The sequence below is a fragment of the Amblyomma maculatum genome, chromosome 3, assembly GCF_055883805.1.
Source record: "Amblyomma maculatum isolate TAMU_Amacu chromosome 3, ASM5588380v1, whole genome shotgun sequence".
NCBI classification, from domain to species: Eukaryota; Metazoa; Arthropoda; class Arachnida; order Ixodida; family Ixodidae; genus Amblyomma; species Amblyomma maculatum.
In genome coordinates, this window is record NC_139346.1 from 174,784,071 (window position 1) to 174,856,159 (window position 72,089).

At 45.0% G+C, this 72,089-nt stretch overlaps 1 protein-coding gene and 4 long non-coding RNA genes across 5 annotated transcripts; 4 read left to right on the forward strand and 1 right to left on the reverse strand.

The window, feature by feature from the left end:
- Positions 1 to 8,655: 8,655 nt before the first annotated feature.
- On the reverse strand, positions 8,656 to 35,812 carry Fbxo42 (F-box protein 42). Its single transcript, XM_084598724.1, has 12 exons — positions 35,356 to 35,812; positions 33,737 to 33,973; positions 26,085 to 26,188; positions 24,142 to 24,317; positions 22,624 to 22,720; positions 22,004 to 22,060; positions 20,525 to 20,650; positions 19,876 to 20,012; positions 19,169 to 19,341; positions 17,005 to 17,215; positions 16,072 to 16,288; positions 8,656 to 15,201 (listed from the first exon to the last, which is right to left on the reverse strand). The coding sequence occupies exons 1-12, from the start codon at positions 35,480 to 35,482 to the stop codon at positions 15,106 to 15,108; spliced, it is 1,758 nt and encodes a 585-aa protein (XP_084454850.1). The 5' UTR covers positions 35,483 to 35,812; the 3' UTR covers positions 8,656 to 15,105.
- Positions 35,813 to 39,695: 3,883 nt separating this feature from the next.
- On the forward strand, positions 39,696 to 47,388 carry LOC146197011 (uncharacterized). Its single transcript, XR_014706155.1, has 3 exons — positions 39,696 to 40,228; positions 41,606 to 41,731; positions 46,322 to 47,388. It is a non-coding gene; the product is annotated as an uncharacterized LOC146197011 (long non-coding RNA).
- Positions 47,389 to 50,291: 2,903 nt separating this feature from the next.
- On the forward strand, positions 50,292 to 51,894 carry LOC146197012 (uncharacterized). The gene is made up of 2 exons (XR_014706156.1): positions 50,292 to 50,510; positions 51,754 to 51,894. It is a non-coding gene; the product is annotated as an uncharacterized LOC146197012 (long non-coding RNA).
- A 5,077-nt stretch (positions 51,895 to 56,971) lies between these two features.
- LOC146197013 (uncharacterized) lies at positions 56,972 to 60,847 on the forward strand. Its single transcript, XR_014706157.1, has 3 exons — positions 56,972 to 57,244; positions 57,327 to 57,484; positions 59,022 to 60,847. It is a non-coding gene; the product is annotated as an uncharacterized LOC146197013 (long non-coding RNA).
- A 4,725-nt stretch (positions 60,848 to 65,572) lies between these two features.
- LOC146197014 (uncharacterized) lies at positions 65,573 to 67,378 on the forward strand. The gene is made up of 3 exons (XR_014706158.1): positions 65,573 to 66,122; positions 66,206 to 66,345; positions 67,172 to 67,378. It is a non-coding gene; the product is annotated as an uncharacterized LOC146197014 (long non-coding RNA).
- Positions 67,379 to 72,089: the final 4,711 nt, after the last annotated feature.

Sequence of the window (72,089 nt, forward strand, 5' to 3'; positions counted from 1 at the left end):
CATGTGAAACGTGAGACCCAAGTTGGCAGCTCATGCCAGGGGACCACGGTCATGGACACGGACACGATGATGATGTGTAATCGGAATAAAGTTTAATCTTATGTGATATACGGCTGTAATCAATGTTTCACCGTGATGATAAGCCATGGAATATCTATAAGGTGCAACTGTGAACGACAAGGTAAGCCACAACTACGCCAAGGAACCACAAGCTAAGCCATGGCATCGCCGAAGCTTTTCGCTTCGGATATTCAGGCTTAACCAAGCTAAGCCACCACCAATTTTTTTTTATATTGCGAAAGCAATACTACTTTAGGTTTCGAGTCTTGAGCGTAGCGTGGTGGGAGCCACGTCTTACCCATTTGACACTGTGACGTCACACCCCACGTGACACTGGGTGGGAGCTGGGCTACCAACTCAAGCGGTTGGCATAGCGCAGCGGCAGCCACGTCTTACCCACGTGACACTGTGACGTTGCACTCCACGTGACACAAAAGCGAGAGATGAGCTCCCAACTCAAGCGGTCGGCGTGGCGCGGTCGGAGCCGCGGATCAGTTGGCAGGAGCTGCCAACTTGGGTCTCTCGTTTCACATGGGACGGTTATGTCAGAATCAACCTGCTATGACCATGGCCACTAAGGCACGTTCATGCGGCTTGGTTGAAGCGGGGCTTTATATGTAGGCTGAGGAAGAAGAACGCTCGACCACCCGCAGCATATGGTTTCGCTCAATATTTGGCTCAGCAGTGTTGAACTCTTGCGCTTGATGATCAAACAATATGTTGCGAGTTGCGAGCAATGTCTACGCCACAAACGTCCCACCACAGCTCCATCTGGCTTGCTCCACCCTGTGAAGACCCCACAACTCCGTTCGATCAAGAAGGCATTGACCTCATAGGTCCCTTTCCGAAGTCATTGAATGGAAATCGCTGGATTGTAGTCTGCGCAGACTACCTCACATGTTATTGTGAAACCGCCGCTACTCCATCGGCTACGGCGCATCAAGTGTCGCTTTTCCTGCTGAAATCAGTAATCTTACGGTACGGGCTGCCACGAGTTGTCATCACAGATCGAAGCCGTCAATTCACCGCTGATGTCATTGAAGAGCTCATGCGTTTGTGCGACTCAACGCCATATAGACCTCCTTCACTCCGGCTACGTCACGAAAATGCGGTGGCGCTGTCGTCGTTAGTGACTTTCGCCTGGTAGGCAAAACAACACTTCTGTCGCTTTGCCTACCGTGATTACGCGATGGCTTGCTGCTGCCGGGAAATGCAGAGCACCATGCCGACTTATCGCGTCGCTATGACATGTGCTGAAAGGCACATAGAGGAAGTTTAGTAAGCTTGCACAGGTTTCTTGCCCTACAATGGTAGCCGTAAACAGTGGTGGGCCGCCGCGGTGAAGCGCCAAGGCTGGCTACCGATGCCTGCTCATCGAATATGCGGCAAACACTTCGTCACGGCTAAGTTGGAGCTTTTTCACCTTTACGCCAGAGCGGTCTATCGGATTAAAGGTCGCGAATAACTCGGGTTTGGCCTTCTTACGACGCGTGATGGGATCTTGGTACTGTTTTAGTGCCGGTGCGGGCGCGGGTGCGGGTAACATATGTAGACGAGGCCGTCATATATATGTTATAATGCGTAGGCCTGTTTCTTTGTTGGAGCATGCATAGATGTTTTACCTATGTAAACTGTTCCTCAAGCTCGTTTTTTTTTTTTTTTTTTACTTTGGTAATTGTATGTATAGTGAGCTGCTACGCGAGAGATCAGTGTCGCACTCCTCGATCCGTGGTATATATATGTTGCATAACCTTGGCCGCGTTCACGTCAAATTATTTTAATATCTACTTCCTGATGAACATTCCCACTTCACGTTGGCAGCTACTAATCAATTGGGTTGGAGCTGCATTTTTTATTTATGCTGAGTGCTTTTATTTGTATTCACAGCGGTTGATTGTGAATGCGAGTTGGGAGGGCTTATCCTACAGTAACGACCCCGCCGGGGTGGCGCAGTGGTTACGGCGCTCGACTACTGCTCCCAAGGACGCGGGATGGAATCCCGGCCTCGGCGGCAGCTTTTCGTTGGAGGCGAAAAGCAAGGCGCCCGTGTGCTGTGCGTTGTCAGTGCACGTTAAAGAACCCCAGGTGGTCGAAATTTCCGGAGTCCTCCACTACGGCGTCTCTCATAGCCTGAGTTGCTTTGGGACGTTAAACCCCACAAACCAACGAACCAACCTACATTGACGCGGCCACAGTGGCCGAGACCGAACTGGGCCGCCTTAACTACGGAACCACGGGTGAACGTAAAAACGACCCCAGAAAAGAGGTCCCCAGAAGATACAGCCCCGAAAAAGAAGGTCCGTGGAATATACGGCCCCGGAAAAAACGTGCAGAAAGGTCCCCTCAGGAAGCGGCCCCTAGGAAAAAATGTCACCGAAGAAATTGAATGAGAATCTGCCCGGAACTCACTTTGCAAAAAACTGAACATCTTATTGGATGCCTTTTTTTTTTTTTTTTTAGAATAGATATAACCATTGTCGGGGCACTGGGTCATCTGGGTGCTTTACACATTTACAGGAACTGGAGAAGGCTTGGCGAGAAAGCATTGCGAAAAAAAAAAAAAGAACCCCACCACTATATAACATCCAGCGAGTATTATGCAGTGCATAAGTTGTCAGTTTCCAAGCTGGGAAATATCTCTCTTTATTATAGGTCTAATGACCCGGGTAATATTACACATTCGAGAGACGTGCTTGTCCTCGACCGCACAAATTTTGGCGCCATAATGATTTTTTTTTTTTTTTTGTAAACGCATGGCATCAGTACCATGTTTTGCAAATTTCAAGCGGACGGGTAGAAAGAATCACTGTAGCATACATTACTGCGGCTATAGACACGAGGAAACTCAGTCTACGCCTTTAGTAAACAGAACTACAAAACGTGAAAAAAAAAAAATAAAACGGCGGGGTTCAAGATATAAATAATGTTCAAGCTAAAATCACAAACGCAGATGTAAGATAAGAACAGTAAAAGTTGATTAGAATGAGCGCTATTCATCGCTGATAAGCCAAGCACCAGGCAAGGCGAAAGCTCGACTTTGCAGTACGTTTGATTCCATCTGTTTGGGGACGTTTTATCTGGGGCCATTTTTTCCGGGACCATTTTTTCCTGGGACGATTTTGCCGGAACCCACGGAACCACAGCGGCCGCTGCAGCTCGTAATGGTAATGGAAGTTTTAAGCGTGACTACCCGGGATAAAATTGCTAGCATTAACGACGGCAGCCGCCCACGAACAGAGCAGATATAAAAGAAGCGCCGCTTTGTGATTTCAACGAATTGGTACGCAAATCCGTGCGGTGTCAAGACTGCTGTTGCCGTGCTGACCTAAATCATCCTAACCATACAGCCACTCGACGCTAGCGAGGTGCTTCGTGCTTATCAAGAACGCTCATTTGCCGCTCGGTGTGAAGAATCATCCGATAACGCAATGATGCTTCGAGCGGACTATTTCGTACGCGGTTTGCGCGCGCTATTTATGGCGAGAAAAATCACCGTCAGCTTACTCGACTCAAAGTAGTTGTAAGCATCTGAAGCTTCGTAATTCTCTATACGTTCCGCGCCTAATTTTCTGGGAGAAAACAGCAAATAGATGTCAACGTCGGTCATTTTCTCTGGCTGGCAGCAACGCTTCTCTTGGGCGCCTTGAACCCAATCTCCATCGGTACGGCGTGCGGGTGCGTACGCTGCACGCCGTGTACGTTTCAATGTATCGTATTCAAGAAGGACTTTTTGTTGGGCTAGTTGGTGCAGCATTTTTTTTTAACAAAGGACAAAGCGCTAACGACACATTCACAAGAAAGAAGACACGAACAAGCGCTTGCCCGTGTCTTCTTTCTTGTGAATGTGTCGTTAGCGCTTTGTCCTTTGTTAAACAATGTATCGTATTTGTCCTCACCGCTGAGGCTCACGAAATACTAGCACATGGTCATTTCGTCTGCCAAGAAAACGCCTACAGATCACAATAACACGGCCTTGGCAAGCTTAACCACAGTGCCGCGGCCGCGGTCGTGCTTTTTGCCTACCGTGGGATCGCTGACGAGAGCAGCGCCACCTCGATCGTCTTGTTTGTTTGCAAACATGAAGGAGGTCTATACAATCCCCAGACAAATGGCTTGACTGAGCGTGTTAACAGAACACTTACCAACATGCTAGCCATGTACGTGTATGCGGGGCACAAGAATTGGGACACCATGCATACTACCCTTCTTTACATAAGCTACTGACGAAGACGAGGTATTGTGTGACAAAAGGAAAGAGAGAAGAGAAGGAAGAAGCAGTGGTGTTTTGGAGTCATCTGCATTGTAAATAAACACGTACCCCTTTACTATTTCAATATATATGGATCCTACGTCCTCATGGGCTCGAACTCGGGCACGAGATAACTTCGATCGTGATCTGCTCCTTTGCGAGACCCTAAATAAGTGCGTCCACCCCCGTCGCTTCTGCTTCCGTCGAACTAAAGCGTTTTTGACTGCTAAAAGCTAACTAAAGCATGAGGTGCTCATGAGCATAAGCTAAAGCTTATATATGCCATATATCAGCCATGGTCAACCTGGCAGGTCGTTTGAACGGCTTGACATTCAACGAGCCAGAGGTCGCAGTGTATGCTACACAGCGTAGAGAGCCTATGATGCCCGCGCGCGGCGCAACATCTAGGCTTCTAATATAGCGTAACTAGTTCACTGTAGCGTAACCATGGTATCTATTAGACCTTTGACGGCAGATACAGCGTCACGTATTTCCTGTTGTAGTTGACAACGTCATCGTCACTCTCGGCAAATTGATCGCTGCAAACCCATATGTCTGCCCATGTCTAAACCTAAACCTAACCAAAGCAAAACCAAGCAAAACGATGTTTTCGCTACGCCTAACTAGGTCTAGCAGGACTGAACCCATTTTTCTACTGCATTGCATTACGTGCGACGCAACGGCCGTGGCAATTACTCTTGTCTTTCGCACTTAAGCAACTTTCTAGTCTGCTCTGCCTTTATTAAAGATATATATAGCTCGTTATGTCTAAAAGCCATTGGCGGAGCCAGAACCGCGTGTCGGAAAGAATCGGGGGCTGCGTGAAAATAAAAAAATCTTATAATGGTAATTTGTAGTTCGTGATTCATGATCGATTGGTGTGTGATCAGCAATGACGACTTAATGAAATCGGTGTAATTGATTAATTAAAGAAATTAGAACAGTGAAAAAAAATTGAATGTGTAGAGATTTAGCAAAAGCGAACGCGATGGTTGGATGGCATCCTCGAGGCATTGCAGATAACTGTGATATTTGAAATATAGCGGCCAGACCAGAAAGCTAGGCATGGTGTTGTTTATAGGGCCACGAAAAGTCGGACACGACTGAATTCAACTGAGAGGTGATGCTCAGAATGAAAAGCCAATGCATGAGGATGCTAAGTGAGAAAATTTAGAGTAATTGCATTATTAATGGAATAATTGGGATAACTGAAAAAATGAAATGCGTTCAAAGGTGTCAAACTGCTTAGAATGGAAAGTCAATGACTGATGATTCTGATTAAGAAAACTTAGAATGGTAATTGATCAAATGAAATAATTGAAAAATAAAAATGCCTTGAAATGTGTCAAACTGCTCACAATGGAAAGGCAATTTTGCTGATGCTAAGTATATATAGGTGCATAAAAATTTAAATTAAAAGATAAAAAATGAAAAAATAATGTCGTCCGTAGCTTGTGTGCCCCCCTATAGATTTGTTTTTGTTTTTTCAGTGCAATACAGTTCTGTGTCCTCTTCTTTCTTTCGCATATTAGGCCAGAACAAGTAGCACCAGAACTGTCCACGAGCAGCACAATGCTACGCCTCCGTAATGCGGGAAGACAGCGATCTGATAGCTGTACATTTATGACAAGGCGATCGCTTCTCCGGATCGCCGTTTAGGTGAGAGGACCTTCAGAACGAGTTTCTCCGCCCGAATGACGTAAAACTGTCTGTGCGGCCAGCCTCTAACGGACGGAGTGCTTGTCTTGTAATTGTGGATGTTGTCTCCGGCGTGGTCTCGGAAGAGTGCGGTCTTATGCTGTAAAGTTCAGCACGGTCAGCACTAGGGACTTTGAATCTAGCGATCCGAGTTAGAGTCTCGGTGAGACCTTTTTTTCTTTTTCACGTGTAAGCAAGCCTCGGCTTCATTTCGAATGCGGCTAAACGCACAGCGCCCGCGCACTGTGTGGTATCCATGCGGTCGAAATTATCCGTAAGCGATGCATGCTGGGTAATCCGCCATGATGTCGTTGACAGCAGACGACGCAGCACGGCACTGCCACACTAGCTTCGTCTACGTGGTTGCGTAGTGCGCGCAGACGATGCTGGCGCGACCGAACAGGTCGACTGCGGGTTCTTCACGATTCCAAAAATACGTCTGCACGAATGCGAGAACGCAAAAGGATCCCTCTAGCGACGCCGACGCGAATGGCTCGCACGGGCCAACACACGCGAGATAGACGCCAATACGGGCAGATGTCGAACTACTTGCTAGAAGTAGAACAAATATCGAACTACTTGCTAGAAGTAGAAATTATTAATTTCGACGATGCCGACGGGCGGCCAGGTCCAGACGCATAGTGCAGTCAGTCGTCGTCGCGTAGCTTGAACAGGTCCGCGTCGTACTGCTTTGCATTTCTTTATAGCGCGCCCGATTTTTCGGGCACAGCGTCGATGCGTACGTTCCAAGGGAATCTGTCGAAAAAATTCCACGCACGTAAGGGCAGCGCACGAAAAGCCGCATATTTGCTCGGTGGACAATCGAAAATGACAAGGCACTTGCGCTGCCCGCCGTCTGCTGCCAGAGACTTCATGATGGCGGATTAACCGGCATGCATCGCTTCATGCAAACTCCCTATACCTAAACACTCTGGAATGAATTAACCTCACTATTATTCCAAATATATTATCTGGTTTCCAGATTAAAATGAGCATCTAGGCTCATCAATTGTAACATTTTTTTTTTTAATAAAGCTGTCATGCTCGCGCAATTTTAACTGCAATTTTAACGCGTTAAAGGCAGAAAATCCGGAGTTATTAGCGAAATATCGCGGTCGTAGCTCTGGTGGCTAGCGGTAGCCGACTGGCGCGGCACCGATTCGACAGGCGACTACATCGCGGTAGCTGCCTACCAGTGCTTTTCCTTTGAGATCGAAATTGAACACTTCGGATCCCAACTAAGGTATGCTACTCCTAGGCCATTGAGGCATATTTTAAAACAAAAGAATTACGAGGGACTTTAGCGAATAAAGCAGTGAAAAGCGAAGGCCCGAGCGCCGCATTCTGCTACGCAACTGGCACTGATGAGTAAGTAATGCATGAATTAGGCATTAAGAAGGCAAATATAAAATAATGAATTACTTAGTCTTTAATTTGTAATTGATCATTGATTTGCATATGGCCATATAAGGCTCGCATTCGCGCATACAGTGGTGGTGCTCTGCGATTGGTCGAGACCTCATGACGTCATCCCGCCTCGGCCAATCAGAGTCGCCGCAGAAGCGGGACACATTTTGTCCAGGACAGCATTAGCCATTAAAGGCTTTTGCCTTAAAAGTTTGCGGCCCTAGCTTCGCGAATTTCGTCACGGTCAGCCGAGGCCTGAACTGCGTATGCGCCGTCCCTTGGCAACCAGCTGCGCCGGCTGCCACCTGGTCTCGGCCGCCGCGCTGGATCTCCGCAGCTGCACCGGGCTCCCGCATGGTCACGTACTAGCCTAGGCAGACGCGCCATAGAGGAGAATGGGGAGCGCACGTATAGTGCACGGCACCTTATTCGGAGATTGCTAGAAGTCTCTTCAGACGACCCGGAAGTTATTGCTTGGCGCGAAGAAATGACACTCGCAAAGCTCGATGTGCATAGGAAATGTCGTAGACCCGACCGTTCAAACGACCCAAAGAGGGACTGCAACAGATTTCGTCTTCCAACGAAAGTCTCTGGTGTATCGCTACTGTGCAGTCAATGTCGAGACTGTAGCCAGCTACTTTACTGGACAATGCTCAATCTTCATAGCAATAAAGGTGCAAAATAATGTTCGACACAGCTTAATGTCTATGTCTAGCACTGCTCTTGCTTGCATAACGTGGCGCAACCATGTTAAGCCACTGCCAATTTTTTTAGGGATTCTACTCTGGGCAACCTCCCCATAACGTGATAACTTCCAAATGTATGATAACGAGTATATGTGAAATAAGAAGAGCAGACAGAGAGATCAGTGATTAAGTGAGCAGCAAACATGTATGTGAACGAGGAACCACACGGGGAGCTGCAGAAAGAAGTCATTATTATGATTACATCATATTCATAAAGGTGGAGCTCATGTGTTCTTCTATATTTCAGTATGTCTCACATGACTCCAACGTGAAATCATACCCATCTTTTCTCTACTCAACTGCGAAACTAACACGACATTAGAGAATAAATTTTCCGTGGTGCAGGCAAATTCCACGAAGTTGATCAATATTAAGTGAAGTCCTGCGACCTTTCCAAAGAAAAGAACGAAGCAAAAACAACGCTTCTCTGTATTCCAAGTCAAACATGTGCTACCATTTCTGATAACCAGTCAAAATAAGAACATGTGACAAGTGTACATTTAACCTTTTATTCAGATTTGTTAGTCAACACTCCTTACGCACTTCAATGCCCGACATTTTATACAGCTTGTGCGTATTACAAGTGAATGGTAGCTTACAATGACAAAAAATGCTACACGATTTGACCACCATGGCAGGGACAAAAATGCTCGTGTAACACTCAACACTGGCAAAAAAAACTGCCGAGCCTGGACGTCTCAAATAACTGTATGCCAAAACCATTGCAAACAGTGCTTGGTTAATCCAATAAACACAATAACAATAAGTGAATATGCGATAGCAGTTTTTGTGTTAAACATTGAAGCAAATCGCAACAGCTTGAAAATTTCTCACGATTTCTCACGTGCTTCAGAGGAGCCCGTTCAAAGCATGGACCTATCGCAAAACATAAACCTTCATAGGTTTCAATGTAGAGACCCTCAAACAGAACAAAAGTTTCGGAAGAAATATGTAAGTCAACCAATGTTCACAATCTGGACAATTTTACATAAGCAATACCTTTGAAACAAGAGGGCATTATGCGTGCGTGTAATGTTTTGTTCACTGGCTGACTGTGCCAGCAAACACTATACATGCCATGAAGTACAAAGGTTTAACAAAGCATTATGAAATGAATGACAAAATAGTATACAGCAAAAAGCAAAAACCATTAGCTGCCTTGCAAGAGAAAAAAAAAGGAAAGGTTTCCTACCTGTAAATTACAAGCAAGTTACTGTGAAACTTGTGTTTGCTCGTGTTTCTTTTTCCCAGATCCCGACTGACCAAACTACCCTGATGGCATTGTCACCTCTGCATTCCACACTATTAAAAAAAAGATATCACTATTTTACAAACATGAGCTTGGTATGCTCTCTTTAGCACATAACACATCTGTTGGCAAAGTTCACCATTTCATTACGATACTCATTACCCAAAGAAAGCTGGCAGTGAAGTTCAGCCAGGAGAAAGTGCAAGGATAGCGACTGGCGTACATTTATTGATGAGAAACAAGCCAAGAATGCTCATCGAACACTGCAGTACATATACTTCCTGCAGAAATTAAGCTAGAATAAAACTTTCAAACATGGCTGCGGCAAAGCTGTTCTGATACCTCCTTTGAAGACTGAACAGTAGAGGTAGTGCTAAGCCTTGTTTTTGTCTTTATGACATGCCGCTTTTTACTAGGTCTTGTAGTTCATGTTTTTAGCAACATACACTAGGTGCTGTTAAGAGGGGTTCGATATTTATAACCCTGAGACCATCTCAATATATATCAATATTTCAACACGAAGTCTCCCTGAGTGTAACTGCGATGCCACAGCTTTGGTATGGCTGCCCATATTCATTGAGCACCTTGCAATGCTACTTTTTAAAGAATATTCTAAAGATTTAAATCTGTTTAAGGGACCAAACGCTCTCTTTAACTGAAATCCAGCCAAGTGACTGCAGCACGGTATTTGTGTGGCATGTGTGAGGCAAGCATGCATTGCATGCGATGGGACCTTAGCAATACTGGTAACATGTTTTTCTGATGTCTGTAGGTTTCAGTCCACTTGGTAATTGCCCTTTCGTGGAAATAAACACCTAATAATGGTGCTAACCACTCCTTGAGATGTTGCACGTCAGCGATTGCTGCTCTCTTATAGCTGATTTAGCCAAGTTGGTCAAGTGTGAAGTATATGCACAAGTGCGTGTGTTTTTCGCTTTCGGTTTCACGCTAAGCATTCGAGATCATCAGGCTTCAGGCAAAAATCAGTGAAATCGGCGAATGGGGACATTAGAGGTAGCGCGCTATTAAATTTCGGGACCACTTAATGCACATTAAAAAGGCAATGAGTTAGCACCGCTGCGTTTGGATTCATTGCACAGAGATGGAAGTTCAAGAAGGTGATGAAATACAATGCGAAATGCGAGAGATGGCAGTTAAGCATGCGGGGTGATCAGCTGTGGCAATAGCTATGAGGCTCTGTACTCACTTCCAACGTGAAATCCTTGAATTCAGCAAATCTACTCCGATGAACTTTTTTTTTTTCTGAGAAGGTCGACGGTCAACAGGCATACCTCATCACCCAGTTTTCTACTTTACCCCATAAAGTAGTGATTTCGTACCAAAAACTGGAAAGTGAACAGCAGCACCGGGATTTAAACCGAATATTGATGTACATTATGTATATTAATGAATGCCCTACCACTGGAACTCCTTCCTCCGCAGGAACAATACTATCAACCTTTCTAACTTGAGGACAGAATTACAATGAAGCTGACATATGACAAAATGACTCGCTCAGTTCAAGTTTACAGACACGAGCGGCAAAATGTACACTGCGTCTATGGCACTGAGTCTTCAAAGCAACACATACAGACATGGGACCCTTTCACAGCGAAAGCAAGAATGCCCCAAAACTCTAGTGCAAAATACCACCGCATAGGTGCAGAAATGCGAGACTAAAAAGAAAACTAGCAATGAATGAATGATATCTATCTGCACAATATTGCGTTCACTTCTACAACAGGCTGCAAGGAAAGAAATATCTCTGGTCAACATGTTCCATATCGAGTCAAAATAAATGTTCCAGCCATTGCTCAGTCATTCAGGGAAGCCTAAAGCAAGACACGCTTTACTGATGATGAAGCTGTCAAACCATGCACGCTATCTCTGCTCTCTCTATCCCTCTATCCCGCTATATTTCTGCGATTCTACTTGCAGCATCCTGCCCATTTCATGGTTCGCGTCTCTGTTTCGACACTGCAGTCAGGACTCTGCACAATGAAAAGTCCAATGGCTATAGAATGCTATGGGCATACAGATAACTCATTAATAGAGCAAAAACAATGCAGCAGGCATACCAAAAAAGAGAAAAATAGACATGTCAATTCCGTAAAGCCTATCACCGTTCCACTTAATGGAGCACTGCAAATGAATGCTGAGCAGGAGTCAAGCCCTGCAGAAATGGACTCAACTTCCATGACAATGGAGAGTTTCATTATATTTACAACAGCAGCTTCACTCGGAAGCAGCACTTCCGTGCCATGTCCTTGCAACTCACGTAGTGATCAGGACTTGTATCTCACAGTCAGGCACGAGAATTTTAACTTCAATATTTACACACACCCAGCATCAATTATCCGTAACATTTCCTGCAGTTCATTCTATTAGTCATACATGTGCTGATCACTTATTGTTCGCAGACATACGTTTTTCTTTCTAGGAGCTTCTATTTCAACAGAGCAATTTTCAATTTCAATATTCTATTTCAATAAAGCAGAAAACCTAGCCAGGAAATGTCGTACAGCCAGCTCCTAATAGCTAGGCCTTGAAAGGGATGAAAAATTTGCCCAAATTAAGCAAACTTTGAAATGTGGATGACACTAAAACTTCATTACGAACAAACTGAAAGCTCGAATTCAGCTCAACTAAACAAGATACCACAGCAGTGGGGAAAGAGGTCCCTGTAATCACAAAATGCAGACCTGCCATGCCATGACTGTACGACAAAAGTGGATTCAAATGCAAGCGCAGAGAGAAAATAGATTGATAGATACCCTGGAGGAATTATATGGAGGCACACTACACAAGAAGGTGGGATGGTGAAAGTCCGCATAAGCTAGAGGTGAACAAAGTATGGTCGCACCCCGACCCAGAGCAAAAAATTATGGGGGACACAAACTCTGCCTTTGACGGTATGATGCAACAGCGTAGGCTACCAGCCCACATATAAAGCCCCGCTCTAACCAAGCCGTATGAACGTGCTTGCATGGTCTAGGGGTAATGTGAATGCAAGGGTCCTGGGAGGCTGATTCTGATGTCACCCTCCTACATGAAAGGAGAAACCCGTGTTGGCAGCACCTACCAGAAATGGCCACACAAGCCATCTCCAAGTTGACGTTAGGCGTATCATAATCACAGGCCTTTTTACATTGTCTGCGTTGAAGATGCAAACATTTCAGCGCAAGGGAGCCCATGTAAATATTAGAAAACAAGTCTTCACACAAAATCTATTTCTTAGATGGCATATTGCTCACCTAGTATATGTAAAATTTCAATCAAAGGAACAGCTAATGGATACTTCAGGCAACCCTACGTCCAGCTAGGGCTCGGTCATGTCAGGTGCCAGCTACCATCTTCCAGTGCTATGCTCATGATTTTTCGCTCACAACGCCAATGCCGGCAGACGGCCACCTACGTCTGCCGCCAGATTTTCGGCTAACAGGGCCTTTAACGATATCACTTTAAAATTTCAGCAAGAAGAACTGTCTTCCAACATTGAGTGCAGCCACCTAGACTAGCATAGCACTGATAACGTTGTTCCTTAAATATCTCTGCTTAGTCTAAAATTTGCCACATTTGCTGAAAGGTTGTCAAAAGTTTGTGGCTCCCAAGTTCTATGTCAAATTCAGTGATTCGGGTGATTAAGTTATGTAATATAACACTTTAGCAAGTGCCTGCTCGGCAGAAAGGCCAACTTGCCCCTTCTGTCCTCGCATGTTTCTCAGAGATAAAACTTAATCCAATATGATCTGCTGAGCGCTGCTGTTCACAAAACTAGCAAAGTTTAGTTTTGCTCCCAGTTCTCACAGAGACAAAGGCATTTCTATCTCTGTGAAATCTCTGCGAAGCAGCACAGCATCACATGCCTCCTGACAGTGAGACTTCTCTAGGCAAGCTGCAAGAAATTGCGAAACCTGAGAAATGTCAAATTACATACTTTTTTTTTCTTTTCAGCACAAGTAAGCAGGTTTCAGTGTTTCTTTTTCCTTTGCGACTCTCATCTTCAACAACACTTCCCGTAACCTTCTGCTGTCAACTGCACCCAATGTTTGCACACACAAAAAGTGCGACCATGATATACCACCACAGTAGTTATACAGTGTGCACAACTTGAAGGCCACAAAATGGAGTGACAGATGTTATTCAAACTCAACCACAAAAGCATGTATAATAGCAGGTTGACTGTTTTCTGCTGGTGCTTTAGCAGTACCAAGAGGTGGTGATTTTTCATGCTGGCAATTACTGCCCTGTTACACAGCAAGTCATACTCTTCGAAGCATGCAGGCCAGCATATTATCTTGCGCCAAGGTTAAACATGTGCGTACATAGACCAGAACAGAGAACTGAAAAAGAAAAAAAGCCCAAACAAAGCAAACACAGCAAAAAAATTGTGCTTTCAATTTTCAGCTTGTCCCAATGAATGAGAGAGGTAGCGTTCTGACTATACGCTAAGCTTGCAATTAAAAAATCGCAGCCTGGACAGACGCTGCCTTCAAGTGCTAGACATACACATGAGCAAGCCTTCTTATAGCGTAATAAACTAAAGATATTGTTGTGCGTTCAAGCATGTCTGCTAGCTATAATGTCTCCTTCAAAAAGGAAGTTTTCATGAACATATTTCATCACAATTTCGTCACACGACCAGAAACGCAAAGGAATACACCTCCATGTTACGTTATCTACACTTTTTCAGCCAAGTCACTCAAAAAAGGCTGTTAAGAACCATTGCGACAGTTTTGTTCACAATGAGATAAAAATTTATCTTCCGAAGACCATGAGCAAAAGATGCCAAGTTCCATCGAACTGATTGCTCAGCCAGATGATGAATTAAATTTTGTATAAATAATGGAGAAATTTCATAAACTTGATTATACACTTGAAGAAAGACTCAAGAAAAGGAATTTAGCAACTCGAATTCGAAATACACAAGCCATTTCCAAGTAGAGTTAAGCGCAACGCAATCACGGGCCTTTTTACAATGCCTGCCTTAAGATGCATATCTTTCAGCGCAATTGAGTCCACGCAATTATTAGAAAACAAGTCATCACATAAAATCTATTTCCTAGCTGGCATACCGCTCGCCTTGTGTACATAAGATTTCAATCAAAGGAACAGCTAATGAACACTTTAGTCCACAACGGTCCATACATTTACTAAGTATTATAAAACAATTTACCATGCATAATCTATTTATTTCCCTGATGGCAAACAGCTCAGCTAATGTAAAGCAGACTTCTTACGAAACACTTCTTACGGTCACTTTGGTCCAGGATCAATGCCAAAAACAATGCGTGACACATGCATTGGGCTGTGACGGCAACGTGCAACACACAGCTGAAATAGTTACCCTAAAACGCACTTAACCGCAGCAAGCAAGGTCTCGCAATATGACTAATATATAAACATGCACAGTTTTTCACCAACACACTTCACACAGAGCAGTAAAAACTCTGCAATAAAATTTTTCCTTCACTCCCCAAAACGCAATTCCCGCATGGCAGGTCTTCAATGCAAAGAAAAAAAAACATGCAAACAAACAGTATGGTGCATGGCTTGGCGACCAGAACAACAAGAGGCACCAGAAGATCCAACCTCTAGAAAGTGCACGCAAAGTACTATACAAAAAGAGAGAGAGAGAGAGAAAAGAGGGATGCTCGAGTAGCCCTGGCAGATAACACAGAGGAGGCAAAGCGCCTTCAGATGACATCCCTCTTGGATGTGATGAAGTGCAGAGAACTCGAGACAACTTCAGACGTGGCATCTGTGTCCTCCTGCCTGTTCACAAGGTCCTTCTGCATACATACGCGAGGGCAGATAAGTGAAATAGTACCGCGGCAGGAAAACGTTTGCAATAGATTTGTTGGTTGTTCCCAGTAACATCACATGGCTTGGAAAGAATTACTTAGATCGTGGAGTTCAGTACCGCAGTTCCCAAAAATAGCTAATTCAGTTTTTCGGCAAGTTCTTTAACAACTCAGCAGGCCTAACTTCTCGTTTATTTTCTAATTCTCTAAGGACTACCTTGGAAACGGGTTCGTAGTCAGAAAAGACTTTATGTTCCCTCTTGTTTCTGGCAACACTTATAGTGCTACAAGTGGCTGATACACAAGTCACTTAGGCATGCAAAGCAACTATATATTGTCACGAAGACGGGGATTTACGTGAAAGGTAAGAGGGCAGAGACACAGAGTCAAGGGCTGTTCTACTGCAAGTCCCAGCTAGAAGAAAAAGTGCACAGGAGTGTATGACCTCTTTGTCTATCAGGCGCCACCTGAAACCACCAGGTGGCAATATAATTTAATCAACTATATATCATTTATTACATCCATCTTTTCCTTCTTTGCTATCATCCCAGCACAATGCAACTTTGCTGCTTGGAGCAACAACTGCCCACCATGGTGGTGCAGTAGTTACTGCGCTTGACTACTGTGCCCAAGGATGCGGGACCAAATCCCAACCGTGATGGCCGTGTTTTGATAGAAGCAAAAAGCAATGTGGCCATATGCTGTATATTGTCAGTGAGCGTTAAAGAACGCCAGGCAGTCGAAATTTCTGGAGCCCTCCACTACGACATCTCTCATAGCCTGAATAGTTTTAGGACGTTAAACCCCATAGGCCAACCCAAACCATCAAGAAACAACTGCCAGAAAAGCAAAGCTCACCTGAATGCCACCGAACAGAATGAGCTCACCACGACCCAGCACCAGGGAGTACAGGATCACTTCCTCCACCACAGAGGCTGCACTGGCCGCGGTGGCCAGTGGCTGCTGTGGCAACCATGCGGCTTTCGCCTCCTGAGACACCTGGCTGATATCCAGCACATAGAGCCGCATGGGGCATATCGCCACAGTCGGCCGCTTCCGTGCCGGCACAGACGTCCTGGATGATGGGAGCAGAAAATGCTGAGAGTCAACATTTTAAGCCTTACGAGAGGCGAGAATAAAGAAAATAAAACTTGCAGCACTCTCTCTCTGACACACACACAACACGCGTGCAGAGTATATGGCCGCATTATACAAGATTGTAGTATACAAGACCCTGAATCTAGTAGTTCAAGACCTCACATGCTTGGTATTCCTTTTGCCTTTCCTTTTTCTTCTTCACGCAACTGCGCATGTGAGTTTTACTAAGGTGTAGCAGCGACACCACATGCGACAAAGAGAAGAATGTCCACTACGGGTATGTGAAAAGACATTTTAAGACACGAATAGGAGAAAGAAATGCCTTTAAATATCGAATATCTGATAAATGAAAAAAAAAAAACGAAAATGAAAATATAGATAACACTGTTCGCTTTGTTTATTTCAAAATCCACACAATATTTACAAATCAAATTAAACCAGAACTGTGCAGAGGTTTATGCCCTACTGAAAAATCCAGCATAAATTTTATGCAGGATTCTGCATACCATATAAATATAATAAATATCAAGACACACTAGAAGCCACTAAGGTAGCCATGCAACCTTTCAGGTTTACAACCACTTAGTATTGGCAACAACACCACGCTGCTAGAACTTTTCGTTCATTCACACGAAGCAAACGATTTTCTCTCAAGTCAACGAAAGCAGTTCTGGACAAAAAATATGCACTTGCCCTCCTGCCCTGAGCGCCTTTAGCCTCTGTTCCATCCGGTCCAGCAGCTCCAGCTGTCTCTGCCGGTTATGCCGGGCATTGGGGCGCACCGAGGGGCGACTGCCGCCAACCGTCGACAGTGCCGTCTTCTTGGAGGACAGCCTCCGCGAAACCTCGTCGCCAGTTTCGTCCTCCTCATCGCAGCTTGAACTGCTTGTTGTTGCAGAGGAGCCTGCAAGTAAAAAGAGCGGGCACACCATTGCAGAGCTGCAAAGCTCTCTATTTAGCATTACCATTTTAACTCTAACATTGTTGAAACTTTCGAGCCCGCTGGAAGTTACACTGCACAGATAAAAATACCGTTGAGCACGGATGCATCAAACCTGGATACATCGATTTACTGCTCACCTCGAACAGTCACATCTTCTTGAACAACCCAGGCAAAAGTATAGCCCTACTGTTTGTGTATCCTGAATTTGCATTCAGCGTAATATCTGATTTATTGAACTGTCTTCTGGTTGAAAGGATGCCGAGGCTTTGAAATTCCACACAACGGAGTGACGCTACTGTACTAACACTAAAAGCAGGCCCACACAGATGTGCACAGTATTTCCCTGAATGATGGTGCTTTTCCGATTATTATAGCCTGGTGCTGTATGGGAACGACAAGACAAGGCGCATGCATACAGTGTTTCAGTGTTACTAGCTACTTCCGTCAAGACAGGCAAAAGTATACTGCGGCAATTTATTTTTCACTCTTTCACACATTTTGTAAGGAGGTAAAGGCCACAACAAGCTCCCACTGGAAGCCACCACCTTTCTAAGAAATAAACCCACTGTTTTTAACATTAGAGAAAAAAAAGTAAAGACAGTAAACTTAGCACCTCACTCTGCTTCAAGCAACTTTACCTGTGACCATATAATCTGAGCACCCACTCCCTTCTGCTCTCACTGAGGATTCTGGATTGCATGCTCACTGTTTTGTTGATGCTTATTAAAGGGGTGATGACAGGTTCGTTTGATGTATTGCAGTTTTATACTTCTGTGAATAATATACAAGTCTGCCGCAAAGTTTCAATGCCTAGTGCGCTGTGCATATACAAAAAGCGAGATAGAAATCGGAATCTGGAAACTCCTCCTACTGAGAGCAACCGCCATTTTGAAATGCTCGTGTGACGTCACAAGAGAAGAGACGGCAAGGCGTCGTCTGCAATATCAAAGGACACATCTTTTTCTTTCGTGGACAACTGACACAAAGGACGGAAGCTCAAAGCAAATCCATTTCTCCGAGGATCACTAAGATCGCATATTATAGTGAAGGCTTCTCAATGAAATAAGAGAATATGCAAATAAGATCATTTGCCAAAGAAAAAAAAATTCAGCAACCACCGTCCACTGCATGCAAACAGGAGTGCAGCCAGTGTCGCGAATAGCGGACGACATGGAGATAATATACTGTTGTGACGCCAGCGGCCAATGGTTGCCACACTGGCAAGCTGTTTTGGGAATAATAAAATAAATTCATTTTAAAAATATCTGCTGCACCGAATGAGCTCAAACTTCGAGGATTTTTAGTTTAACGTGTGTGGAGTGAAATGCAATAATCAGTTTATGCTCAAATGTTAGCTGTCATGACCCCTTTAATCAACAAGTGGATGGATGGTTGCAGTTACTGCATACTGCACCAGTCGTACCTTGTCTACCCGACTAACAGTCAAATTTCAAAGTGTGGAGTTTAATGTTCCATCACAACACATGTGCTGTAAGAGATGGCGTAGAAGAAGCCTCAAATATTTATTTAGACCATTTGGCATTTTTTTAATAGAGACCTTTAGTTTAGCATTGCAGCTTACCGCAGCCGTCAGCCACTACCGTGCACCGTCAGCACAGCACGCGCTGATTGGTCCCCATGTGCGACATCCGCCAAAATATGACAGGAATGTGGCGCCATCTGTCGCCATCGGGGTGATCTGCACATGCGTACTGACGCTCGCACGGTAGCGCTATATTAAAATTCTCTAATGTGTGTTATTGTGTATGCTGCTAAATGGAATAGTTACCATCAGCAAACCTAAGCAAAGCAGTGTGGTTTTCAGAACTGCGTACATGAACAGCACATGGGGAGGAGCCAATCTAACAGTGGAGCCTCCTAAGAGCAGATTGATACTTTCACAAAGGTTCTCACCAGGGAGGGCAAAATCTGCCTGGCCCTGATGCAGAGCAATGGGCTGGCTTGACAACGGCGATGAGGTAGGTGTGGAAGAGGACGAGGACGAAGGAGGAGACTCAAGAGGCCTCTTGAGAACACCCCGCGTCCCATTCACGCACGTGTCTCGCTGACCATCACTTGGCTGAGGCCTGGAAGCACGGAGAAAAATAAAGTAAGAAAAATGCAAAATGCGCACGTGGGCCAAGAACTGCATTTCCTGACAAGAACTGCCAACAAAAATAGAGAAAGAAATGGACAAAAAAAAATAAAAAAGACCAAAGAAAAATGAAGAAAGGTTGCCATGCAAACAACAAAATAAATGCTCTTTAAGCTCACAAGGGATGCAGTAGAGAAGAAACATGCTAGAAACAGATTCAAAATGTACAGGTTCATTTTTCTTAATTTGCCCTGCTCCCTCAACAACTGGGCTTGCTCTTATACATCTTTTAATTACACAGAACTGAACTTTGCAGATAAATCAACAATGATGCCACCTGCCTCTCAGCTAAAACAACGTTTGTCTACAAGTGACAGCTTGTTTTACTGCAAGTACTGCTTGTGGCCTATAATGGCTCATGGATGCGTATGACTAAAGTCTTTTCCTGCAGCATGATGTTCAGTCAACAAGTAGTAGTGCCAAGAACAAAGGGCAAATCAAAGTGAGAGTGGCTGAACTTCCAAACCTGGCTGGCTGTTCGGGGCTTGGAGGAACCCACACCCGATGCGTCGGTCGCACTCTCAGCATGCCACCCGGGTGCAGACCGGCTGGTGTTGCATACGCTCTCTGAGACTTGCTCAGGACTACCACCCGATCCCCAACCTACAACGCAAACAGTCAGAATGCAGCTTTTACATGTATGTACTGTTTGATTTCTGCATATACAGCGGATATCTTTTACAAAAAATTCTTGTCAAGCACAGCCAAGAACTTATCTCCAATTAAAACTTGTGAACACAGAAAACTTGCGTGCTTTCTCTTATGCAATTTACGCCCTGGGGATGACTTAAAGAGAATTTTAATTGCTCAGAACCCCAACTGTTACCTTAAGTTTTGCTTGGAGAAACTAATATCCGTGGCAAATTTAGTCCCATATCATACACGAACAATGAAAGCCGTTTGAGTTCCTGCATATACCCCTGCATACACCCCTTAAACTTTCCTATTATTTTCCTTGTTCTCATGACGTGTCTCTTCTATTCCTAACCAACCACTTCCTATTCTATTTTCATTAAGCTAGCAAGCCTGGCACAATAAAATGACCATGCAATCATTCACGAAAAACACCGATGAATGAAGCCACAATGCTCCTAGAATACACAGGTGTTTCTAACCTTGCAAGCAGGATGGAATGAGAGCTGGGGCGCTGCATGCTCTCGGTTTGTCACCATGACCTCCTTCCAGATCCAAGGCTTTTCAGAGTCACCAGAAATTTCTAAAAGCCAGACATCGTTCAAAAGCTGCAGGCGGAGACAAGACAGGAGAAAAAGAAAAAAAAATGTTAGCAAGGCACTGAGGAAAACCAGAACTACCGCAAGGTACAAGTGACAAGTTTTTCTCAGCTACAGCTGATTCAAAGTACAAGCAAATTACGGTATGTTCGCGATTTTAAGCCCCCTTCCATTCTAAGCACACCTCCTATATTTGCAAAAAAGAAATTTAGGACAAAATGTTTCCATGCAAATCTAAGCATCTCCAATTTTCGCGAGGAAGAGCGCGTAGACAAGGCTGCCAGCGTGCTTGCTCACTAAGTCAAGCCGCAGCCGTTTGAGACCTGAGGGGTGGCGAGGTCCCCAACTTCTTGTGTTGCTGCGTTCCGACACTACACGATATCTGGCAGCACAGGACAGCAAAAGCCAACCAAAAGCGACCCCAATTACTTTATCAGTGTATTGTGACGTCGACCTGGATCTCGAGGCATTCGATAATTTGGTAGATCATGGCAGGTTTTGCAGGCATCGCGGACCCGCTTTGCTTTGTTTGGTGTCAGTCGTTTGGCAAACCCGTAAGCAGAGTCGGAGTGAGTTTGAAGAGAGCTGTCACAGCTTGAACTTCAAGCCCACTGCAATCACGGTTGCGTAAGAATTTCGTGAAATAAACTTGTTATTTATCGCACCCTTCTCATTAAGCTATCAACACAAAAACAAGGGGGGGGTTAGTTTAGATTCGATTTTTTTTTAGAATAAACAAAAATCCCTCACTTTGGACATCGCAATCGTGGAAAAAAAGGGTGTGCTTAGAATCAAGTGAATATGGTATAAACGACTAAAGTGGCCCTACAAATACCAAAGAAAAAAAAAAGGTTTGTGAAAAAAAAAAAGCCCTAAAGGAATTAAAACTGCAGTATTATGGGGGAACTCGTCTGTATAGACGAGTTCCCCCATAATACTGCATAATACTGCATATTCACATAGACCGCTGTATAGCGGTCTATGTGAACATGCTACCGTGCAAGTTATCTTTCACAACAGTATAGGGTAGTCTGGCATCACAATGCTGTCTTAAGATTAAGCAAGCCCCATGTGTCCCGGAACTACACAACCCAGTGCACACAGGGCTGTTTCTTGGTGAGCTGGATGCATTGATATGTTCATGTCAGCTCAAGACTAGCAGTAGCTGAAATGGTTGTAGCCACCCCTACGTTGCCATAAGGTATTGCACACCGATACGCCGATCGCAGGCGCCTTGGCTTGGAAGCTTCTGTGACAGATCATACATTGCAATTTTAATTCACATACATAATAGTATTACCCCCGGACTTCATTTTCCATCATGCCACACAGAGCGTAATCAGAGCCTTGCATAATACATACCATGTTGGGACCACCACAGCCCCCAACAATCAGAATATGCTTGTCATCCAAGGAAATCTGAAATAACAACACATTGTGGTTGAAAATTCCAGACACCGACGCTTTGTGCAGGCGCTACAGCATTTACAACAACTAAGGCTGCATGCAACAATTGGATGTCTAGTTAATAGTTGGAGCACGAACAATAAGTGCCATTTCATAAAACTGTGCACTGACAATACTGCACTGCTGGACTATGCTGGTAAGAAATAAAGCATTTGGCTTTTAAAAGATTCCACAGCAAATTTTTATGACGTTCATAATAATAACCAGTTGTTTTCCTTCTTATCACCTGACGTCGAGAAACTCGATAAATTTCACAGCAGCAAAAGTAAATCTCCAATGTCATGAGAGAATCTTAAATGCAATATGGGAAACGTCAAAGGTTCAATCAGAGTTCACTTTAATATTGCAATTAAAAGTGGCCATACAACCATTAACAATAAGGTCAGTGCTCGGCGATTTGATAACCGCTAAAAGTCGTTGCACAATAAGTGAACAAGAAGCACATTAGGAAGTAGCCCAGAAAAAAATTTGTCACATGCAGACAGAAAAAAAAAAGTATTTATATTACTACTCACTTGAGAATGGCCATAACGTGGCCAGGGCTTTGGTGATGTGGTGCTCTGTATGGACCACATGTAACTTCGAAGGTCCAACACCCAGACATCATTGGAACTGCAAGCGCAGTGACTCTCTCAAAAGGGCACAACACTATTGCTCTGTCATAAAACAAGAGACATGTAAGATACCACAAACAAGAATAAGAAAATATAGCACGTGCAAGTAATCAACAGTGAAAAACACAGTTTGTACAATACTACAAGCAGCTGTTATCGCTACGAAGCCTATGCAGCCCTGGATATCCCCCGTGCAAAAAGTGCTCACTACAGTCACTGCTTCATGGTCACTGTGGTCGCCACCACCTTTGAAACATTTTTACTGTCTGTTGGGCCAGCGCTGGCAAACAAATTTTCTTAGCACCAGCTGATATAGGTGCTAATTTCCTGTTCTACAACGACATCCTTTTCTTCTCAGCCACTAGGGACAGCAATGACATCTGCAACCTTGCTTGTAACCCTGTAAACTTTGTAAACCTTAACAATTGTAACCTTAGGTGAACTCTGAAGTTTCCATGTTTGTCCGTACTAACTGCAACAGGCCAAACATGCAGAGAACACAGGCAGGAAGCAGCATCAAAGAACCAAGAAGCTGACAAGCTGAAATCAATAAATTTATGCACATGTGTGCATTACGAGAGAGGAAATGATGATGTGGCGGAGACAGAGTGCCGGCTGACCGAGTTAGCATATGAAAAGTGTGCGGGGCTGTTTTCCTGCGCAGTCATGAAAATAGAAAAAGAAAAGAAAAAAAGACTTTCTGGATTATGAGTTTGCAAATAAGGGAAAGTTGCGCTCCCAGGCAAAGTATGTCAACAACATTCATAAAAGTGTGAGGGGGAAATGCACGATTCATCCACTGGAATGAATATAAGCTTGAATAGGTAGTGAGTGAGGAAATGCCAAGAGAACTTTTTTCTTTCACAAGTCGGCAGCCTTTAAAACTTTTGTCCATGACTGTGCGCACATACTGTAAAGAACTTGGTCATGCATATGTTACATTATTACGCAGGCTTAATTCACACCAAAATCTATTCCTGCACTAGAATCATGTAACTCCCGATAATTATGACCTTGCTGTCAAAATTGAACTGAAAAGAAAATAAGTTCGTCCTGCTGCACCGTCTCCTTTCCCATACATACCATAGGTTCAGTAATGTGTCATTTACTGCAAAGACTGTCGACTGCCGAAAAACCAGGACACAGAATGGCTACATCTAACGCTTGCGCTAAAGTGGCAAGCACTTCCTGCCATAAGCTCTGGGATAGGGAGGCAACTCAACCAACCGCAAGCAATTTATTAAATTTATTACTACATATGCAGTGAAAATCAGTTCAACAATGAGCAATTAATTAGCACTCAGCCAATAATCACAAAGTCAAATACAGCTATCCCTAGACTGACATGTCATCACTATGATGTCGTTTGCATGCATGCACCTGGAAAGTCCCATGGGCTGCTTAGGAGGAGGCACGCACCTGGAAAATGGCCCCACAGGGTTGGCGCAATGCAGTCCACCAAAGACCACCATGAGGTGGTCCTGCATGGTGGCCGAGTGACCTGCCATGGAGGGGCAACCCCCAACCGTGCTGACCTGGGTCCACCGATTGGCATGGCAGTTGTAGACGTGCAAGTGGCGGAAGATACGCCATGCCTGCAGGCCAGACCAAATATTGGAGGTATGCGAGAACATATCATGCAAAAAAGATTGTTAGAAGAGCTACCAGCAATATTTCCAATTGAAGCCTGCCAGCTTTAGCACCATCTAACAGAGAACCGAGTACGATGAAAACAAAATAGCACTGCTCACCAGGCCTATAGACACCAGGAAACCACCACCATGTTGTGGCTGCATGCACACAAAGCACATTGTGACTAGAACCAGCATGGAAAATGCCAATCTGTTCATTTGTTACAGGCCAAGCTTCAGCCAAAACATAGAAGTTTTGTAAACTGCGAAGTCGGGATGCAACATGGTTGTGGCAAAAACTATTTTGCATGCAGCAGATAGTTAGGCACCAGGCTTTCAATTTCCACATACTGAATTGCAGCTACCATTTCCAAGCTGAAAATGGGAAAAAAAATGGCAGAAAAATGATTCAAATGCACTGCAGTATTACGTTAAGTGCGGTCAGAAAGTATGCAGCTAATGAAGGAAAATGTACTAAGCTTCTAGTGCCCATATCAAAAGTGCCACACTGACACAAAAAGCTGTTATTCTGGGCAAAAGAGAAACGCTATTGCTATTTCATTGCATTAATAATCAATATACAATCAACAGCCAGAGATGCAATCTCAATAACGATAATACACAATGCACAATTATAAATGCAAACGGAAAGAAAGCGCAAAAAGGTGAGCAGTGCTGCAGACACCACGAAAGGACATGAAACTGTGCTATCTGACAGGTACTACGGGCGATTAATTCAATGTTGATCACAACATGTGAGTGGGTAGCTTCGTAAAGCTAAACAACAACTGTTATTATAAAAATATGGTATTGGCTGGCCCAACTCCACAATATAATTCTAACCAGAGACTACAAAACACATCTAGCATCACGTCGACCAAGGCCAAAGATTTGGCTATAGCAATTCAACCCGTGCTCACGTGTCCACGGAAATGCAAATCTCTGATCCCGACCGCCGGCGGCTGTGTTTCGATGGAGGCGAAACAGAGAGGCGTCCGTGTGGTGTACGACGTCAAAGCAGGTTAAGGATCTCCAGGTGGTCGAAATTACTCCCTAGCCCTCTACTACGACTCCTCTTTCTCTCTTTCCACTTTCACTCCCACCTTCCTTTACAGTGCGGTTCAGGTGTCCACAAAACAAGTGTGACAGATACTGTGCCGTTTGGTTCCTGTGAACCAATTATTATTATTATTGTTATTATTACTATGCTAGAAATTTTCTGTATTGTCGCTGTGCAGACTATCAGCACACAACCAGTTGCTATTACCATGATAGGCCCTGTTGTGCAGAAATTCCAACGTTGTTGGCACTGGCACTGTTAGGTGTTGGGAGCGCAAAATTATGGGCAATGGTGGTCTTTCACATAACTGAGCTGCTTATAACCGTACACTAACGAATATGAGCTACTATATTTACAAAGGCACACATTAAGGAATTAGGGATTGAGTAGCAAAGTATGCAAATGAGGATCACCGAAAGGAGCCGCAAATGGGAGCTATTAACAAGTTTTACGCGCCCCCCCAATTTCTTCAAATCGCAACTGGTCAAACTGGTTTAAGGAACAAGCTCACAAGTTGATTCAAACAGGAGCCAATTATAATATTTTGACAGGGCGCTTGCTTCTTAAACCAGTTTGACTAGTTTGAGTTACGATTTTCACTCATTCGAAATTAGATGTGCTAGCTGAACAACACTACACGAGATCACCAAAGGCAAAAGAAGACAACGTGCCTGATGCAATGGATACGGAGACGTATGTGTCCAGCCACCAAAAAGCAGCAGATTTTCCTTGTATGACACGAGAGATGCACACGCTTTTGGTGGTGGGTAGGTACCTGGAAATACGCAAATTACAAGAATTGTGATAGGTTAGAGCCAGGCTTTCCAGAAAACTTCGCTTCGAATTTCATCCACAATCAAATAGATGAAATCACTTCTAACCCCCCGCTTCTGACCAACGTTTTAAAGCAAAGGAGGAAGTACTCACAGCAGCTCTCTTCTTAATGACCGAGAGTATTAAGCGGGCTGGCAAGCTCACCAAAATATTTAAGTAAAGGTAATTCAGGGATGCTAATTAGACCTTGTCCAACTGCTACCCTGACATATTACATGGGAAAAAGAAAGGAGGACAAAATGAACAGTGAAAAAGGCGCAAAAATAATGTACCCGAAAGCATTCATACACACAAACAAGGAGACTCTTTTACCAATACATATCGAGTAGTGCAGCACAAGTAATGTAGTTTTTGCTGCCACCAGTCAATATTTACTGACCTAACAAGCTAGCAACCACAATAAATGTGCTGGATTTCAATTTTTCTTGATGTTCAGCGCTCATTCTGAGTAGTATTCTTTGTTCTTTTCAATGTTCCTCATTTTCTAATGTACTACGAGAGTATTCCTAAGCCACTGCAACCAACTAAGTTGCTTTTCTGACATAAAACACAGAAAAAGTAGTCGGTGAAAGCAGACACATGTACCCCCACTCGCTGCTTATACAGTGTTGGTTATACAGCCTTCGTGTTTTCTAAATATTGCTACATTAGGCGGTGCATGCACTGGTATCTGCATAAGGACGAAAGAAGAAGAAGCTCGTAAGTTTTGGTGAAGACGAAGTGCGAGCAGTGTCGGTTGGTGCCCAGTTAACGCTGCTGTGTTTCTGTGTGCTGTGCCCGGAGTCATCTTGGACTAATCTCTTGGTCTTACCTTGCCACGTATCATCCTGGTGGAGGTGACTCAAGGTCCCCGTGCGCTCAGAACAGAATATAAGAGCAAAATAGCACAGAAAAGCTGGATTTTCGCAGTGACCGCCACCTATCTGGGCTCACAACGACGTCAGCAACGACCACTATGACCTCCGAGGCAGCCCCTACCATCGCAGCAACATCGGCTCAGCCAGTGGTGCTCACGAAGATCCGCCACCCTCCCATCTTTAATGGCGAAGACAAGCCGGACGTCGACGACTGGCTAGATGAGTACGAGCGCTGCAGCAGAAACAACCACTGGGACGCGACCATTATGCTGGCGAACGTAATCTTCTAATTGGCGGGAACAGCTCAGACGTGGTTTCAAAATCACGAGCAAGAGCTAGTGACCTGGGAAATCTGTAAACAAAAGCTACAGGACTTGTTCGGAAAACCGATTGGGCGGGCTCGCGCAGCAAAAACAGAACTTTCCACTCACACCCAATCCCCCACGGAGTCCTACCTTTCCTATATTCAAGACGTCCTTTCGTTGTGCCGCAAGGTGAACAGCTCCATGCCAGAAAGTGACAAGATAGGGCATATCCTCAAGGGTATAGCGGATGATGCGTTCAACATCCTCTTCTGTACGGATCGCGCTACCGTCGACTCGGTACTTCAAGTCTGTCGAAAATTCGAGCAGGCTAAACAACTCCGTATCGTACATCGCTTTGACCGCCTTCCAAACACGGCAGCTACATCGTCCTGCACTGACCTGCCGCCTTTGGAACAGCCTTCTCATCCAGCGAACATCACTCGGATCATCCGGAGAGAACTCGAGGCCTTGGCTCCTGCACCACTCACGTCTCCGCCGCCCGACACTATGGCCATGATACAGGCCGTTGTTCATCAAGAACTCGCCAACGTCGACATCTCCTCCAGCCCCGTGCTGCCACCGTCACCAACGCACCCTGTTCCTGTAGTGGCTGCTGCTACCGCGAGCCAGGCTTCCCCACATCGCTACCTTAGCCTCAATCCTGCAGAGTGGCGCACCTCAGACGACAGGCCAATCTGCTTCATTCGCTGTCGCGCCGGCCATACATCTCGTTATTGCCGTAGCCGTACCTTTTTCGCCCCTCGCTCTTATTACAACGCCGACCGTTGATACTACAATGGACCTCGACGCTTCCATGCCCAACCAGAGGAGCCCCGCCCCGCCTATGATGGACCTGGACATTATCTTCCTCAAACACATCAGCCTTGCAACGAAACCATCCCCACTGCCCGTCGCACCAGCCGATCTCCATCCCCACTGGCTCGTCGATTCCGCTCACCGGTCCCTCCTCGCAGCTCCTCCCCATCATACTCCGGCACCTACTCGGGAAACTAGCGAGTGCAGCGCCCGGGAGTGACGCTGCATTACCGACCCGGACTGTCAACTCGGAACCGACCCCCACACCCAGACGTAACCTGATTGACATTCTTGTGGATGGAGTCTCCACTTCTGCCCTTATTGATACTGGAGCCCACATTTCAGTCCTTAGTTCATCGTTCCGCCAGCGCCTCAAAAAAGTTATTACGCCCGCTAACACCTCTACAGTTCGTGTTGCCGATGGAAACACTGCTACCATCATCGGAATGTGCACTGCGCGCGTCAGCATCGCCGGCCATCACCTCCCTGTGCTCTTCGCCGTCCTTACTACTTGTCCTCAAGACATGATTTTAGGCCTAGACGTTTTAAAAGCCCATTCCGCTCTCATTGACTGTGCCTCCGGACTTCTGTGCCTAGCCCTGCCCCATTGTGTTCACGACCCTAGTGCTGACCAATCCCAGCCTCGCCTCCGCTCCAGTACATTTACTCGCATACCTCCCGAGGCGGCAGTATACGTGCTGATGTCACCTTTTCCCTCCCTTCCTGACGGCGACTACATTGTCAACCCCATCACCGACGTCACTCTACAGCGCAACACCGTCCTACCTCATAACATTGTACATGTCGAGAATAACCTCACCTACATTCCTGTACTCAACTTCAGCACGTCTTCGCAAGTTCTCCCGGAGGGCATTTTCCTTGCAGAGCTGTCACCTTTGTCCAGCTTTACTATTTCTGCAGTCCTCTCCGACCATTATGCCAAGGTACCTGCACAACCTGTCCCGTCACATAGTCTGGAGGACCGCATCTCAGCCATGGTTGCCTCTGACCTGCGTCCCGAATATGCAAGCGCACTTGCCGGCCTTTTGCGGTCATACAGCGACATTTTTTATTTCGGTCGCGGATCCCTGGGCCAAACGTCCGTCGTCACACATCGCATCGATACTATGCCCACCCTATTCACAGACGGCCTTACAGAGTTGCTCTTTCCGAACGCCGAGTCATTCAGGAAGAAATGGAGAAAATGTTGGCCAGTAACATTATTGAGCCGTCAAGCAGCCCCTGGGCGTCTCCGGTAGTACTCGTTAAAAAGAAAGACAACAGCTGGAGGTTTTTGTAGATTATCGACACCTAAATAAGATAACCAAGAAAAACGTGTACCCTCTTCCAAGGATCGATGACGCCCTCGACTGCCTGCATGGTGCCAACTACTTCTCCTCCATCGATCTCCGTTCTGGATATTGGCAGATCTCTGTTGACGAAAGAGATCGTGAAAAGACGGCTTTTGTCACCCCAGATGGCCTCTACCAATTCAAGGTGATGCCTTTCGGCTTATGTAATGCACCTGCGACCTTCAAGCGCATGATAGACTCTTTACTACGCGGGTTCAAATGGACCACATGTCTGTGCTACCTCGATGACGTCATCGTATTTTCATCAACCTTTGAGGGCCACCTTCATCATGTTTCAGCTATTCTTGGTGTCTTCCGACGAGCTGGCCTTCAGTTGAACTCCAAAAGGTGTAGCTTTGGTCGCCAGGTCCTAGGACACTTGGTCAACACCCATGGCATCCAGCCGGACCCCGACAAAATTCGCGCTGTAAGTGATTTTCCTTTACCGAAATCAAGCAGCGACGTGCGTAGCTTCCTCGGACTTTGCTCATATTTCCGGCGATTTGTACCAAACTTCGCGGAAATCGCCCGTCCACTCATGCAGCTTCTGAAAAAAGGGGTCTCCTTTTCCTGGGGCCACGAACAATCGGCCGCCTTCGTCGCTCTTATTGCCCATCTCACCGGTCCGCCAGTGTTGGCTCACTCCAATCCGTCAGCGCCCACAGAAGTACTACGCAAGTGGTCATGGAATTGGTGCCGTTCTCGCACAACGTCAGCTCGGTTCCCCTCGCGTCATCGCCTATGCCAGCCGACTCCTCTCTGCTGCCGAACAGAATTATTCCATCACTGAACGCGAGTGCTTAGCTCTAGTTTAGGCCATTACGAAGTTCCGCCCTTACTTGTATGGGCAGCCATTCACAGTAGTCACTGACCACCACGCATTGTGTTGGCTTTCCACACTCAAAGACCCTACTGGCCGCCTTGTACGTTGGGCCTTGCGACTTCACGAGTACAATTTTTCAGTAGTTTATGTCTGGCCAGTTGCATCTAGACGCCGATTGCCTGTCCCGTCATCCAGTCGACCCGCCAAGCCAACTTGAATGTGACAATGACGCTTGCGTGCTCTCTATTTCCGACTTTTCCAACATTCACCGGGAGCAACGCCAGGACCCTCAGCTTCGCGAAATTATAAATCGCCTCAGCGTCGATTGCCATGACCCTTCCCTTCATTTGTTTGTGCTCCACGTTGGCACCTTATACCGGCACAATATGCGACCTGATGGCCCCGACCTTCTACTAGTAGTCCCTCAGCACCTACGCACAGCCGTCCTTGAACAGCTTCACGACGTTCCCACAGCAGGTCATCTAGGCGTCTCTCGCACATACGACAGTGTGCGCCGTCGGTTCTTTTGGCCAGGCCTATACCGTGCAGTCCACCGCTACGTGGCTGCTTGTGACCGCTGTCAACGCCGGAAAAAGCCACCAGTTTTACCAGCTGGACTACTGCAGCCTATCGACATCCCCATAGACCCATTTTCTCGAGTGGGTCTGGATCTTCTAGGGCCTTTTCCACTCCGCATCGGGGAACAAATGGATTGCGGTGGCCACTGATTACACCACACGCTACGCGGTCACACGAGCAATACCAACCAGTTGTGCAACTGATGTCGCTACTTTCCTCCTCAACGACGTTATACTCGTCCATAGAGCTCCCCGCCAACTGCTCACCGACCGTGGCCGTTGCTTTCTTGCGCGTATAGTCGACGAGATCCTACGATTGTGCAACGTTTGTCATTCTTTCACGACTGCCTACCATCTACAGACAAACGGGCTTACTGAACGCCTTAACCGGACATTAACTGACATGCTGTCTATGTACGTTTCTGATGACCATCGCAACTGGGACATAACGCTGCCATTTGTGACATTCGCATACAATTTGTCGCGTCACGACACTACCGGCTACTCCCCTTTCTATCTTCTATACGGCCGTGAACCTCTGCTTCCTTTTGACAGCCTGCTCCCTCCAGCCGCCACTGCCAGCTCCTATGCTCGTGACGCCATAGCCCGAGCTGATGCTGCCCGCGTTGTGGCTTGCAACCGACTCGCAGTCTCCCAGCACTCCCAGGAACGTCGCTATGATTCCTGTCACCGCAACACACAGTATTCTTGCGGCTCTCTCGTGCTGCTTTGGACCCCAGTTCGCCACATTGGCCTCTCGCAAAAACTTTTGCCCTGTTATACAGGACCCTACCACATTCTACGACAAGTGACTCCAGTGACATATGAAATTGAGCCCTTGCACCCCGCAACGCATACCTCTACACCACGCACCGAGACGGTCCATGTTGCATGCCTCAAGCCCTACTACACGGACCCTGGTTTGGACGCTAGTACGCACCGGGACGGTGCTTTTCAGCCGGCGGGGTAGTGCTACATTAGGCGGTGCATGCACTGGTATCTGCATAAGGACGAAAGAAGAAGAAGCTCGTGAGTTTTGGTGACGACGACGTGCGAGCAGCGTCGGTTAGTGCCCGGTTAACGCTGCTGTGTTTCTGTGTGCTGTGCCCGGAGTCATCTTGGACTAATCTCTTGGCCATACCTTGCTACGTATCAATATGAATATAAATTCTACATGATGCTACACAACTAGCCTGAATAAGTTCTACACAATGCAAAAGTTCACCACTAATAAATATTAAGAAACAAAATAATAGTAATTATTATTATTATTATTATTATTATTATTATTGGGTACCTTATGAGGCAGACATCGATTACATCAGAAACTATTCCTATGAAAAAAAAGAAAGCTTAAAGGGACTGAACACCGCACTTAAAGTGTCCCTTTGTTTTTTCATCACAACAAAAAGCTTTCTGTCTAAAATGGATTATTCAACAACAGTTTTCTCTGTGAAATGCCGTGAAAAATTTTTACCGAGAATTGTTCAATCAGTGCACGTGCCAATTTTTATGTAGTCATGTTGGAAACATGAGCAGCGAGCACTTCGGCAAATGTGTTTACCGAAAACTAATGTATATCTCACCAGGCAAACGGCAATCAAACATTTTTAGTATAGAGCAGTATCCATTTTAGCTTGCTTATTTAAGGCACAGGGATGTATATGTGAACGACAAAAGCTTTAGTTCATCATGGTTACCACTTCATCCAAGAAATTCAAAACAGCGTGGCAACATCCAGTGACAAACGCTAAAAGCACATAACCAGAAATGCAAAGGAAATGTTGCTTTTTATTGGAGGGCACGCTAAAAAGAGCACAAAATATGATAAAACATGGCTAGCACACATGAAAGAAAAGAGAACACTGTGCACATAATGAAATCAATTATATTTTCACGAGCTACAGTCATGGGTGTTAGGGCTGCATTTCTCTGCGAGACAGCAGTGCAGTTTGATATGTGCAATTTTCACTGCCAAGTTAAAATGATGAATCCTTGTTTCTTGGATACTGTAGTGCCCGATCTGTACTATACCAATGATCTGCCCCTTCAACTCAAAGCCCTATAAGCTGCTAAGATATTTGCTGCCAAACAGTGGTGTCAGGAACTGGCCTGCTACTTGTGGCTAGACCTGGGACCAAATTATGCAACAATCACATCGTAAACCCAGAAACAGATCAATTAGCACTACTTCTATTAGTCAAACCTGATCAGTGAACATACAAACAGCAGCAGGCCTAACAAATCACCTTGTGACAGATTTTTGTGATGCAATCGTTGCATAATTTAGCCCCAGGACTGCGGCACATTTCACAGTCCCAAGAATCTTGCACCGACACATCTTAACACACACATTAAGGCTTCCACTCCACCTCCTTCAGTGACTGGCTACCTAATCCAGCCCAACATCTGACCGCTTCGGACTCCTATGCAGTGTACTGGTATAAGACCTGGTAGGCAGTCACAGTAGGTAGGCCTAGGAGGGTGGACTGTGTTCTGGAAGTGAAACAAAAAGTATGCCTTCTATGGTGGTGCACAAGCCTGAGAGCACGCAAAGTTATCAGGTTTGCTAGCATTGGATCTGTGAAATGTTATAGCGAGGTCACAGCATTCTTCACAAGTGAAGCCTGAATAAGTCATGATTTAACTATTGATAGCAGGATTAGGAGCTCGAGGGTTTTTACGACCGCTTAGTTACTAATGAAAGAAAAGCAAACATTAATTTTGCAGCAGGAATTTAATACTGGGGGCAGCTCACCCATTGTCAACGGCCGAATCCATCTTCTGGTTGCCAGGTCAAGACGCCACAGGTCATTGAAAGTCGTGTTGGCTGTGGTGCAACCGCCGAAAACATACATCGAATCCCCAAGCATACAGGCACTGTGTGAGTACCGCTTAGAAATCGTCGGCCCCGACTCGGTCGGTTTCTGGCACCAGACAACATTTTGCAGTGATATGGAACTGAGGAAGTCCCTGCGAATCTTTCGTTCTGCCGCTGAAAAGAAAATCAAACAAAAACTTCAGACAAGCTGTAGCCCAGACATTATGCAAAAAACTATGCGGGTACCTTGAAAAATTAAAGGGTCTCTTAGATGTGTCTCAAGAGGAGAATGGTGAAAGCCTACCCTTCCTCTCCTATAATTTGCCTCCCATGATTAGTCTCTTGTCTGCATTCGTTGCAGTACTATAATTATAATTGGTTTATAGGAAAGGTAAAGCGCAGTATTTATCTCATTTTCTCCAGCAAGTGTGAGTTTGGACAGAATACCATCACTGCATTGTTGTGGCTGTAGGAAGAAGGAAAAGAAAATGCACAGGCCTGCTACTGGCTCTGTAGCTGAGCCACCTCCGTTGCCTCGTGCAGACAGAAGAGAAAATAGACAAGAAAGAAAAAAGAAGAGGGAGAGAAAGACGCGCGCCGCAACAACAGCCATCGTCCACCACCACCGAAGCGGTGGCGGGTGTAATGACGGCCTAAAATAGATAAAAATTCAGTGGCAGGCCAGCCCCCGCTGCAAGTGGCGGTGATCTACCTGCCCCAGCCCCATCAGAGGAAGCCTTTTACACTGCTTGGCGTTCCTTGTTGCGCGTTCAAGGGGCATTGCAGATGGCAGGGACGCGTCCCGCATCGGCTAATCAGAACGCCGCAAAAGCGGGACACACACTGTCCACAGCATGTGCCATTAAAGGCTTCCGCCTTAAAAAATGAAATGTAACAGCTGCGTGCCGATGCTTGCTTCCCCGGAATAGAAATTACATCAAGCGCAACGTTTTAGCTATGAACGCTAATAGGGAACAGAGTTCTCCAGGTATGTATGCAAACGTTGAACCTGCGGCTGTGAATGCTAAACAAAGTTCTTCAGGTATTTGTGCAACGTTGCGTCGTTGATTTTGCGCCACAGATACAGAGTCTCGAAAGGCCAGCGAATAACACAGCGTTCCCTTGACGAATAAGAGCGTAGAAAAAAACGAGCATGTAAGTACACTGCTTTTATCATATGATGAAGCTAGATGCCAGTTAATAAGAGCGAGCGTTAGTATCAAACAAAAACGTCAAGCATAAACACGTTCACCACAGCGAGAACTATTCCTCAATCTGTTCGCTCCACTGCCATCAAAACGCTCAGAGAGTAAAACAATACAGATAACGGCGTTTTTACATTTGAGGAAAAATTGCTATCTACCGTGTTTACGGAAGAGGCTCAAGACAAACGCAGTGCTCCTATAGTTTTGCGTCCAAACAGTGAATGAACGTAACTTAAAGTTGGGCTGAGACGCAGAATGTATCTCAGCGGAGAAAATATGATCACGTATGTAAACACGGGATAATCCCTCGCTAAACCGAAAAGATGGAAACCAAAAATATTGCAGACTTACCTTTAGCGTGCGCGTACCAAGCTTTGCTGACTAGTCTGCAGGATTTAAAGTCTCTGTACGGCGAGAGGTAGCAGAATATATACTCTAGCACAACATCTGGCAGGTCACCGATGCATGCTGAGCTCATTTTGCAGGTTAAAAGCCGCAAATTTTGATAACCCGATCGTGTACCATCACGAACGACACAGAAAGCTCACCAACGAGAGGAAAGAGAAAGGGAAGGAAATAAAGCAGGAAGTAGAAACCTGCGTAGAGATAAAAATTTTCAATACAGGTTGAGTTGGAAATGGGTGCAGCCATTTTAAAATTCTAATGCCTGCTTTATTATTGTTCTGCTTGGTTAAAAATAAAAAGAAAAAAAAAAGAAAAGGCTAATTTTGGTATAGTTATGGTCCGTGGTGCGTACGTGCATAGTCACATAAACGCCTAGAAAACATATGCAGTGTTATGCTACTTGCTAGTGTGCCGTGCGGAGTCGTCTCTCAATGGGAGGAGGTGGCCGCGCCGGCGATGCCTTCCAACTTTGGCCGCCAGGGGCGCTGCTCATCGTAAAGGATGTCTTAAAGGGGACGAGCCGGAATCTCGGGAGGCAGTTAGAAGTAGGTATAAATAACATAAAGGAGGCCTCTGAGAAAGTACACGTGACTGTATGCACAATCCCGGAAGTAGAAGGGCAGTCCAGCAGAACAGAGGGGAGAGTAGTCGAAGCCAACCGGGTCATTAGGAGCCTAAGCCGACGACTTGGGTACACCACAATGGAGGTTAACAGGGATGTGTACGAGGCCGGCCTCCACCCGTTTGCACGAGAAGGCATCCACTACAGCCGGGCCACCGGTAGGAGGGTAGGAGGCAGGATAGGCCGCCAGGCAACAGCTTTTTTAGGAGGGCCCAGGGCCCTGAAGCCACCAGTTTAAACAAAGGCGACCAAGAGGACGAACATAGACTAGGGAAACATAGAAGCCATAGGAGAAGCAACAGGCATAAGCGCAAGAGCCAAATTAATTCAGACATAGGGTATATTAACATGCAAGGAGGCAGGAATAGGCTAAAATGGGAGGAAATAGAAGAGCAGCTTAGGCAGGAGAAGTTAATGGTTTATGGATTTGTGGAGACGCATCTTCGGGACATGGAGCAACCACCCTGTAACCCTGATTATGCATGGGAATACTGCAACAGAACAGAGGGCAGCAGAAAGGGAGGGGGAATTGGGGCATTCATCCATAAAAGTACAAATTGGCAAAGAGTCAAACAGGAATGTAAGGAACATTTATGGCTAAAAGGAAAAGTGGCAGGGGAGCAAACACTCCTTGGCTTTGTATACCTGTGGACAGGAGCAACTGCCAAAGAGGAAAACAAAAAAATGGTAGAATGTAGAGCAGGTGACATTAATGAGCTAGGAAAAGGATGCGAAATAATTATAGTAGGGGACATGAATGCTCATATAGAAGATATAGATGGATACACAGACTCGACAGGTACCATGCTGCTGGATATGTGTGAAAGACACGACTTAGTTGTCTGTAACAGTACTGAGAAGTGTGACGGGGTCATAACGTGGGAGGTAGGGAGTCTGCATTCGACAATAGATTATGCGATAATGTCACACAGGATGTACGATAGGCTAAGGGTCATGAACATAGATGAACATGGTGCCAGGAGTCTAGGCAGTGATCATAAACGTATCAAGATGAGTTTTGGAATAAAAACTAATTCAGGAATGAAACATGATGACCAGCCAGATGGGATCTTTTACTCGGAGCAGCAAATAGAAACAGCAAGCACCCAAATTGAAGCAGTAATCTCTAAGGATAAGAAAGCAGAGTGGACATACACAAAGTTAATGGGACTGTTTGGGCTAGAGTTGGCTAAGGTGCGAGTCAGGAAAAAAAGGACAAGACGAAAACCCAAGAGCTGGTGGGATGGGGAGGTGAAGAAGGCCATAGAGAAACGCCAGGAAGCCTCCAGGGAACACAGATATTCTAAGCATAGGGGAGACCCAGAAGCAGACGTTGAGAGAAAATGGGATAAATACATAAAATGTAGAAGGGAGGCATCCTACTTAATCAATGAGAAAATTAGAAGACAAGGTTCCCAGTGGCTGTCAGAAGTAAACAAAAGGGATAAAAATGCAGCTAAGAAATTCTGGCAACACTTGAATTCCCTGAGTAATAAGACTAGCCTAGAGCAGAGGTCTATTGTTACAGATCAAGGTATTCGGCTAGAAGGGAAAAAGGCAATAGAGCATATACGACTAACGATGTCAGAAAAGTTTAAAGAACAAAGAAATGTAGTAGGTGCCTTAGTAGAGGACGATAGACCGGTTAGTGCAATTGTTCCAATTGGACAAAGAGAGTGGGAAAGGGCTGAGAAGAGAGTACCAAGTAGCACATCAGCAGGCCCAGATGGTATTCCTGTTAGGTTATTAAAGATGTTGGGCCCAAAGTCTAAGGAAACGTTAAGAGAGGTGGTGAGCAAAATGTTAATGGATGGCAAAGTTCCTGATGAATGGAGACTAAGTAGAATGAGCATGATATATAAGGGAAAGGGGGACAAAGCTGACATAGGCAACTACCGTCCCATAACAGTAACATCAGTGGTCTACAGGGTGGTGATGCAGATTATAAAGGACAGACTGCAGGCATGGGTAGAGAGCAAGGGGGTGCTGGGAGAGCTGCAGAATGGCTTCCGGAAACAAAGGAGGTTAGAGGACAATCTGTTCTCATTGACACAGTGTATCGAGGTAGCAGAAAAGGAACACAGACCCCTATGGCTAGCTTCTCTAGATATCAAAGGAGCCTATGACAGTGTACTTCAAGAAGCCTTATGGAGTATTCTGGATGTGTTAGGTGTGGAAAGCGGAGTAACTAATCTTTTAAAAGATATTTATAAGGATAACCAAGTGCTATTAAAATGGCAAAAAAAGGTGTCGAAGCCTGTAGAGGTAAAGAAGGGGCTTAGACAAGGATGTCCACTGTCACCTTTGTTGTTCATGCTGTACCTGCAAGGATTAGAGGCTAAACTAGAGGGGAGTGGACTCGGCTTCAACCTTTCTTTATTCAAGCAAGGAGAATTTATCCCACAGTCATTACCAGGACTAATGTATGCAGATGATATAGTACTGATGGCTGACAACAGGGTAGATTTGCAGGAGTTGATGGATATCTGCGGTACAGAGGGAGATAAGTTAGGTCTGCAGTTTAGCAAGGAAAAATCGGCAGTCATGATTTTTAATGATAATGAAGCCGGCGAACATAGGATACAGGAGGACATGCTGGAAGTAGTGGATAAGTACAAGTATCTTGGGGTGTGGATAAATACTGGAGCTGAATACCTAACGGAGCATGAAAAATATGTGGCAGCTAAGGGAAGTAGAAACGCAGCCATCATGAAAAACAGGGCGCTTTGGAATTACAATAGGTATGAAGTGGTGCAAGGGATTTGGAAAGGGGTGATGGTTCCTAGTCTGACTTTTGCCAACGCAGTCCTGTGTATGAGATCAGAGGTCCGAGCACGGTTGGAAATTAAACAGCGCGGGGTGGGTAGGCTTGCTTTGGGAGCTCATGGGAATACGCCAAACCAAGGTGTGCAGGGTGACCTGGGATGGTCTTCTTTTGAGAGCAGGGAAGCTGGCAGCAAGATAGCGTTTGAGCAACGATTGAGAAAAATGGGAGAAAAGCGGTGGGCTAGGAAATTTGTCTTCAGCTACCTCTACATGAGGAATGTTGACACAAGATGGAGAAGGCGGACAAGAAAATTGGCAAGCAAATATTTGGACAGCAGTAGGGGGACCAGCCAGGAATTATCAATTAAGAAAAAGGTTAAGGAAACAGAGAGGGGTCTGTGAAAAACAGGGATGGAGACTAAATCAGCATTAGAAATGTACCGAACGTTCAAGCAGGAAATAGCCAAATAAAACATTTACGATAATTCTAGGGGCAGCCCATTGTTGTTCGAGGCTAGGACAGGAGTATTGCGGACTAAGACGTACCGAGTCAAGTACCAAGAGATAGACACGCTGTGCAGGGTGTGTGGGGAGGATGAGAAAACGCCTGAACACTTAATAATTTCCTGTAAAGGGCTCCGCCCTATAGTTCAAGGCAATGGGCCAGATTTAGTCAAAGCATTGGGGTTTAAGGATAATGAAGGGAAAATAGACTTTAAAAGGGTAGAAATAACCAAACGAAGGTTAGCTGATTGGTGGCTGAAAGGAAGGCAAGAATCCCAGACGGCCACTGACGTCCGACGGACAACCGAACTCGGCCGCAACTCGGCGGCCGATTTCGGACGTCCGCCGGAATTCCGGCGTACGTACGAAAGCGGATGGTCGAATCCGCTCGCCCAGCGGACAGCCGCCGTACGTCCGCCACTGGATTTGGTTTTACACAGCTATGATATAGTTTGTAGTCGTCGTGCTCGTCTGAATTGCGTATAAATCAGTAATGCCGTCAAGTCTGCATTATATGATGTCAGGGCGAATCGATGCGATAGAAAGCGTTTCCATTAAACAGTTTTTTTTTATTTTCCGCATGTTTCATCGTTGAATTCTGCCATCAAAATTTTTGATTAAAAGTTAAATGACCATTAAACATTTTTCTATCATGATGCTTCGGTGAAATTTTAATCAGTGGCTGAATAGACGCAGCAAGCAGCAAGCTCAAAAAGAACGAAACCGAACCTATCCTCAAAAAAATCTGATATGAGCCAATCCAATCCATCTGATAAGTTGAAGTTTAGTCATGGATGATGGCTTCGCGTTTCCGTGTTCTGCATTTACTGCGCAGTTACAAATACCTACGGCTGTAATGCACTGCTAGCATTGTTTTTGCTGTGGCTTGGTGCGGCTGGCACACTTTGTTCACCCGCCGATTCCAAAGTAAGTATTTCACCGAACTTTTGTTTCTTTAGTGGAACTTTTCGATGCACCGATGGTGCTGAGCTTTTGGGTAAGGAAACAGCTCTGTACAGCAGCCGAACGGTCGAGTGTTTTAAGCGCGACTGACTCCGCATAGAGAAACATATACTCTCTATGGACTCCGCGCCCACTAACTAAAGTGCAGCCTCAAGTCTGAGCGCCATCTTTCTCGGCATTACTGGACGCTGCGCCAGTAAGCCGCGCAACTTCTCTGTCTCTGATAAAGGAGTGCCTGCCCGAGCTTAAAGGAGTTAATTTGTTAACCATGCGCAACGTGCTGCGTTGTAAAAACTATACGAGAAATCTTTTGCACTCGAGCCTATCGTGCGACATGCTTACACTTGTGAAAACGTCGCGAGCTTTTTTTTTTTTTTTAAATAGACAGCCGCTGATCTTTCTCGAGATTTACGGCAACTACAGTTTCTAGAAGGAACGGCTGTAGCTACTAAATAACTAAAGGTTTAGTACTCTCCTTAAGCTTTGACAAACCAGGACAGCCCCTTGCGCATGTTGGTTATGCATGTGGGACCGAACCGCGCAGAACAAGCGGACAAGGAGATGAGAGAAAAAAAAAAAGTCAGCACTTGTCTTTTTCTTGACCCGCTGTTCTGCGCTGTTCTGGCACGAATTTGACATACCGCCGCCGCGATACAGTTGGGCTGTGAGCTCTGGTGCCTGCAACGCCTTCTTTTATGCAAAACAGGCATACTGGGAGGCCATGCAAGCCGCAGGCTCAAAAAAAAAAAACACGAGTTGAGCAAAAGTGAGATGAAAACAAAATTGTTGTTGCTTTATCCTTACAGATATTCAAAGGCTCCTCAGAACTTAATTGCATTATTGACAGCGAGATAATGCCAAAGCTACACTAGAGCCATGCAGCACCTTATAGTGCATGATACTGAGCTTATGTCTCGCACTGAAAGCTCTTACCATGTTCTTAGATTATCATATTAAAGTAGCTTTAAACCCATGCTTGTTAATACAGTGATAGCCATAAATTGAATCTAGGGCATCATGCTCACATACAAGGCTTCTGATAACTGCTGGTCACATGATGTGGGCTATAGCAGAAACCTGTACCTGGTCATCTTACAAGCATTTGTGCAATTGATGCTTTTAATGTGTTGTAAAAGTTTTTGTGTTCTGTTTCTGTATGGGAATGCTTTCCTTATTGAAGGCTAACATTTGGCTTGCTACAGCAAAACCTCTACCTAGTCATCCTAAAAACAGTACCGCAGTTGGTGCTTTTAGTGTGTTGTAAAAGTATTTGTGTTCTGCTTCTGTATGGCAATCCTTTTCTCGTTAAAGACTAGCATGAGGCTTCCAAAAATTTTTCAGATGCCATTTGCTGTAGCCGATTTCGTAGGCCAACAGGAAGCAGCACTTTGAACATGGAAAACTGTCATCCACGGGGGAAAAACAGCAACATCCCTTTGCATTCTCATTTCTTTGGTATGGCTAAAAGTGAGTATTGTATCATTATCTATATTATTAATATTGAATCATGATTGTCAGTGTTGAAGTTGTTTGAGCGTGATTTTAAACACACAGGACATCCCTTCGACATTAAGGTTTTAGCTTGTTTACATGTAGGATGTAGAACTGGTTTCAACAAACTTTATGCAGCAAATTCTTTTTACATTGTCCACCATGTTACTTTTTGTCATTGTCCATTGAAGTAAATAACCAGTATTTTACGTTTACACAGTCGTCCACTCTTAGCTTGAATGAGAATGTGTGGCATGCAGTTTGCAAAATAGCAATGCATCCGTCACAGCCATGCATCAAGGCTAAGTGGCTTGTGCGTAGAGGGACCAGCCGCTCCAGCTTCACGTCATCTGCATCTTTGTTTCGGTGTGCAGACGTGCATTGAGGCAAAGTGGTTTATGTGTAGAGAAACCACGAGCTTCTTTGTCACATCTGGCTGTTTGTTACGGTGTGCAGATGCGCATCGAGGCAAAATGGCTGATGTGTAGAGGGACCAGGAGCTTCTGCTTAACGTCCTTCGCCTCTTTACTACAGTGCACAGCCGTGCATTGATGCTAAGTGGCTTGTGCATGGAGGGCCCAGGAGCTGCAGCTTCACGTCTGCCTCTTCGCTCAGGTACGCAGGTGCGTATTGAGGCAAAATGGCTTATGCATAGAGGGACCAGGAGCTGCTGTGTGGCGTAGTCTGTATATTTGCTATGGTGCATATCGAAGTACAATGGGGGGGCTCATGTGTAAAGGTACCATGAGCTGCTGCGTCATGTCGTCTGCCTCTTTACTATGGTGCGCAGGCATGCATCAAGGCAAAGTGGCTTATGCGTAGAAGGACCAGGAGCTGTTGCTTCACATCTGCTATGATGCGCAGCTGCATATTGTGGGTGGTGGTGGAAAACATTTCCATCAGATACAAATACATGAGGTTACTCACTAGCTGACCCTGAGGGGGCCTGTCCTGACAAAAACAAGGGGTCCCTAGTTTGGGACCCCAGTGGTGGTAGAGGGACTAGAGGCTGGTACTTCACAATGTCTGCCTCTTCGCTACGGTGTGCAGCTGCGATGGATGCAGTGGCATTTCAAAAAGTGCATGCCACGCACTCGCATGTTCAGCCTGAGTGGACGACTGTGTACCTGCTTTAGCTTTGTTATTCATAGAATAAACCTAGGCCAAGTTGGATAAATTATAGCTCACCTCATATGTGGTCAGCAAAGAAAAGCCACTCCAGAAAATCTGATGCATTTACTGTCATAGGATTCTTATTCATATACATGCTACTGACAAGTCAGATTCTTCACCCTCAGAAATTCCAGAAAAATAACCAAGGGTGCGTCTGTAATAGTCTAGCTTCCTCTTTCTCTGCAGACGAGTCAGATGTGTGTTCCATTGCTGTGGGTGGGACAGGTGTGAATCTTTGATTTTAAGCTTGCAACAAGTATGTTATTGTAGTTTAAAGGCAAAACGGTACTAATAATCGCAGCCCCCCGTGGCCTTTATCCCCTTTTAATAGTGTTGCTAGACACTGAATTATTAGTTTACTCTGCACTGTTTCTGTCTAGTTAATGTGCGGAGATGTACATATATTTATATGACTTGGAGTTGTCGACTTTGCACTTAGAAACATTGTAGCGTTATCTGATGTGTTGCTTTCATTTCTTTAATGATTTCTGTAAGGGATCGGTGGGTATGCTAGGCACCATTATTAGTCTGCTCTTTTTGGGTCACCTGTTCAATGCCCAGCTGCGGCCGTCTCCCACTTGCCCTCGGACAGGAGGCGGAGAGACGTGCACAGAGAGGCAGCTACAGCAGCTACAGTGCTTAACGGAAACGTAGGCAGAGAGGGAAAGAAGTCCCCTCTTCCGAGGACTTTGCTGTCGCACTCGAAGACGCGGGGACAGGCAGTTTGTTCTCGTTGCTGTGTCATGTAGGGGGCTCATTTTTATTTAAGGAGCTTTACGAACAGTATACAACTAAGGGGTCCTTAGTACTAAGCGTACTAAGGGGTCCTTAGTGCGCTGACTGGACTCATCACCCGGAGGCAGCACAGCTTTGAAACGAGCACCTCTTTTGGAAGAACTGCTTATCGTTCAAAGAAAAAATACTGTCAGGTTGAAGGGTGTAAGGCCCTCTTCCTTGTTGGGGAGCCCATAAAAGTGACAATTATTCAGTGCAGGCGCGCTGAGTGGGGTCTCGTTGAGGATTCCAACCCTGGATGTCAACAATGGTGGGAGATGGCGGCGTTGAAAAAGGGGCAGTGTGTAACAGTGACGGTATGATGCGGAGCGGGAGGATGTGGGTTGGCTCTTCTGATGTGGTCCGCAATGGTGCTGACTCGGACGCCAATAATTGCTATAATTGCCCTGTAAAAGGAGCCGCCAAGGATGCAAGCTTTGGGCAATGGTTGCGCACGTGGGACACCGTTTTGATGGGTTCTAATTTTTTTTTTCTTTTTTTTTTCCTAGGGGACAGATTTTGGCATGTGACCTAGTGAGCCAATCATTTCGAGGTCCATTCTCTAAATTCTGTTTGTTGTGAAACGAATTTGTTGTCCCTTTTGCATTGCTTGTATTAGGGAGAGGGTGAAGAATTTATGAAAGTGGAAAGACATGCCAAAATGTTTGTTAGCCAGTCATGTGTGAGTTCGTTGTCATTGGGGATGAGAAATGTGGGCGGAGTCCCGAAGTTAATGAAACGGCCCCGCGGCCAGGAGAACTCGTTCTGAGCTAGATTTTGATCTCTTTCCTCTTCGGCATAGATCATGGTCATTGTTTCACCTGTTGTAAATACGTACATTCATGTATAAAATTTTCAGTTCATCTTCCTCTCCGTGTGCAAGTTGTTGTGGCCAGATGCAGTAAATTCACTATTTTCATTTCTATATAACGTGCCTTTCTGAAGATGGTGAGCTCTTTTGTCCAATCCTGTAAGAAAGCAGCAAAGCTCTCCCAAATCTTCCACAAAACTGTGTGATATCTTTAATCCTAACTGCGGCTTGGTGTCACTCAAAACATGTACTTGAGGTAGATTTCTCCCCCCCCCCTCTTTTTGTTCGTTCAAATGAGGACCAGCGGACACTAACTCTTGCTTTTGTAATGCCCTAGGCCCCACCTTAAGGCAGTACTTCAATGTCAATACCATTTTTATAGCTATGGCTGTCCAACAGCACTAATGTCTTTTATACACTTCTTTTACTAATCTCTTACCCAAGTGGTGGCTTATACTGCGGGGGCGAAAGTCTCTGGACAGTATGTCTAGATTTTGGACTAGAATCGCAGATGTAAACGAATTGTGACCTTATTTCTCTTGCACACATGAAAGAACTAACGTTCAACTTTCACATCGACAAGTATGGTCCGAGTTTCCTGGTCGATGTGAAAGTTATGTGCTTTGATTGCAGTTTGTGTAGTCCACACACTTGTCCCAGATATTACATAGGGGCAAATTAGGCGCCTTTACAGGGGCAGTTTCTTTGGCGCCCTCTACCTTCCCCATAAAAAAGCTACAATGTTTCTTGCGAACAGCTGGCTGCATTTATAAATACCATTATTTTTTTTTTTGTAATTTGTTGTGCGTAGTTGAGAAATCTATGACATACATGCACAGCTGGTTGCCAGAATTATGCAACCATATTTCAGTAACTAACATCCATGCTGCATGCTGCCGGTAATACATCAGGAGCTTGTGGTTGTCAGCTTTTTGTGTTTTGTGTGACTATAAGCCTTGCTATTGTAATGTCACATATAGCGCTGTGGGTAAACAAATAACTTTACTTTTAACTCTTGTAGAAGCATGAACACTGCGCAATCACAGCGGCGGGCTATGCTTCCACATTGGGCTTTAGCCACATGTCAAATGTCCATCTTTATTCTGCTGCAGCAGCTTGCATGTGATCAGATAAGTTACTTCGTCGCAGCTGCTCTAAGGAGACGCTTTCTAGACGCTTGTAGCCTAGATGTTGATGTCGATATACCCCCGACACGCCCAGGCAATGTCTTCGGTAGAGGGTACATGGAAACCAGCGAAATGTGTAGTTTACAGAACAAAAAGGTAACAATTTTAAATGATGTTATTATTGATCACTTCTTTTCAGAGCAGGAACAATTACTTTAGAAATCTGCCTGTTAAACCGCTCAAAGTGCAGGTTTCTGCCGCCAATGCGTACCTGTGTAATACTGCAATGCTCTGGCTGTGCTTTATGTTCATATACAGCATCCTTTATGCTTAGTTTCTCTGCATGTGCACTCCATGTCTTGGGCATTGCTGAGGGTGCATAGCAGCAAGCATAACATGCCGTGTTTGGTCAGAGTGGCATGTTCAAAGAGACGACATAAAAACATTAAAATACTGAATGCCAGGTTCTGGTCAAACTACGTTTGTATATTTTGTTATTCTGCATGGGTTTTGCTGCAGTTATATGACCTTTCTATATAGTATGTGACAGTTCTGAATGGAGATGCATGCGTACAGTGCCATCTAGAAAAAGCAATTGAGAGAAACTGGCAGTTGCCCTTGGAGATGTGTAATCAAAGTTCAGCACAGATAACTTGAATTTAATTTTCCCTTCTATTGCAGGAGGAGCCCAGCCTGCTCTTTCCATCTTAGGCCTGAAAGACCAGCAACAGCTGATCGAGAAAATGCACAGGATAGTAACTGCTCCTGGAATCCCGGCCTGCGGAGGCCGCCCACAGAGAACTCGATCATCTCCTCGCTAATTCCGAAATATTAGGTTTCAATAAATACCTTTTCCTCCACCACCTCCCCAAGGGAAGAGCTGTCACGGCCAAGGATAATTAAAAAAAATTATTCAAGTAGATTCTTAATACTCCCGTTGGCCTGCATTTTACCATGCCATTCCTTAACATCGATATTTTTTTAGTGTAGACTATTTATGCATGCAGTTTTTGCAATAAAGCCAAAAAAATGCTTTTTTTACAACCTCGCATGCTGGTATGCCTATGCACTTAGCATGTTTTCAGGAATGGTGCATTTGTGTAAAGCTCAGCTAGCATATGTGCCTCTTTGATGGAAGTTTTAATTGCACACTACTGTTCAGTGCTTTGTGTGTGAAAGTAAAGCAGACAACAGGAAACTTGAACCTGTTGCATATTCTGTTGTCTGCTTTACTCTCACGACAAAGGCATTGAGCACTAGTATGTGACTGAAATTTCCATGGCACATGCTTGCTGAGCTTTACACGAATGTTATTGGCAAGTTTTTGCACCAATAGCGGGCCCTGCAAGCATGTTCCGGGAAACGTCCGAATGTCCGCCTCCGGCTGCCCGTCGGACGTCCGTGGGACGCGATCCGGATCCACGAACGATAGTCCGACGGACGTCCGCTGTACGTATATCGAACATAACCGGACTTCCGTCGGATGTCCGAAGGTCCGAAAACTGACGTCCGTCGGTCGACCGTCGGACGTCTATGGCCGTCTGGGTTCCTTCTGAGTGAGAGCTCAGTCAGCTCATATCCCAGGTGGTTGTCCCGAATTATGGCAACTATATATATATATCCTCAATCGCGATCTAACCCCGGATCGACGACGATTGTTATTGTCCGTGTGACACAGGTATCACAAAATACCCTTATATTTTACACTGTTCATTAAGCCAACTTTGAATTTTATTTACTCTTCGGTCTTTTCTTATGGTCCATATGGTATATCGCGATGCCGCCTCATGCTTTCGGATAGGTTACGTCGACGTTTCTGCAATTCAGTCATGCTTATTGCTAGGGTGATATATATCAGGTTAGTGACATTTCATAGCGTCACATATATATGCTACAGAAAAGAAGGGCGATCTTGCTTTTTCGTACCATATGGCACGCGCGCATGTTTTCTGAGATCACATATGCGACAATAAACACAAGCAGTCTGAATCTGACTTCAGTTTTTGTTCTTACTCTTTATTCATTTGTTTTATTAGGAAGTCACTTAATTGTTGCTTCCTACATAAATGATTATTATGCGGTGTGCTTCCTCTTGTAAGAGAAGGAAAGGCAAGAAACAAAAGTGGTGATTGTACCATTGATTCTTTTTTTTTTTTTTTTTACAGTCTACAATACAGTAAAATTTGAGCAAAAAGGCGTAGCAATAATAAACAAGTAAAACTATAGAAATGCACAGCTTAAGTTTTGGAGAAAGGCCGCACATATAACACCGCAATAATTTTAAAGTAGTATATGATACCAATTTTTGGTGGTATTTTTTTTTTTTTTCACTTAATGATGCGCTAGAAATTCCTGTATAATTCTTCACGTGGTTTTTCGCTTACCACCGCTAAGTAATTTATAATTATTTTACTTCACCAGTTTCGGCTTCGCGGTTTCAGCAGCCGAGCTTTTGTTGTACGGTCACAATTGTCTAGGCCACGCGCGGGATTAAAAAAAAAAAAAAAAAAAAAAAGCTTCAACCGCAGGCTCACTTATTAGCGCCTCATTTTGCGCTTTCAATTAGAGCCACTTGCTTCTGCGCTCCATGCTAGTTTTCTCTTAGCTCTTCTCAGAACGCGAGAAATGTTGTAGCATTCCTTCTTTCTGCGCATCTTGTGTAAGCCTCCGCTGGTATTTGCATTAAGTGCAGCTAACCCCTTCAGAGTTGACGGTCAAGCGACACTTTTTCTGCAAAATACATTCCCATGAATGATATGTGCTTCCTGAATCAGCTGGTTGCAGGCCACATCCGGAACAAAGACGTACCCTCCAGTGCACTCTGCAGCCTATATAGCTCTTCAGCTTTAGATATATTGTACGTGTGCTTGCTTTGTTTTTTTCTTTTCCGAGAATATACACTGTAGCGTCCACAGAACTGCGTTCAGGCTTCAAGCTTCCAAAAGTTATTTTTTCTATGTACAAAGTGGCAAAGTTCTTTTTCGTTTTTTTTTTTTTTTTTTTTTTTTTTTTTTTTTTTTTTTTTTGCTCGATAACGCGCGTAGGCTACAGAGCCAGCAGGTACTTGTTAATTTGGTCCAAGTTGCAGGGATGTAAATTGAGTCAAACGGATCCCGAGGTTCAAAGCTGCACATCTGCTGCTGCGGGCATGAGTTCTCGCTCGGCTCTTCTGCTGCCGGCTCCTTGGAAGCATTGTCAAACATCCTTGACGGTCCGTGGCTGTCGTCTGCACCACTGGCATTACTGGCACTGCGCTTTTGTCGCTTAGCGGCCGGTTGGTCACAGAGGTCCCTCAACTTCCTTTTCGATGTCATCTTAGGCAGAAGATGGTTCGGATAATGGTCGAATAGCGTTGGCACGGTTTCGGGCTTAGGCGTGGTCTATCCGAGCTCGTTGACGATGCCGTTCACCATCACATTGAACGTTCTCTCGATGTAGCTCTCCTCAAAATATTTTTCGCAGACAACACACGTTGAAGTCAACTTGCGGTCCTGTCTTTTAATCAGCCGCTTCCACTACGCAAGCTGCGCAGGGTCCGATGGCACACCAAACATAGAAACTATAGTCCTGATTCGACTCTCGAGCGGTAGCCACTCCGACAGAGCGACACGAAACATATGTCTTTTCCCTGCCCTGATGCTTTATTTTAAACATTATTAGTAGTTGAAAATTTAATTCTCTCACATGAATGCAAGGAACAGAACGACTAAAACAAAAGAACAGCGTAGACATGTCCAAAGCGCTCGAACCACTCGGCCAGCGCAACTGCCCCAGGTGGAAATTTTCTGCTGGTTTCTTGCTGGAAGCTGCTGGTTTGTGCTGGAACCAGCAGGTAGCCTGCTGGATTTTTGCTGGTTGTACTGGTTCCAGCAGGGTGCTTGCTGGTTTTCCACTGGTCCCAGCAGGCGACCTGCTGGCTGTGCTGGTTCCAGCAGTGAGCGTCTGCTGGTCTCAGCAGGCAACCTGCTGGCTTTGCTGGTTCCAGCAGGGTGCTTGCTGGTTTTCTTTGCTGGTTTTAGAATTTTGCTGGTTCCCTCCTGGAATGCTACTGGAACCAGCAAGTAACCCACCCAAGTTTACAAACGCATGTAATGGAGTTCATTTACGCACGTGAGAACTTGTTGCATTGCCCTATCGCGAGCTCATTCATTCTACAAAAACGTAGCACGGAAAGTATATACCCGTTTTTACACCATGTTTCTGCTCCGTGATCAAAATATCACCGTAGCTGCGAAAGACACCTTTTTAAAGAAGCTATGCTTCTTTTTTTTCGGACGGTAGCCGCAGTGTTATACCGCTATGAGCTATTGCAAACATCAAAGATGCAAAAAATGTTATCTGATCTTTACGAATTTGTTTATCACGGCGTAATGCACGAGGCTGTTACTGCTGTCACCATCATCTGCTAGTGTAGCAGACGACGCGCCTTCGAACGATCTGGTGCAACGATCAGAGCAGAGCGAATACAATTACATGTAAGATGGTATACAAATAGTAATATTAGCACAATTTGAAATATTTTAGGAGTATTTTTTCGTACCGTTTGACAAACGCGCATTTTCAGCGCTTACGACACTATCGTAACTAGTCTCCGGTTGATGCTCAACAAGCCAAAAGAAGCCGTTCCGAAGTTTAGACATTTACGTAGTGAGCTGCATGGTGAGATGTTCTGTGCTGGCTCGTGTTTGCGAATACAGGAGTATTTTGTGCTTTTTACAATATTTAAGCGTCGTCGTCAGTATGAATTATTTAAGGCATTTTACCTGAAACATCTACGTAAGTTTGAACCGATCAAGGTGGTGTAACAACTTCTGTCAAGACTGAGAAATGTGATGTGACATCTGCAAGGCCTAGGACCTGCGTGTGTTTGGTAAGTAAAAAAGTGCATCTCATTTCTTTTTTTTTTTTTTTTTTTTTGTAGTCCTCGCGTTGTGTAACGTCTAGTGGATTTGCGAGAGATTATTATAGGCACGGAGGAAAAGAACAGTGAAGCAAGCGGGAACAGTGACTCAAGCGCGCACCACTGCCAGCGCAGTTCGGCAGTGATGAGAGCCGCTTACTAGTCGAGTGACTAGTAATTGACTATTAAGTGAGCTGGTAATTTTGTCGTCCCTAGTTTAAAATAGGCCATATCATTTTGCCGAAGTATCATTGGTGCTATTTTCGGCAAGTAAAATATCTTTGTCGCCCGATTGTTTTTCGCTTTGTACGAACAATGGTGAACAGCCAAGGATTCAAAGAACGTCTAATCGCAAGTTAACACACTGTGCAAGTTAACACACATTCGATACGGTTCGTTGCAAATAGACTAACTAGACTGTCTTTCCATGCCAATCCATTTGCAGGGTATGGGTGTATGACGAGTGGCATACCAAACAAGGTTAAAAGAATATGCCGCTAAACAGTCATGTCTGGCTAGCAATGGGTATACATCTAATCTCTCTGATTTAATTTAAAGGAGCGAACAGTCTACGAGTCCAATGTAAACGTTGGGTATAATTTTTTTTTTAGGTTTGTTGTTATTAACAAGAATTAGTCTTATGATGATTTAGGGAGAAATAATATTGCATGAAAAGCGGCATTGTTTTTCCTTCCACATTTCATTTAATATTCTTTCTCCCTAAATCATCTTAACACTCATTCTTGTCAACATCGACAACAAACCTAATAAGAAAAATTATCCCCAATGTTTACCTTGGACTTCTAGACTGTTTGCTCCTTTAAATTGTATCATAACGAGCCCCTCATTTCATCTAACCTTTCTGGCAATACCACACCAGTTGTTACATTGCATCTGCCTAAAGCAATGCAGACACTTTCCTAGGAGTGGCGTTCTCATGGTTGAATGAATGGAACACCATGGGTGCGTGTGGGCATTGGTGCAGTCTGCACAGGCACATGCAAAAGCTAGCCATCCACACATTAGTAGAAGCGCTGCTCATTGAAAATTTTCTCTAAACGTGGTTTGCATCACACTTGACCAGTTCTCATGTGGATTTGCACCAAATATGTGGTTCTTGGGTAGATGCTTTCAATTTCCATTATTCATATTTTATGTGCAGTAGCATGGTTTTGGTAGCATATTTTTCTGGTCTGTTTTTTTTTTCATGCAGCTACCTTCATGGCACCATCCGAGTTGGAGCTGGAGCACACCTGCTGCAGTACCACAGTCTCGAAGGGAAAATGTGTCCATGCAGATTGCAGAATTTATATGGGCATGGAAAATAAAATTAAACTATGAGTCATGACTGAAACCTCTGCTGTTGCCATTATTTTCTTTGTGCAGTCCAAGGCAGTAGCAGCACCAAATTCTCGTAGGCTGACAAGCCCCCAGAGAACCAATCCACCAAATTCTGACTATATGCAGCCCTCGGTTGAAACCTAGCAGCCAATGGTTCCAATAGCTGCTGGTCCCAGTGGCTGCTGGTCCCAGCAGCTACTGGTCCCAGCAGCTACTGGTTCCAGCAGCTACTGGTCCCAGCAGCTACTGGTTCCAGCAGTGCTGGGTTATTAGCAGATTCCCAGCAGCTGCTGGAACCAGCAGCTGCTGGTTCCAGCAGCTGCTGGGAATGTGCTAATAACCCAGCACTGCTGGAACCAGCAGGATCCCAGCAGGAAACCAGCAGAAAATTTTCACCTGGGGCGGCAAATCAAGGGCGCGCCGGCGGCCGACGGCGTCGACGGCACGATGGATGGATGGATGGATAAGGCTGAACCCTTTGAATCGGGCGGCGGCGCCACAAGCCGCCTAGCCGTGAATAGTAATATATAGTGTGGACCTATTAACAGCAGCTGCAAGTCAGAGACCATTATGGATAGCGTTTTTAGATATTAAAGGGGCATACGACAGTGTAGATCAGAAAAAACTGTGGGACCAGTTGAAGGAATATGGCCTGAATAAAAACCTGGTTCAGTTCATACAAGAAGTGTATGCAGATAATGAGGCAGTGATAGTATGGGAGACGGAAACAACAAAACCAGCAAAAATAAAAAGGGGGCTTAGGCAAGGGTGCCCACTGTCACCGCTGCTTTTCATGATATACATGAGCCAAATGGAAAGGCGCCTGGAGGAAAGTAATAAGGGATTCGATGCAAGCTATATGCAGGGAGGACAGAAAGTAACACAAGTTCTACCAGGATTGGTGTACGCGGATGACATTGTACTGCTGGCAGATAAGAGGGATGGGTTGCAGGAGCTGCTTAAGATCTGTGGAGAAGAGGGCGAAAAGCTGGGACTGCAATTTAGCAGTGAAAAATCAGGAATAATGGTATTTAATGATGAAAGGGGGGACGTGGTGGAAATACAAGGCACCAAGGTCGAACATGTGGAGAGCGATAAATACCTGGGCATATGGATCAACGAAGGAAAAAATTACCTAGAAAAGCATGAAGGAATTACGATAGACAAAGGGAAAAGGAGTTCGGATATTATGAAACACAGGGCCCTCTGGAATTATAACAGGTATGAGGTTGTTAGAGGGGTATGGAAGGGTGTTATGGTACCAGGACTCACTTTTGGAAATGCAGTCCTGTGCATGAAATCAGAAGTACAGTCAGGCCTTGAAATCAGACAGAGAAAGGTAGGTAGATTGGCATTGGGAGCACATGGCAACACACCTAATGAAGGAGTCCAGGGAGATATGGGCTGGGCATCATTTGAGGTTAGAGAGGCAATTAGCAAACTAAAATATGATCAGAGACTAACCGAAATGGAGGAATCAAGGTGGGCACGAAAAATGTACAAGCACCTCTTCATGAAAAGCCTGAATACGAAATGGACTAACAGAACCCGAAAGCTCAGATTTAAGTACCTAGAGTTTGGAGATACACCGCAGCAAAACAGCAGCATTGAAAAGCAGGTAAAGGAGGCAGAAAGGAAAATGTGGGAGGAAAGAATGCAAGGAAAATCAGCATTGGGTATGTATAGAACTCGAAAACAGGATATAAAGAAAGAAAGTTTATTCGACAACTCACGAGGGAGCTCATTGCTGTTTGAGGCTAGGACAGGGGCCCTCAGAACAAAAACGTACAGGAAAAAATTTCAGGAAGTAGATATATTATGCGCGGCGTGCGGAACTGAGGAGGAAACAACGGAACATGTTGTTCTAAGGTGCCAAAAACTTCGTCCTGCCCTTCCCGCGGAAAAAGCGGCAGATCTGGAGAGAGCGCTGGGATTTGCTGGGGAAGATGGACGAATGGATGAGGAACGCGTTCTGATAACAAAAGAGAGGTTAGAGGATTGGTGGAAAAAGTCAAGAGAATAAAGAGAGGAAAAAAAGGGAGGGGGGCAGATACGGGCGAATTAGAAGCTAAAAATGGGGAAGAGATAAATATATTTATTTTAATTTTTTGGCTAAGCGGCGCAAGCTGCTTCCCGATTCAAAGGGCAGAGCCACTATCATCCATCCATCTATCCATCCATCCACGCGAGCGCGCGCCCTCGGCACACTAGCCAAACGGAGTTGGCATCTTTTAAGGCGAAAGTAGCCACCATAGCGAAAGTACAGTGAACTAGAATATTGGGTAGTGTGCTCACAAGCGCCGCTCGAGGTGTCCCCGCCGGTGTCGACGGGGAGCGGCGGTGGGCGGTGGCGCTGCGCGCGTCTCCACGGTAGGTGCTTCGAAGCGCGCGCGCTCCACGGGTAAAAGAGTGCCGCGCTCGGCTGGCGTCGCAGTAGCCGCGCCGACAAATTGAAATATTACCGCGACATTTGCGTGGGTTTTGCTGAAATGGTTAAGCGGACCTTGAATTGAACTTTATATCTGCGCTGTGCACATGTTCAAACAATGTTAATCAATGCGCTTGGCTCGTTGGGACGTTCACGTAGTGTATGTCACTCGAGCCTGTATTATTTCACTGGAAATAAATTATAATGCACTGCATATTCGGGGATTATACAGCTCTTTCCATTAATGCTTAAAGTCAATAGTAATAGTTGGGATTCATGCCAGGGATAAACGAGGAATGAAGGAGTGTCGGCCGCAACAACTGCTTATTCACAAACACCCATGCTGCAGCACACAAAAACAAAAAGGACATGGAGATGACAGGTAGAATGAATGCATGTAATTCTGACAAAATAAAAGGAAAGATGCATTATTTACAATTCGCATTTATCGCAGCACGGGAGCCGCACCACAAGGTTTTCAAACCAGCTACTGCATACTTATTTGGAGACATAAAGTCACTGCTTTATGAAACATGAACAGATTTGTCACCGCTGCGTATATTTATGTTCACGTATTTTGCCGCTTATTTCCTTCACTTGCTCCAGCACTTCACAACAACGTTAGCATATGGCTTAGTTTGAGGTGTTTCGCCCGTTCTCGTTTTTCTGCCTTTTTTTGAATTAACCCCTTTCACATAGAAGTGCAGTCTGGTGACTAAATAAAACCTTATTACTTCTCCAGATCGGCCTTCTGCGTGAACGGGGCAACCAACTTCTTTATGCAGTCTACTTCTAACCATTTCCAAAATATCAAGAATACATTCAGAATCTGTTCGTTTGGGACCGATTCCTACTCTTCTGTTGTTACGGGTATATCGGGCAGACTAGAAAATTTTGTTTTCGAGGACCCGTATGAGTTACAACACCAGTGGGTTTCCTCTTCCTTTGTTGTCTTTCTTTCGGTATATTTTTTGAAAGATAGGCCGGCAGATTCGGCAATAGCGTCGGTGTGGCATCGGGGGATAATGCTGGCTTCCCACGAGGGATGCGGACTTTCCCCCCCCCCCCGTTCACAATATGAGCATAGCCCCGTAGAACGAAACGAAGTTCGAAATGAAGCTCACAAACAGCACAGCTCCACAGCTCTCATCCAGCCGCTTGTCCGAGTGACGGAGGTTGATCTCCCACTGCTTCCTTAAAAGCATGGAGGAAGGAAAGCTTAGGAGAGGCCCTGACGTCATTTTTCTGAAGCCGGCGCGGCCGCGCCGCGACTGGACTCTGCAACGTCTCTCCTCCTCCTTTGCCCTTTCTCCGCGACGCTCACGTACCTAGGGCCCTTAGCAACGCTGTTGCTAGTGGCCCGAGTTTTCATAGCAACGCGTCGCCGTTGCTAATGGCCCGACTTGACTAACCCTAAATTTTGACGTCACTTCCGCCACACTTTTTCCAATGCATTGGGAATGGCAAGGGCCTCTCCTAAGTTGTTTCCTTCCTCCATGCTTAAAAGTCATCTTTGGGAACGCCTAGCAGGGCTATTTTTGGGCCACCTTTAGCACATAGCCAGTCTTGCATCCAGGCGCGCAGCAATGGTTTTGACGACGGGCATATTTTGGTTTGGGCCTATCTGCAGTGACGCGGTAAGTTTGTTGTGCTGGTATATGTGAATGATATATGTGACAACGTGAAAGCATCCACTATATTCCTTTACGCCGATGACCCTTTACTAGTATCAGGCAAACCTAAGTTTTCATGTGCCTTGGCTAACCTTCAGGAGGCGCTATTAAATTTAGTCATTGGTTTGTCTCAAACTTAATACAAATAAATGGCACCAAATCCCGACTTGCCTGTTTTCGTAGCCCGCACAAAGATGTACCAAATGTAGGTTCTATATATTTAAACCCCTCATATTGCTATTTGTGTTCTTGTCAACCTATATCTAGCGTCCCGTTGGTTACGTATCTTGGTGTACCCATATACAGTGATCTGACATGGAGTACTCAGTTGACCCACATTTGTAAGAAACTTGGAAGTGTTGCATCTTTGTTGTTTAATTTGAAAACCATGATGCCTTTTTCTATCAGAAAACTAATCGCCCATGCTCTGGGGGCATAGTGCTTTAAAATACGGTATTTATTGTTTTTTTTAACTGCTCTTTCACATGAAAATATCGAGTTAATAGGATTTTGAAAAACATCGCTACAAGCGTCCTGTACATGCCACAGGAGAATTTGCCCAGAGGTGTCTTTAGAACAGCCGGTTTGCCTTCTTTTGACAATCTTTTTAAACAAATTGTAGCACTTAAAATATTTTCGGAGCAGCATACAGGCACATAAACACGAAACCGGTACCGTTGAGACATGTTCCTCGGGGTCGTGAAACGTTTTCCGGAAATTTTGCACGGCTTAGTTAAATGGAATCCTTGTCCTGCGTCATATAATATACCTCGATTCGTTTCATCGCCCGCGTTGATTTAATAGCGACAAAAACAGAATTTCGGTTTCCTAGCGCGCGTCCTCCTCAACTCAACAGATACGTCATAGCGCTAAGCCAATGAGAAGCTCCCGTTGCTGAGCCAAAGTTGACCAAGCTCGGTATATTTTAGAGGTTCTAATTGTGCCCTACTCTACGCTCACACAGGGTTTTTTAATATGGCCGACGCCTATATTCTAGGCACTATATCCGTGGGTTCCAGCGTCGCTGTGCTGCTATAGTGAACTAGAATATAGTCGCTACTGTTAAAACATGGTTACATCGTGGGCTTTGAGCCTTACGCCGACGCAACTTTTCGGGTGCCAGGTCGGCGAAGATGGACCCTGCGAGCGACCGGTACAGTAACACTTGTGTCGAGAGGCCGCGGTAACCGCGGCACAACTCCGGCTTGCAGAAGCCCCGACCGTCAGCCTCCCGATCCCAGCCGTTTCGGAACTACGCATTGGTATGTATGTCCGAGTCTTGCAGCCTAGCCTACGTTTGACCGTTGCGAGAGTGCGCAATCGCTAACCGAAGCTTTCGAACAGGTGCAGCTGCGGGCGGTGCGTGCCGATGCCGACTGCTCTTGAGAGCACCTGGCGAGATCCCGGCGGCGACTACGTAGTTGAAGCAGCCGTCTGGGTGTTACAGATCATCCGCATTTACTCCAAAATCTTGATCATGGACTGCTAGTCGAGAACACAAGGTAAGAACCTTGAGCGAAAGGCGACATAACTTGAACAAGCGGCACCTGTTTTTCATTTTCTCGAGCAAGAAATGCTGTAATGAAATCTATTGCGGAAGGCAGTGTTAATAAAATAAAGCTTCCCCTTTAACGTTACTTACCTGCGATCATCTACACTGTCTACAGTGTTGATATTGCGCCACGTTAGCGCGAACACATCGCTGGTTTTCATATTTTTCTTGTTTTCGTAGAAGCGCATGAGCATGACGTTTCACCATGCAAATTACTGGTTTGCTTAATTCCATGCACGAGTAAATGAGAAAACACGCATCATCTGATAGTGTGAACTTGCTAAATGGAAAGGGCATGCACATTGATGTGAAGTAACGAGGGGGGGGGGGGGGGGGGGACGCTGTCCGGACACATTTGCTTGTTTTATTAGCCAGGTATGACCTTCAGCAAGTGCAGCACTTCAAAACATAAATACATAAGGAATGCCACAAGAAATGCAGTAAATAAGTACAAAAGCAATCTCATTTCGGAGGACTCTGTGCTAAGTGAAATTGCATGCAGTGAAGTAGCCTGTCTCCTGCGGAAGCCGTGGGAAAATGCACTAAAAAACGACACAGAAAAGAAAAACACACAGAGCAGGACTGGCTTCTGCAGACGATCACTAACTAGCCCGACAACTCTTGTTATAGCCTGTCCCCACTTGCTGCCAGAACAATCACCATACCAGCACTCAAAGTTTTATTTGCTAGTTTTTTTTTTTACCCACTTGCATTAGGTGAGTGTTGTATAGTGTGCAAATATAATTAAAAAAATTGACTTTAGTGATACCATCATCAACACCTGCACACAGTAAACCTCTCCAAAATGCTTTGACACTGACATTTTACATGTGCTGAAATGTAACAACAAAAAAAAAAAAAAAAAGAAAGAAAGAAAGACGTTCTCCCAAAGGCCAGTACACCGAAACTTCCATAGTTTGAGTAAGTGTTGGAAATTTTACAGTTAGCAAATGAAGTTATAGAGTAGTTTTGCGGCACTTGCAGAAAGTTTGGCACGTGCCGTGTTGTGGGAAAACAGCTGAGAGCTGTTGACAGAAGTGCACTTGTAGTTTATGGCTCCTTCAAATAGAATGACTCCATGCACAGAGCTGCTTAATGCATAAGTCGCATACTTAACATCTTCGTGCTATGCGGATGATATCAGCGTGGACATTGACATCGGCCACAACACTAGTATAGAGGGTGTAAGACGACTACCAGGTTTTGTCAGTCAAAAGCTGCATTGCCTTCAGGCATTATTTTGCTGCAGTAGCAAATTGTGATTGCACTGGAGTTCTAATATTGGGTGGGTCTCATTCTCTCTCAATCACCTGCAGCAGAATTCAAAGTTTGCCATACTTCCAGGGAGAATAAATTGACAGTGAAAGTTACACTGTACAGCTTCTGTTAGACGGGAATTAATTGTACAGATGCTTTGTAAAAGACCTAAATCATATTTTCATTTTGCTATGCTGAAAAGTGAATATTGCTTTTTCTCTTGTCAACAGGAGGCACCACTACATCTGCTACAGCCAGCTTGCGCACTGGCTTTGGGGATGCCTCGGCAGACATCACAGTAAAGTCCTCCCTATTTGTAATGCAAGCCAAATAAGGGAAAGGTTTCCATCTGACAGTTACACTGGTTTCCAGTTTGTGCAAGGTTTGTAGAGTCATCACCTTATTCATTCTGAAACAAGCCGGAAAATATGAGAAGAGAGAATTGCAGGACAGCTGGACTAATAACTGGAATTTTACTAAAGGATAGAGGCAAAAGAAGACTTGCACAGAGATGCACATGTAAAAAAGGCCCCAAAAGACTGTTGACCGATTTCTTAGTCACACACACGTCCTTAGCCTTTGCAGTATAGTGTGCCTTTGGACTTGGATCTGTGGCTTCCCTTTTGTAACGAGTGGTTCTTGACCATAAGGAATTTGCTTTTTTTAGATTTTGATTTTTTAGACCCTTTCTGCTTTCCACGCTTTCACTGCTTTGGGGGTTTTTCGTGCACGTGCATTTCTGTGCGAATCTTCTTTTGCCTCTTTCCTTCAGTAACATTTCAGTTGTTAGTCAAACTTTGTCTTGTGCTCCTCTCACGTGTTTCGTCTTCTGGCTGGTTTTAAGATTAATCAGTACCAACTCATCCAGTTGTTAGTCTTGTTGATATCACTAGCCTGACTGCACCCACTGCTGGGCAAATGCTTCTCCCATATCCATCCGAATAACCCGATCCTGTGCCAGGTGCATGATTCTCGCAAACTTCCTAATTTCATCTGCTTGCCCGAGTTTCTGCCGCCCCCTGCTAAACTTGCCTTCCCTTGGAATCTAAAAGACATATATAGGCTCACTTAGAATGAATTTTGTGTACTCACTCCCTTCCTTTACCTTTGACGGGTAGAATTTTTCTTCTTTTGGAACTGACCGCAGATACATCAGCTGCATCCATATGATCCCCGCAGACTTCCTAATCTCATCTGTCTGCCCGAATTTCTGCCGCCCCCTGCTACGCTTGCCTTCCCCTGGAATCTACAAGACATATATAGGCTCACTTAGAATGAATTTTGTGTGCTCACTCCCCACCTATACCTTTGATGGGTGGAATTTTTTTTAGCACTGACCGCAAATGCATCATAATTTTGCAGTTGTGTATATACCTGCTTGCATAGATGTCTCTCCCATATCTATCCAAATAACCCGATCCTCTGTCAGCTGCATCCATCTGATCCCCGCAAACTTTTTATCTGCCTGCCTGAGTTTCTGCTGCCCCCTGCTATACTTGCCTTCCCTTGGAATCTACAAGACATATATAGGCTCACTTAGAATGAATTTTGTGTACTCAATCTCTAACTATACCTTTGTCGGATGCATTTTTTTTTGTTATTTAGCACTGACCTCAACACATCATGATTGTGAAGCTGTATATACACATTTGTATATTTAGGAGAGAGGAAGACAGCAAAGAAGCGTGAATAAAAGATGTCTTGCTCTAGGTCAACTTCCTTCTAGCCTAAAAATTTTGTATGCACTGATGAACCTGCGGCCAACCAATAAATTATTTTGAAAGCAACATGTCTCTAACACTCATTTGGTAACATTAGATAATGCCCAAATGTACTACAAAGTGGTGGTCCTTGTGGCACTGACAAACCTAGATTTTCTAGTTGCCGCGTTCACCTTTACACGGCCTCGAAAAATAGTGGCTCATGGGGAATAGAAAAATCAAACCGTTTTCTGCAAAAGCTGCTTTGAAAGGTGGCCACTGTTTTCAGCATTTTGCAGTCTCATTCAGAAGCAAGCCAGCATAATCTGCAATCTGTAGACATGCATACAATAATATGTGCCTTATACTTAGAAATGTACCAGACTTTAACCAGTCATAAAACAGCGTGCTGAAAAGGTATGTAAAGTAAAGCCTCCTTCGTTGATGATACCCGTAGTTTGCATGAAAACATCTGCACTAGAACCAGCATGACGTTGAGTTAATTGGCCTGCTGGTTGAATATGCCACCAAAATGCTGGTAATACAATGAACTTTGTCGGTGCTGGGGTCAAGTCTAGAAATATAAAGTTGGGATGATTTAATTGTGAAACCTTGCTGCTGAATTCACTGCAGGCTAGGATGTAACAGGATTAAAGGGCAGCTGTAGACGTAAGGGCAGTCCACATTGTCACGGCATCTTATGCGTCCTAGTACACATATCTACATACCGTGCATGTTTTGCTAGTAAACAATATAACCACAGATTTGCGAAGCTCCAAGAATGCTACACTGATGCTGTCTGAGTAGCTGCTTGTGTCGCTTAATATTGTGAAAGCCTTTTGATGGAACGAAAACTGCATGGTGAATACTTATGCAGAGTGAGGTTGGTCAGGAGCGCAGGTGATATGTACACCCTCGCAATTTAACCATACAAGCACAGACTGTATGATACTCATACAAATTGAAAAATATAAGGGAAGGAATTGAACTGAAGACTTCGCGGTTCGACAGTCCAAACTTCTACTACATGTGCTTTGGGCTGTGTGTGCTAGCCCGCCTGCAATCTGATTGCCCGAGCCAGGAAAATGGTACACACCCATATGAGCACCACTCCCAGTACTCTTTAACATGTACATAGAAGTGCAGGTGCTTGGGATAAACCTTGGCTGCCGCAATGCACCTCAAACAATGGCATGTTAGCCAGAATAGCAGGTTGGGCTTGTTGGTTTTCCATCCTGAGGTAACAGCGCAAAATGTGGACGGGAGCACAAGACGAGAAGACGATGAGACATTGTGTCGTCTTCTCGTCTTGTGCTCCCATCCACGTTTTGTGCTGTTACTTCAGAATGTCACGTGCCTGCCCAATATCTACATAATTGTCACACGAACCACTTTGTGTGTATTTACGACTACTTGCACAACACCATTGCCACCCACTGATGATGAGCAGCTGAACAGCAGTTTTTCACGTACACTCCGCTGCCATTAATTACAAATGCTATCACGCTACGACTTCCCATACCACCCCACCCAACCTCTGTGTGCAATGACTCAACCTTTGGTGCGTTTGCATGTTCTCGGGATACTGGAGAAATCCAAGATATCAATTAGTAGATTCAAGCAACTTAATCTGACATACATCTGGTGAGAATATTACAACTCTATCCATGTATACACAGATCTGTATCACCGCAAGCGTCGCCTACAATTGTGGTGATGCCGCTCAGAACATGACTCATCTTTTTTTTAAGGGCATAATTCTCCACAAACCGCTGCTGAGCTTGTGGCCCCTTGGTAAGAGGCTTTCCACATCTGTGGGAAACCACTTTAGAAGTGGTGTGAATTCACAGTTTCAAAGCCTGCATTACAAATTTTTGGAAGTTTTCAACACCACACCCTTACCAGCCTTTGGCACTACACATCACTGAGTTCCTTATATCTACTTGTGCTCAAGGCCACAAGGTAGTGCTTTAGTGGATCCATACCCACTTGCCAATTATATGCCATTATGCATGCTTTCTCCATAGACTGCATCTAAATGTGGTTTCACACACAAATATTTATACTTAATTGGACAGGCGGACTGCCCAGAATGTTCCACATGTGACATTACGGAGACTCTGGAGCATGTACTAGTGGTGTGTCCCAGTATATGCGTGCAAAACAATAACTCGAGTTACTTCTTTGAAGTGTTTTGGCAACAGGCCTCTCTCAGAGGACTTATTGGCCGGTTGGCCAGAAATGGAAAGCTCTACAGGCAGTGCAGGCTTTCTGCTGCTTCTTGCATGACACAGGACTTGACTCGTGACTGTGGTGCAAGTTACTATTCCTGTATATATTTTAATCAAGTCATGACCCTCTTTGTTCTTCTCTTTCTGTAGCAGGTCAGATATTAAACTTTTAAGCCAATCTATCCGCCTTTCCAATCAATAACACTTGCGTGAATGCATTTCTCCTGGATGGTTGATCTGGTAATCACACCATCGTAATGCAAGGACATGGGGCGTATGAGCTTTTGAGGTGAACAATTTTTACCCTAGAAATGTCTTTTAAATGATGTGAAGGATTCTGTATATATTTTAATCAAGTCACGACCCTCTTTGTTCTTCCCTTTCTGTAGCTGGTCAGATATTAAACTTTTAAGCCAATCTATCCGCCTTTCCAATCAATAACACTTGCGTGAATGCATTTCTCCTGGATGGTTGATCTGATTACACCATTGTAATGCAAGGACATGGGGCGTATGAGCTTTTGAGGTGAACAATTTTTACCCTAGAAATGTCTTTTAAATGATGTGAAGGATTCTGAGCTCTGCTCAACATGATCCTCCTCTTTGGAGTCTTCATCAGGTTCTATGGGACTAGATGAGTGCTGTGGAAAGAACGTGATCGAAGTGGAACCAAGGGGCCTGTTCTGGGTGTTACAATATGCTGGTAGGGGCACCTGTTGTGCTGGCCTCACGGTATCGTTCAAAATAAAAAAAATCCAAAATGCGCATATTACTGCTATGAGGGCAATCTGGCAGGAAACAATCAAATAGAACTGGTGGCTTCTGCGAGTCGTGTAGTTCTCAAATAAGCATATCTGTAAGGCTACAAATCGCAACTACGTTTACTGCCTTTATCACGCGACCTACACTTTTTTTTGCCAATGCACTGGGCCAGCGGTTTTGCGTCGGTACGACGCATCGTTTGAGGTGAGCTTTCTTCGTTTCCGGTCCATGCCGAGGCTTCGAATGACGCCGAGGTTCATTTAGGACTTCCAGTAGAAAGTAGTACGAACACATGAACCCAATCGGTGTGCCAAAACTTGTGAAAGCGAACGTTACTTCCACTCGGAGAAGCCGTGCTGCAATCGATCGCGATCGTACACGGTTGGCATAGCGAGCACTCAAACCCGCACAACACGCCTAAACCCAGAACCTAACGGTGACAGGAAAAATAGGCGAAGTCTGAGCACTGTAGACGTTGTAGGAAGTATGCTTCCATGCTTCCTCTTTTTTTTTTTTTTTTTTGAGAGAGGTTACGAGAGAGGCGTCGGGAAGGTGGGGGAGCAAAGCTGCGACAACGCGTAGGGTGAAAGGGCCACCCAAGTACATTGTAGCAACCTTTTTTTTTTTTTTTCGGTTTCCGGCTTTCCGTGTAGTGCCATAGTTCAGGTCATCCGGCCGAAATAAAGGAAGCGAAGCTCGACACGCTATTCTCAGTGATGCAGCGCGGAGGCGAGCAACTAATATACGAGTACGCGCCGCGGCGCCCGCTCCTGAAACACTCCACCCACCACTCGGATTGAACACACTTGTCGATTTCTTTGACCTGGAACCGTTTTTAGATCGTATCTTTAATGACGCCAAGAATAATAATAAAAAAAAAAAATTACAGCAGCGGCCGCACAACCAAGTTATACCGGTGGTATGAGACTGCTCAAGACGTTGCGCTCCATCACGAATGCTCACAAAAAAAGAAAATAACAACAACAAATTAGATTGGAACCATTGTCATTTGGAGTACCTGGCGGAGCGAGATATAGCCGTCGTTACCGAAAATCTGAACTTGAGCGTCACCTCTCGCTCTGTTCCAGAGCGCAGCGAGAAGCAGACACCACCCGTAAAGTGAGCTTTACCACCCGTCCTGCTCCGCCGCCGCCGCCGACCGCGCGTCACGTGACAGTATTGTTGAAGAAATGCGTTTGCGTGAGCGAATAATTGATATAATATATTTTTATTTGCTAACTTTAACAGCAACCTACTATTGTATGGGAAATAATGATTATATCTGCGTTTCCAAACGGCTAAACATGACGTAGGCGAGTACTTCTAATTCCGGCCTACAGGGTCGCATGGTCGCTTCAGGAACGCAAAAATGCTTTGATTTCAGAATGGTATTATTAAATGCAGAAGCAATATTTCGACGAGATATTTTGGAATAGGCATACCTAATGTTTACTGAAGCAAGGAAAATTGCAACTGGGCTGCTACATTTTCGTTTCACGACCCCTTTAAACCGAGCGTGCGCACTCAATACGGTAAAGCAACAAGACGCTATTATGTTCCAGCCATCTTCAACGAACTACCGGACGATGTATTTTCTTTGACCACCCGCAAACCATTGAGAGTTGCTGTTCAAGTGTTAGAGAACATATAATATGTACTGATGTTGTCAGTTCATTTTTGATAGTGTGTTGTGCTAAATGTTTCTTCTTTTTTTGCCTCTGATGGAGCTCTGATGGAGTTCTGATGTGGCGCGAAGATTGCAGCGGCTGCCGGTTGTCGCCGCACAAGCCCGCTTGTGGCTTCGGCGCTTCCGTATGTGTATGTTGTTCTAACCATACTAAATAAATATTGTTATTATTATTATTATTAGCAGTCTGTCCCAGTGAATTAACCGGTTAGTACAGGCCACATGTCCGCTTACCCCCTCATGTGCGAAAGAAAAGCACAAAGAGTTCTGGGGGGGAATTCTGTAACGCTCTCAATACAAAACCAGTCTCAAACCGCTCAACTTGCCCTGCTCCTATTGGTCGGCGGCCATATTGAAATTTTGCGTCATCACTGATCTCACCGGTGACTGTGGGTACGTCATCAACAAGACTAAAGTGGTGACGTTGCCCATGAGCTGAATATTGACTGAAATTGTGAGCGAAACGAGGTAACCCCAAAACCAGTCAACTGAGTAGAGCGAAAATGGCGGCTGTGTTCCTTGCGTTGCTATAGCGTTGCGCTGGCTGTGTGACAGTTGTGTCGGTGCGATCCACGGCGTAGAAGGGAGGACGAAGACGCGTTTGACGTACCGGTCTAGTTGTTCCGACTGTGTTCAACTCGGAAACCAGCAGAAAGTGGAGTGACTGTGCGGCGATTGCCGACGAACATCGATGAACGGGGGCTCACGCAGCTCACGGACGAGTGCGCAGCCACTGCGGCTGCATGCGCACCGCGTTTTTTTGCTATCGGGGGCTACCAGCTTGCGTCGGGAACGTAACATCGTTTGCATCGCATAGGCATCGACCAGCAGGTGCATACGCTGATAGCGGAAGCCATCGGGCAGAACGCTGATTGTCGTCAAGGCGCCGTGGTGCGATATGGAAAGAAGTCGCTAGGCAAGGGGTTCTACGTTGTGAACATCACAGTAGCGAGTAAATTTTGGTTTTGACTGTGTGTGCTTGGTTACGAGTTCGAAACATCATTGTAAACTTGTATTGTTCCTATTTTATTACAGATCTGCGACGCGAACATACGCACTTTTCACCCTCGTTGCCCCGTGGGACCAAGGACTCCAAACAACGCGTTCTTCTAGCGGTACTCCTGCACGCCGAAAGGTGAACGAAGGCCTGCTAAACGCCTGCGACTTTTTCTTGGGTAAGCTGTAAAAAACCCGCGTCGGTTATCGAACGATATTGATTATATGCATTAATATGTGCAATCGACCCCTTGCTGTAAGTTGGCTTCTCTGCAAGTCTTGTTTTCTAACCGAAAGGACTCGTTCCCCCTCGCAATGTTAAAAAACGAACAGAGGAAAGATCTCTTTTCTTTCCAGCTGTTGTCTTCGAGATTACCCAGCGACACCTGACGAAAGTTCAATACCTGTATATACCTCAAAATACAGGACGAAGGGACTAGGGATTGTAGTGCCTTGCCTCCATTCGTTACGCTCCCTCCCTACGACACGTTCGCTACTCGAAAGTGTGAGTACGCTGCAAAAAGCGCCTGCTTCTTTTCGTTTCAGCAAGAACTAGAAGAGTGTTGTGTGATAACGAGACCTTTTGGTTGGATTACGAGCCTTACAGAGAAGCTGACTTGTATTTCGGCGAGTGATCGATTGTCTGAATTCGCTGAAGCTGCATGCATAAGATGGACTATAGTTATGCATATGAATGCTTGTTAATGTACAAATTTAGTGTTATGGCACCAGCAACCAAATATTCAATGTTTGAAATCTCTTTACTGCCTAAGAAACCGTAGCGCTTGTGTTGTGCAGGTAATCTTAACACATTTTTGTTTATATCACTGTTAAGCTACAAGGCTATCCTTACAATGATGCTTGCTTGGACAGCCCTGTGATATGTTGCCAACATTCCTGTGAATGTTTACCACCTTTCTATGGGCTAGTTGGTATGGATCTTTGATTGTATACTAGAACATGCAAAAGGCGGACTTAAGTGGATGTCATTGTTTGGTTATGCAGGAGACAGTGACTACCCACTGGAGTCATGGCTGCTTACACCAATGCCAAGTCATCCCAGACCCAACTTGCTGTCCCTTCTCTGCTATCACCTTGCAGCCTGGCACAGTTGGCTGCGGTCACTAGCTGTGTGGTAAACATGCTTAAACCGAAAAGCGTAGCGTTACAGCAAGGTAATAAATAACCATGACACTTATTGGAATCAGAAAATGGCACCAAGATGTTTTACTGCCACATATATCCCAGTAGAAGCACTTATTTCTTGGCCGCTGTATTTCACTCGAGTGTTTTTATTGTGAAAGAGACATCGTATATACCAACACACTTAGGTACCTTGATGTACAATGACCATACAACATTGACATGTATATTGCAGAATAATTATTGGGCTCAAAGAAGCCGCTCCCTTTCAACATATTGAAGCTACCTATAGAAATAGGTACTGTATGCATGGTGCAGTGTGCAAAACGCTTACATATCAGAGGTAAAAATGCCAGCTGGATGGTATACTACTAGAGATCTTGCTCGCAGTGCTAAATGCTGTAACAGCTGTTAGGAGAATGGTGTACAAATACTAGGCTGCAGTGCCCACAATGATTGCTGAATGATTACAAAGTTCTAGTGAAAATAAAATAAGCATCACACATACATTGTTAAGGCAATGTGTGAGCAGATGTTATGTACACTAATAAAACGTGTAAAACTGCAAGGGGACTGCTGAGCAGCTTGAAGACAGTAGAGGCAGCTAAAACATGAGCATTCAAAAATATTTTACACCATAAACATGGTAGAACGAGAGAAATAAGATGGCTACTCAATACAAAACAGCACTAAACAAGGGTTGAGGAGGAACCTTGGTTTGCTAGCCAAAATCTAAATGTGGGTTCGGCTTGCAAACTGAGGCTCCCCTCAACCCTTGTTCAGCGCTCTTTCATGCACCATAAACATGTGATAAGCACCCCTTTACATAATTGTCACCTACTTTTGACCTTGGAATTTATTTTCCAAGTCATTTTCAACAAATAATCAGAAAAAGCATCTTTTGTGCAAACTGGCCTTTCAATTAAAATGGTTTGTACATAATGCACACAACATGGAAAGGTAATAGAATGAGGAATGTGTGTAAAATGAACATCTTTTTGAAACACTACACAGACTCCATGATGGCACTTCAAAACTAGCACACATTCTTCGCCTTCAAGGTAATCTGCACACCTCACTGGTGGGCCCCTTGTTTATGAGACTAGGGAAATTAAGCAGATTCACCAGCTCGCCTCCGGCATCGCGCACCAAGCTTGCGTCATGTGTTTGCCTTTCCCGTCAAAAAAAAAAAAAAAAGGGGGGGGGGGGGCATACCGTTCAACATGAATACTACACATCCCTGTCCAGACCTGGCTGAACAAGCTCGTCCTCTCCTCGGTCACTATAGCAAATTTCTGAATAAAGTATTTTCTTTCTCTGAACACACCAAAGGAAGCATTAACATCACAGTTTGTGTACCTTATAGAGACTAAACAATCATCAAAACATCAACGGAATATCGGGAACGGAGCCCGATGCGGACGAAGTCAACTGGCTGCGAAGCACAGGAGTAACTGTCACCGTGGCTTGCATGAGGAGTCCGTGGTGGAGGGTCGTGTGTCGGATCTCGTTTCCCGCACTGCAATTGCTAACTCTTGCATAGTAGCTGCCACCTGCCTTACTGCAAGTGCAAACGTTCCTCTGTCGGCAAACACAGTAATGTAGCCTTCATGATCTTCTTGTATTTTCTTTTAAACAAACAGAACAGCAGACCACATACCTCCCACTTGTCGCTCTTGCCATCGATAGTAAACACTTTGACAACGCTGACACTCTTCAGTAAGCTGATGGCTTAGTCGATTTTCATGCCCAACGCTTTCACCACGCTGACCACTGCAGGTTCGTAGCCTTCATTGTTTTCAATCGGATTTTTCCAGCTGCTCACGACATCCGCACAGGACCTCGATTTCAGGCGACGCACGAAAAATAGCAACTAGCCGAGGAATCAGCTGTTTTCCAGCAAGCCGCCATGTGCACTCTTTGACACCGTCAGCGTGCCCTCGCGGAGACAAAAAGTTACTGAAGAGCAAATTTAATTGCGAAGCTTAAAACGTATCTTCTTATGCTTCATGTTAGTTAGTTGTAAATACAGTTCCTCAGCAGAATAAATATCTATTAATTTTATTTACTGCGTATTAACTGCGCCGTTTCATAAAAACTTAGGAGACGGTCCCTCGTCGGCCTCGGCTAGCGTTGCGACAAATATGTAGCAGTAGGCACGACCGCGGAACCAATATATTCTAGGCACTGTAGCGGAACGGAGACCTCAGGGGCGGAGTCATGCTACGAGTCACTGGCAATTGGTCGATTCCGTAATCCGTCACGATCGACGTCTTAAGGTCACGTGAAAGCCGCGTCAATTTGACGTCACGCTCTACAACTTGAGAGCGAAATTGAGAGCGTTATAGAATTCCCGCTCTGATCTCCAGGCAGAACACGCATACACCGACGCACGTGGTGTAGTCAACACTCACTTTCGATGAGAGCTTAAACAAGAGCCTGAACTGGCCTTTACTGAACAAACGCTTGAAGTGACCTCCGATAAGCGCCAAAAGAACATGCGCACAGCAAAGTAACAACGAAGCCACAAATGCACACAACGCAGCGACAAATTGAACCGGCTGACAGCGACGGGCGGAGCAAAATCCTACCGTGAAGTCTACCGTGGCGCTACCTGGTGCCGGCGCTGCGAAGCAGTCGCCTGTCGACACACGCGGGGCCTCCGCTCCCCGTAGAGCCGCCGCGGAGTGAGCACACTACCCAATATTCTAGTTCACTGTAGGCGAAAGCCTCATGCTGTTGCAGACAAAGTGTGTCCCGCTTATGCGGCGTTCTGATTGGCCGAGGCGGGATGCGTCCCTGCCATCTGCAATGCCACACTTGAACGCGCGCCAAGGCACGCCACGCGACATGAGCGATGGTGCACCGTCCAAAACACATTTGTCGGAGAAAGTGTGATAAATACTGCGCCTTTCCTTTCCTGTAAACCAATTAAATTATATGTAGCACTGCAACGAATGCCGACTAGAAGCTAACGATGGGAGGCAAATTATAGGATAGGAAGGGTAGGCTTTCGCCTCTTAAGAAACATCTAAGAGACCCCCCAATTTTGTTCCTCAATCTCGTCGCGTACGGTTCTTGTTTTTCATCATGCGCGGCCAAACCAGGCAAGCACCATGCTCAAACTTACTACGCAACAAAATCGTCAACAGTGTGCAAGCTTTGTGCGCAGTTTTAGAGCAAATACGAGCCCCCAGTTGATGCGGGTTAATTTTCCAAAACTCTTCCGACAAAGTTGCAGAACACTGTACTTCCTTCTGAGACACGAATAGAGAGTTTCAATCTTTAATCGCGACCTATATGTACATAAAAACGCAATGATTAAGGGAATATAGGCTCCAGGTAAATGCGATCCCATTTTTAAAGTGCTTTGCTGAATGATATTTCATTTAAGCAAAAACTAGCAAAAAAAAAAAAAAGACTGTAAGGACTAGGTTTTCGAAACATTACTAAACATCTTTCCTGCCATTAAATCACTCTATTTCACTCACTCACACATACAAGCACGCACGATCGGCACACATTTTTTTTTTAAGCTAAAGAAGATATGCATGTGTTGAACCAGCCCATAATTTCAACACTAGTTCAACACGAAAAATAATTTACTAGAAAAGGACATCATAAATGCATGCTCTTACAAGACCACAGCAAAAGGCAGGGCCTAGATTAACTATGGAAAATTTAGTAGCACATGCAGAGGAAAGCCTCCTAAATAATGACCCAATAACCTCTCAAAACACCCCTAACATGTCCCAGAACATTGTTTGGGACGTCCTTAAGAAGCCGTTTTGTTTCACTTCGCATGTTTTTGGGATTTTTCTGGGACTTCCTTAGGACAGCTAAATCTCTCATCAGAGTCCCTGGGATGCCTGTGTTGTCTGAGCACACACACAAATGCACACACTATAATACGAAACTCTATGAGCAGGTGACTTTAAAAGAAAGAAATGTTTGATCGAGGAGGGCTGCGATGTCTCGAAGACGAGACCTAAACATCACCAGTTGTGCAACCATGCAAATTTCGTCAAAACTTTGCACACATTCATTTAGTACTAACTCCTCTTCACTCAACCCCAGAGCTCTTGTGACTTTTCAATCTCTTATAATCATTTCTGCAGTGATGGTGCTCAGTAGCACCAGGCTGGTGGCACTAAGCTCAGTGGCAATAGCACATCACGGGGAACCAATGCACAGCTTTCATGACAAAGAGCAATGGCTGCAATTTATATTTCGTTTCCCTTTGATACATGGATCCTGTGCAAAAAGAATCTACCTACCTGCTTCATTGCTTGCCTCAGAAAAAGTGCACAAGGCTGCATTATATTTTTGTTTAAAAACAGAGAAATAATAAACTTCACCACAATAGAGGTCTCCAGCTTAATTCCGACCACCCATGGTTTGTAGCCTTGCCCAATATTGCAGTGTGCCAACATTTCCATACTTTATTCTCCACCAAAGTGCAGTACTTGCAAGAAGCCAAGACGGGAAGCCTGTGCTCAGAAAAGTTAGGCTAGTCAATTCACTTTTATGGTTTGTAGCAAAACATGGCACAAACAATGGAAAAGGGACAATAACAGCAAGTTACTGATGATTTTATTTATCCTGGAGTTTTAATGCCTGCAATATTGCTTTAACTCTTTCTCTACACGCAAATAAACTGATTGTTGACACCTATCTTCTCTTTTAGAAGCCTCTTGGAGCCTTATTTACTATTCCAAAGGTAACCAACATTGACGCACACTGGATTAAACCTTTTAGCTGTGAATTACAACCAAGTGAA

What these genes read in the sequence shown, in the direction of transcription:
- Fbxo42 (XM_084598724.1), bottom strand. Translation starts at nt 35,482, where the DNA reads ATGAGCTCAGCATGCATCGGTGACCTGCCAGATGTTGTGCTAGAGTAT. An exon ending in TTGGTACGCGCACGCTAAAG is followed by an intron (nt 33,974 to 35,355) that starts GTAAGTCTGCAA and finishes TTTTCTTTTCAG; the next exon opens with CGGCAGAACGAAAGATTCGC. An exon ending in GCTGTGGTGGTCCCAACATG is followed by an intron (nt 20,651 to 22,003) that starts GTATGTATTATG and finishes CTCCGCCTGCAG; the next exon opens with CTTTTGAACGATGTCTGGCT.